This window comes from Macaca nemestrina, chromosome 9, assembly GCF_043159975.1.
Source record: "Macaca nemestrina isolate mMacNem1 chromosome 9, mMacNem.hap1, whole genome shotgun sequence".
NCBI lineage: Eukaryota > Metazoa > Chordata > Mammalia > Primates > Cercopithecidae > Macaca > Macaca nemestrina.
In genome coordinates this window covers 95746277-95818365 of record NC_092133.1, presented here as the reverse complement: position 1 = coordinate 95818365, position 72089 = coordinate 95746277, and the positions used below count along the sequence as shown (strand labels likewise).

General features: G+C 42.1%; 1 protein-coding gene and 2 non-coding genes across 8 annotated transcripts; 2 read left to right on the top strand and 1 right to left on the bottom strand.

Annotated features, from left to right (window-relative positions):
* Positions 1-17966: 17966 nt before the first annotated feature.
* On the top strand, positions 17967-18070 carry LOC139356453 (U6 spliceosomal RNA). The gene has a single exon (XR_011608425.1). It is a non-coding gene; the product is annotated as a U6 spliceosomal RNA (small nuclear RNA).
* A 1401-nt stretch (positions 18071-19471) lies between these two features.
* Positions 19472-71185, bottom strand: LOC139356353 (ribosome biogenesis protein BMS1 homolog). Of its 6 annotated transcripts, XM_071070161.1 has the most exons (22): positions 70978-71185; positions 69870-70060; positions 68642-68721; positions 65401-65589; positions 64169-64311; positions 63327-63448; positions 62797-62984; positions 61951-62090; positions 59226-59986; positions 58934-59035; positions 57829-57986; positions 53976-54057; positions 34140-34213; positions 33319-33495; positions 30414-30602; positions 30150-30330; positions 29845-29903; positions 28618-28740; positions 27564-27711; positions 27029-27220; positions 20453-20614; positions 19472-20008 (listed from the first exon to the last, which is right to left on the bottom strand). In XM_071070161.1, the coding sequence occupies exons 1-19, from the start codon at positions 71151-71153 to the stop codon at positions 27616-27618; spliced, it is 3231 nt and encodes a 1076-aa protein (XP_070926262.1). In that variant the 5' UTR covers positions 71154-71185; the 3' UTR covers positions 19472-20008; positions 20453-20614; positions 27029-27220; positions 27564-27615. The 6 variants fall into 6 exon arrangements, with proteins under 6 accessions (XP_070926262.1, XP_070926261.1, XP_070926263.1 ...); XM_071070160.1 differs by having other exon boundaries at positions 27029-27711; XM_071070162.1 differs by having other exon boundaries at positions 27034-27711.
* On the top strand, positions 46188-46291 carry LOC139356459 (small nucleolar RNA U13). Its single transcript, XR_011608432.1, has one exon. It is a non-coding gene; the product is annotated as a small nucleolar RNA U13 (small nucleolar RNA).
* Positions 71186-72089: the final 904 nt, after the last annotated feature.

Here is a 72089-nt window from a genome sequence, read left to right as displayed (position 1 = left end):
GGGAGGATGTCTCTAATACCTAACACAGTGCCTGACATACCTTAGGGGCTTTCCCCAGTTATTTACTGCTGTGTAACCAGTCACTAAAATTTAATGGTATGCAATACCAACAGTGATTTTTTATTATTATGTCTCTTGGTCCTGGGGATTGAGTTGGCCCAGCTGGGTGGTTCTGGCTTGGGACGTCTCATGTGATTGCAGTCAGAAGGTGACTGGGTTGGGTTCATCTCAAAGGCCTCCCATGGCTATTTCCTGGGCTGGGAAGACTTGAACAGCTGCAAAAGCTGATGTTCCTCAGGTATGCCTCTCTATCGGTATTTGGGCTCTCCATGTGGTCCCTCTAACATGTCAGTTTCAAGGTAGCTGGGCTTTTGCATGACAGCTTAGGACTCCCAAGACACATGCCCCAGAGAGCCCTGTAGAACTGCACCCCCTTTCTAACGCACCTGGGAGTCAAGCAGCAACGACTCCACTGCGTCGTGTTCATTCACAATGTCATATGCCAGTCCCTATCCAAAGGCAGGGGAATTAACCTCTTTCATGGGGGAAGTGTCAGAGGATCTTTGGGCATATTTTACTACCACCACAGTTCTCAATACACACTTGTTGATTGATTTAATGAATAAATGAATAGATGAAGCGCCATTTTTTTAACCATTTCCAATATGAGAGAAAGATAATGTGATAGTGGACTGAAATTTTCTTACTATCTTCTTCAACATAACAAAGAAATTTGTTTATTTTTTAACATGTTTACAACTCATGAGAAAGTATGAATTTCTTTTGTCCTTCTTATAAAAATCACACTATGTTATTGACTGGAATTAATGAGTGTGGACCTCCTTTCTCTAGCTATTAATTTCCTTCTGCTGTTGCCTCAGAAATATCTAACAGTATGAGCTTTGAAGAACCTTTGCTGTTATCTAAAAAAATGTTTTTAAGTGAAATTACTGGGCATCTCCTTTCTGTGTGCTCTGCTCACAGAAACCTACAGGACACTGTCCAAAAGGCGAAGTGAGCAAGGAGGCCGGGTCAGTCCTTCCTGGCCCTATGGAAGTCAGCTCAGCAGGACCCCACATGGATGGGCTCCTGCAACCGTGAGCAAAGGGGGCCCATCAGGCCGTGCCCAGCCCCTAGGACACACACAGGAAGGGCATTTTCCCAATACCTGCCGCCAGGTGCCTCTGCACCGCCGTGGTGTGCACCCTGCTGCAGGGAGCAGGCACCCTCATCCCTGTGGCCCGTCTCCCACTTCTTGTCCTCACTATGAGGCCATAGAAAATTGGCCTGCAGCATCCTCACCCTCAACCTTGCCCTGCTGGGAAAACTTAGACCCTCAACTAAGGCTCCCAGACGCACTTGCTCGGCCGCAGTTCTCAATCTTCCCTCTGCCTGGAAGGCCCTGTCCGGTATTTCACACTTGCTAAGCAGAGTCACCTCTGAACTCAGGACCCCCGGATCCAGCCCAGCCCTCCTGGATCCACTTCCCAGAGCACCCCCTGACCCCACCAGCCCCTCCCACTGACAACAGTGCAGGTCGGTGAAGGTGACCGTGACAGCTCTGGTAATCCTGGGAGAAACCCCGGGAGTGAGCGCAGCTCTCGGGCTCTGATTACAGCTGTTTACCATAATGGAGAGAATATCTGGATTCTCCCCTAATTTCCTCTCCTCTTAAAATTTTCAATTAAGAGCCTAACCTTGATAGAAAATGACTGCTTTCTGGAGTATTCTCCGTGGTGCTGATTCTTCATCTGCTTTTTCTAGACAGATACAGGCTCTCGATGATTCCAAATAAAATCAGAGCCAAGGAGCTTACCCAAAGAAGGGAGGAGAGCAGAGCAGCAACGGACTGCGCCCCGGAGCCCTCCCTGCTGCCAGAGACAACGGGTGGGTGGAGGGTCTCTTGGGCCCTTCCAGCCTGCAGAGCTGCTGAGAGCCAGGCCTGGCCGCCAACAAAGCAGCTGAAGTCTTGAGAAAACTTCCTGATTGCATTAGCGAGGTCGCACCACCAGGACATAATCAAATCTCCCTGGAGGACGTGCCTTCCAGAAGGGTTGCTACGAGCCGGTGGCAGAACCAGGGCAACCAGGGTCAGACACGGCAGAAGGAGGGAAGTCCCAGGGTTGAGCATAGGTGGGCATCAGAGGGGTGTGGGCTGCACCATCTGGGTGCAGGGGCCAGCGGGCAGTGCGGGTCCACCCAGCCCAGAGCCAGCCTTTCCTAGCGGTCATGTGCAGAAACCTGGCACACGTCATGGGGCGGTGGTCCCCCATCATAGGCCCTCCTGGTGTTAGCAGTCAGGAGGGTGCCTAGAAAAGCCCCATGGTCACAGTGACAGCAGGATCTGAGCCCACCCTCCTCACCAGGAACCTGCCCAGCACCGTAGGCAGGGCCCGGGTGCCCTGCTTAGGAACGAGCTCTGGTTCTAGCTTGGCGGTCCTAGTTCCACCCTGTCTGTACCTCAGCCGACCAGGAAGATGGCTGTGAGGACCACAGAAAACTCCGACACAGAGCTGGCACGAAGGAGCTGTGCCCGTGGGAGCTTCGGAGTCCTCAAGCCAGGCCGGCCCTGGCTCTGCCACCTCCTGGCTGGAAGACCTTCAGGCACCTACTGAGCCTCTCAGGGGCTCAGCATCCTCGTCTGTGGGACAGGGATAATAACAGGGTTGTTTTGAGAGTGAAAGCACAAAACACAGAGCCTGGCTGGAGAAAGCACAGGTAGCTGAGGTCAGCTGAGACTGAGTTAACTGTTCTTAGAAGAGCAGACAGGCCATCCCCCGAAGGCATCAGTGCGGGCAGGAGGGAACCTGCACTTTGCAGTCTCAACACCTGGGGACACAATTCGTGCTACTCTGACCCGCAAAATACCAAAGGATACACCCAAGACCCTGTACTAACATCCCACAACGATGCCTCCTGGTTTCTTCTCTAAGAATACTTCTTTAAAAGTTCCCCAGGAAGCTAACTCTATATTCCTAATATAGAGGTCCATGGACCATGGAAAGAAAACAAGTGTCTCAGTAGGTTTGTTTAACAAATGTGCAAATGCAGGGATGAACGAAGACGCCCAAAGTCACGGAGCAGCTCATTCACCTCCGACATGCTCGGGGGCCACATCCACCTCCAACCTCTGCCCTGTTCACGCTTTCCTCCACCCAGGTTCCCCTCTTGCCCTGGCACTCCAGGAATTATTTGCTGTCCTGGAAGCTTCCTTTCTCTGCTCCATAGACCCTGAGCCTGGAGCCTCCCTGCCTGCGTGTCCATCTCGCCCTCCGAGTTCCAGGAGCAGGCGTCTGTCCTGCTCACCCTGACTCGGCAGGGAGGGCTGAGCTCTGGAGCCTGAGTGGACCCAGACCTGCCCCATGGCCTCCTGTGCCTCGGTGTCCTCCTCTGCCTCCATGTCCTCCTCACCCTCGACTCACCGAGGAGCCCTAAGGACATGAGGACTGGAACATGCCCAAGACCCACGTTGGGGCCTGGCACACACCAAGCGCCCAGTGAATGCTGGATGACTGAGGACAGCATCGCTTCTTCTAAGAGGGAAAACAAAAAGGAAAGTCAACCAGAGACGATTTGAAAAAGATGGTTTTGACTGAGGCCTTGAAGGATGGGCAAGGATGGGCAAGGGGAGGGAGGACTCAAAGTGCAGAGATGAGAAGGCTCTAGGTGCATGAGTGCCTGTGCATGTGAACGTGCATGTGTGTGCATGTACGTGTGTGTGCATGCGCCTTGCAGCCTTGCATGTGTGTGTGCATATGCATATGTGTGTTCATATGAGCATGCATGTATGTGTGCCCTAGTCCAGACAGGGCTCTGAGTGCACTGTGGGGGACAGATGATTTCAGACTCCACCCTGAGTCTGAAATCAGTGGGACAGATGTCCTTGAACAAGCCCTTATGGCTCACTGAGTGTGAGCCAGACTCCATAGAGACAGTGATGGCAGGACACATGCATGGGGGTCCACCTTCCCAGAGCTGGAGCCCACATAGCTCCAGGACCTCAAGGGAAGCCCAGAGGCTGAGGGGTCCAAGAGGCCCATCCATCCAATGGACCCAAGGAAACTTCGGGGACTTCTCTGTTAAGATTTGAAAGGGGTGGGGTGCCGTGGCTCATGCCTGTAATCCTAGCATTTTGGGTGGCTGCAGTAGGGAGATCACGAGGTCAGGAGTTCAAGACCAGCCTGGCCAACATAGTGAAACCCCGTGTCTACTAAAAATACAAAATAAATTAGCTGGGCGTGATGGCAGGCGCCTGTAGTCCCAGCTACTTGGGAGGCTGAGGCAGGAGAATCGCTTGAACCGGGGAAGTGGAAGTTGCAGTGAGCTGAGACTGCACCACTGCACTCCAGCCTGGGAGAGAGAGCAAGACTCCATTTCAAAAAAAAAAAAAAAAGACTTGAAGGGAGCCCAGGGGGCAGGGCTGGGTGGGCACAGGATGGAGATGGCGACACCCTTGCTCTTGAGTAGCTGCTGCCAGCCCCAGCATATCCTCAGCAGGTGGGGTGACAACAGCACCACTACCTCTAGTGTGAGGCCCAAGAGAAATTCATGTGACACACCTGCCTGGGCTTGGTGAGTGGAAAGCTCCCATTGATGCGAGCACTGGTGGTAAGGATGGAGAGGGAGGTGGAGATGGAGGTGACAGCGTGGGCAGATCAAGAGCACGGCTGTGGCAGGGAGGTCCTCCCAGTCAGCCTTCAGGAGGCCCATGGCCGGCCTCGGGGTAGGAGGAAAGAATGTGGATCAAAAGCAGAACGTCCAGCCAGGGGAGGCCCCAGCAATGGCTGTATCAGGGTTGAGTATGATCACAGGAAAAGCGACCCAAGGATTCAAATCGAATGGAGTCAAGACCACATGGAAGCCTACCTCTCCATGATGGCAACTTTGGAAGAACGTGTGAGCTTGCGGAAGTGCACAGAAGGCACTGCTGGCTGGAATGGGTCCTCGGGCCCTGGTCTCAGGCTGGCTTCTCTCCCTTCCCCAGACCTGCCGCAGCTCCATCCCCTCTCTCCTGCATCCTATGATTGCTCCCAAATAACCACCTGTTCACAAGCCTTTTCTTTATTTTCTTTTTGCCTTTTTTTCTTTACATTTAAAGCATGAGTCCATCTGGAGCTTATTTTAAAGCATAGTATGAGGACTGACATTGACCTGTTTTTTAAATGGAATAACTAGTTGTCCCAATCTTGCTTGCTGGATAACGCTGCTCTGTTTCAGGAGCACCCCCACTGGCATGCACCCATGGGTCTGTACCCCTGGGCTGTCCATCTGGGCACTCCCCTGCCTGTGGCACCCCCTTCCCGAGGGCTGGCCTCACCCAGGGCCCAGCTGCCCTCTCCGTGGCCTGTGCCTTCCTTTCCTGATGCCTCGGATTCCCCCCATTCTCCAGCACTCTCTCCATCCTCCTGGCCTGGCTGGGCACCTCCCCTGAGGTGGAGGACTGCCCTGCTCCAGCCCCCAGCTTCCTCACTCCCAAAGCCTTGTGGCCTTGAAGCAGGAGCCCCAGGTTGCATCTGGATGGCAGCTTCTCTCCTGGCCAACAAAGGCATGGTGCTGGCTCCCTTCCCAGCATCTCCCCTCAACTCCTCAGCTCCACCTCAGGGACTTAACACACACATGCACAGCACACACACGTACAAAATATGTCTGTATGCACACACAGACATACACAAAAATGCACATACAGACTTACACAGACACATACAGATGTGCACACATATGCATACACAGATGTGTTCATGCAAACTCACACGTGCACACTCACGGGCACGTACACATGTGTATGTTATGCTAAGAAATCTATTTTGTGTAGAAGACACTCAGGCTCAAACACGTGTCCAAAGTCACACCGCTACGGAGTGGCAGAACTCAGGTCTCTAGTGCACACAGCCCCTGACTTACCGCAGTTCCACTTAACAGTTTTCAACTTTACAGTGATGCAAAAGTCATCCACAGTCAGCAGACACCTCGTTTAAGTCCCACACGGCCACTCGGTTTTTCGCTTTCAGTACAGTAGTCAATGATTACATGAGGTATCTGACACTTGACTACAAAACAGGCTTGGTATTGATACTTCTCCCCACTGCAGGCTCAGGGCAGTGTTCCCAGCGGGCCAACGTGGGCCCCCACGCTGTGCTATTCGGTAGTCAGGTGGACTGTCGTTTTCCACTCGCAGTGGCCTCATGGGGCCGCAGCCAGGGGTAAGTTGAGCAGCGTCTGTACTTTTAGCTCCACCCTGGATATTTTTAAGTGACAGATTTACGAAAAAAAAAAAAAAAATACAGGGTTCCAAATAGTAGGGACATAAAAGGAGATAATGCATGTTGCGGTCAGTTTATGCCTGGGAGCATAAGCACTACAGGGGCACCAGCAGGCGTGACTAGCGATTGTTCCTGCTCTTCCTGGCAGCAGCGACCTGGGCCTGAGACTGACCGCCCTGGCCACAGCCCCAGGCGAGGCTGCGGGGAGCCAGGAGCCGCCACGCTCCTCAGTCGCGTGTCTGCGGCGCCACCCCGTGGCCACTGCGTGGAACTCCCCGTGGTGCGGGCCGGAAAGGCCGGGTCCCCCCAGAGCCGGAGCTGGAGCACAGCGGTGCGCACTCGGCCCAGGGCATCCCACAGCACCCGGAGACTGGGGACTGGTCCCCGAAACCCCCAGGGGTGAGCGGAAGGAGGTCCCCAGCCTGCTGAGAGCTGTCCTCTGAGCACACACGCGCGCACACTCACACGTGCATGTGTGCATCCTCGGGCAACCAGACGCGTTCACACGCACGCACACACGTGTGCACACGCACCGTCTTTCACAAGCGTATGACGCCTTCACAGAAGAGTGTGACCCGTTCACACGCACGCACACTCCCTCTGCCTCAAGCCTGGAAGCAGCTCTGGGCTCATGAGAGGTGGAAACCATTACCGCGGCAGAGAGGCGGCGCCAGGACCAGGATTTCAGACGCGCGTTTATTTCAGACGCGAAAACCTAGGCCGGAAAGAGACAGCCGGTTTCCAACCCTGTCCAACGTGTCTGCTGACCGCGCCTCCTGTGTGCGACCTGGGCGGGAGTGAGGGCAGCGGGCCCACCGCACGCCTGGCCAGCCCCGGGGCCTGGAGCCGCTGCCTCAGGAGTCCCCGGTAGCCGCACCCAGCGCTTGAGGGTCCCTTGGAGCCAGGCTTCCCGGCACACAGGAGCGGTGAAGCTTCGGGGCGCGGGGCAGGGCACTGCGGGTCCTCGGGTGGGGACTCTGCAGTTGAGTCTTTAAGGACGAGGTCACTGAGGATCAGGGAACCAGGAGGGAAGGGAGGGTGGGGAGGGTTGCCCCTGCCTAGTGGGAGAAGCATGTGAAACCCCCCAAGAGGGCTGGGGGTGATCAAGCGCTCCGCCTGGCCTCTCCCTGTGGACTGCTCTGGCGCCCCAGAGCCTCCGTTCTCCAAGCCCCATGGATGCCCCTAGAAAGGTGACGCCCTCGCCCACGCTGAGCTCTGAGTGCTACACGAGAACTCAAAGGGCCGTGTGCCAAGGCACAGGCGCTCCCCGTGTTATACGCAGGGCTGAGGCACCAGGAGGCCCAGGAACCGGCTCAAGCTCGCAGGACTTCGTGGCAGGATCTTTTCAAATGTTTTGATTGTGGTGAAAATATACTTAACATAAAATGCACAATTGTACCATCTTTTAGTGTAAGGTTAACTGGCATTTAAGTGTACTCACATTGTCGCATATCCCCTATCACTGTCCATCTCAAGAACTTTTTCATCTTCCCGATAGGAAACCATACCTATTGAACACTGAACCCGTTGAACACCAACTCCCTCCTTTTGGTAACCATTGCACTGTCTGTCTCTGTGAATTTGTCCATTCTGGGCCCCTCATGTAAGTGGAATCGCAACGTATTTGCCCTTTTGTGGCTGGCTTATTCCACCTAGCACAATGTCCTCAAGGCTCATGCATGTTGGTGGGCCTCTCAGAATTTCCTTTCTGGCGGGGCACTGTGGCTCACGCCTATAATTCCAGCTCTTAGGGAGGCAGAGGCGGGAGGATAGCTTGAACCCAGGAGTTCGAGACCTGCCTGGGCAATATAGTGAGACCCCATTCTCCACAAAAAGTAAGAAAAAAAAAAAGAGAGAGAAAAAGAATTTCCTTCCTGGTAAAGGTTCAGTAACAGTCTACTGTATGCATAACCACATTTTGCTTGCCCATCCACTCACCCATAGACCCCCAGAATGCTTCTACCTTTTGACTCTTGTGAATCATGCTGCTTTGAACATGGGTGTGCAAATATCTGTGAGAGTCCCTGCTCTAAAAAAAATCCACTTTCTTGGCACCACGAAGAATCACCTCTCACAGACACCAGGGAAAAGCAGGTCTGTCTGAAAGCAGAGGGTGAGGAGGGGAAAGCCGGGCTGCGGACCACAATGGGCAGAGGAAAACTCACCCGCGTGTTCCAAAACTCACCCGCGTGTTCCTATGTGTGGGAGGAGAGAGGAGAAATACCCTCCAGTGAAGGAACTCTTGCAGCAGCCAGCTCCATTCCTGCTTGAACTGTGGAGGGCCAGCTCAGGAGCCCAGGCCACAAAGAAGCCAAATGACCCACAAGATCCATCAGGAAACAGAAGTGGGCGGTGTCTCAGCTGCAACAACAAACAGAGGTAGGACCAGCCACCCACCCTCCAACCCAGAGGAAATGCATCCACCACACAACTACCACCACTGCGCTCATGACACTCTCAGAGACAGGCATGGGAGCTCCCAGCAAGGCACAACCAGGGCAAGTGACAGTTTGCCAATCCTGGGCAAGCAGACACCTGTCCTCTCTCCAGTCCCCCATCCACCAGCCTGCGCGAGCAGAGAAACATCCTGCATAAATTAAAAGATTAACCGGATCATCGAAAGATCTGAGCAAACAAAACAAGTAAGACAAAAAACAAACAAACAAAAAAAACACCAACAGAAGAACACTCATTTTTACAGAGAGATTTGAGCCCATCCCAACAGAGTACAATGCTGTTTCCAAGCTCATGGACAGCATTTGGAAAAATTAGCTGTGCTAAAGGAGCAGGAAGCCTCAGTCCCTTTCCCGGAACTGCTGTTACACAAATCACATTCTCTCACCAGGGAGCAACAAAATTAGAAACCTGCAATAACAAAGACCATGTTAAAAGTGCATTTTGGGGCTGGGCGTCGTGGCTCATGCCTGTAATCCCAGCACTTTGAGAGGCTGAAGCGGGTGGATGACCCAAGGTCAGGAGATCAAGACCAGCCTGGGCAATATAATGAAACCTGTCTCTACTAAAAATACAAAAAATTAGCCAGGCATAGTGGCACGTACCTGTAAACCCAGCTACTGGGGAGGCTGAAGCAACAAAATCACCTAAACTTAGGAGGCAGAGGTTACAGTGAGCTGAGATTGTGCCACTGCACTCCAGCCTGAGCGACAGAATGAGACTCTGTCTCAAAAAAAAAAAAAAAAAAAAGGAAAATGTGTGTTTTGGAAACAAAGTTAGTTTTCACAATGAAAATTATAAAATGCCTGTAACTCAATAGCAAAAGGGTATTACATATTAAAATTATGAACTCAACAAAATTGACACTTAGGGAGAAATTTATATCCTCAGATTAATTTGTGATAAACAGGATAAAAGGAGAAAGCTGATGATAATTTGAGTAAAAGAGAAAAAAAACTAAAATGAAAAACTTCAGAAGCAAACTACAGTAAGTGTGTGACCTATCAGAATCTTTGGATATGTCCAAAGCAGTTCCCAGGGGAAACGTTATAGCTGCAAGTGTTTATTAATAGGCTTGAACAAAGGATATATAAAATTATATAAACGAAGTAAACATACAAGAAGCTCTTTAAAGGGAAACAAGAAATCAATGTATTTAATTTTAAAGCAGCCATAATAAAAGTAGACTTGATAAATAAAACCCAAAACTACTTCTTTGAAAAGACCGTTAAAATAAAAAAAACCTCTGGGAAGTCAAGCAAAAGAGAAAGAAAAGGCACAAATTTTAAAACATTAGAGGTAGAAAAATGGCATAATAACCGATGTGGAGAAGCTGCTTCAAATCAAGGAGACAGGAGACCAGCTTCATTCCACGGAAGGCCAGCTGCATTCCAGCAGGTTCTGTTTCACCTGTGACATGGATCAGTGGGAATCTCCTCACTGTCATTGACTCTACATTTCCCCAAAGCAGGCTGGGGCCTATATGGTAAACCAAATTAAGGGTACCATGAACTGAACTGGAATGTTCACATAGGATCAAAAGTTTCCTTACATAATAACCAAAATCTCCAGAATATATTTGAAATTATTTGTCATATCAGGAAACATAAAAAGCAACTTGAAGCCAGGTGAGGGGGCTCACAGCTGTAATCCCAGCACTTCGGAAGGTCAATCAGGAGGATGACTTGAGCCCAGGAGTTTGAGATCAGCCTGGGCAACACAGCATGACCCTGTCTCTACAAAAAATTTAAAAATTAGCCAGCTGTGGTGGCACACACCTGTGGTGCCGGCTACTTAGGAGGCTGAAGCAGGAGGATCGCTTGAGCCCGGCAGTTTGAGGCTGCAGTGAGCCGAGATCATGCTACTGTACTCCAGTCTGAGCAACAGAGTAAGACTCTGTCTCAAAAACATAACAGAACAAAAAAAAAAACAACTTAAATAGCAAAATAAGATTAACCAAGATAAATCAGATGTTGGAACTTTAAAGCAGCCATCAAAAAAATGCTTCAGAAAACAATGGTGAATTTTCTTGAAACAAGAACAAAATGAAAATCATACGACTGAAAAATGCAATAACTAAATGAAAAAATGTGCAGTTGGGTTCAGTAGCAGAGTGGGGATGACAGAGAACAGAGTCTGTTGATTCAAGGACGATTAATAGAGCTGACCCATAGGAACGATGGAGAGATAGGAGACTCAGAAATAAACATCTCCTTGCGGACGGGCGGGCAGTGACAAAAGGCCCAGCGTTCCTGTCACCAGAGTCCCAGGAGGAGAGGAAGGAATGTGTAGTGAAAAAGTATTCAAAGGCACAATGGTTGAAGACTTCCCAAATTCGGTGAAAGAAATAAACTTGCAGATTCAAGAATCTGAGCAAACCCCAAATAGGATAAACACATCATAACGGACTTCAGGAAAGGAAAAACAAAGAAAAAAAATCTTTTGAACCACCAGAGAAAAACGATGCATTAAGGGACACTGGTTCTGAGGATGGTGGGCTTCTCTAAAACCACGAGGCAGAGGGGGCGGCACACGATCGCCACGTGCTGAGAAAAACTGTCTGCCCAGAACCCTATTCAGTGAACATATCCTTCAGGGATGAGGGGAAAATAAAGATATTCTAAGAGGAAGGACAACTAGGATAATTTGTTACCAGAAAACCTACCCTTAATAAATGGCTAAAGGAAGCTCTCCTAACAAAAAGGAAATAAGGAAATCAGAAATAGCAACAACAGAAGGGGTAATCATATGATAAATATAATTGACTACGATGAGTTTCTTAAATTTTATTTTATGGTTGAAGCAAAAAATAATAACATCATCTGCTGTGGCGCTCTACATCTGAAGAGGAAATATTTATGATAATTACATGTTTAAGTGGGGGAGGCAAAGGGGAGGTAAATAAAAGAAAGCTTTTTGATATTTCTCATGAAGTGGTGAAACACTGATGGCAGCAGGCTGTGATAAGTTACATGTGTGTATTATAATCAATCCTAGAGCAGCCACTTAGAAAACGATACAAAGCAATGCACCCAAAAGTATAAATAATTCAAAATGAAATGCTAAAAACGGTTCAACTAATCCATGACAAGTGAAACGAAACAGGTTAAAGGAAACATAAGAAACACGCAGAAAGCAAATACAAATGGCACATTTGAGTCCTAAATGTAATTTCTGTGTGGTAAAGAATTCGGCCTAGCCCAAAGAGAGGTCTAGCCTTTGTCCTGGCTCCTGGTAAGTAGTCCTGAAGCCATGTGACAGGAGGGTCTCTGTTATTCATGGTGGGCCCCTCAGACCATACTGAAGTTTCTGCCACCAGATGGCCCATGGTGGGCCCTCCCAGGAATGTGCTGTCAGCCCCAGATTCCGGGAAAGGGAGCGGTGACCACAGAGTTCCAACCAGTCTGCAACAGATCAGTCAATTATGGCTGCACAGTGCAGCTCCAGGAAACACTCTGGACACCAAAGCTTGGGTGAGGTTCCTAGATCTTAAAACAAACCTTAACAAATTTTTAGAAACTGAAATCATACGAAGTATGCCCTCTGACCACAGTGGAATCAAACTAGAAATAAATTGCAGAAAGACAACAGGAAAATCTGCAAACACTTGGAAATGAAGCAGTAAACATTTATATAAAATGTGGACAAGAAGAAGTCTTAAAGAGAATTTTCAAAAAGCAAATAGCAAAATGAAAATACAGCATATCAAAATTTGTGGATGCAGCTGCGTGCAGTGGCTTATGCCTGTCATCCCAGGACTTTGGGAGGCTGAGGCGGGTGGATCGCTTGAGCCCAGGAGTTCAAGACTAGCATGGGCAACATGGTGAAACCCCTATCTCTACAAAAAACTAACCAGGTGTGGTGGCATGCACCTGTAGTCCCAGGTACTTGGGAGGCTGTGGTGGGAGGACTGCTTGAGCCCAGGAGGTTGAGGATGCAGTGAGTGGAGATTGTGCCACTGCACTCCAGCCTCAGTGACAGAATGAGACCCTGTCTTAAAAAAAAAAAAAAAAGTGGGATTCAGCTATAGCAGACCTGAGAGAGAAATTTATAGCACTTTATAAATCCTTATATTAATAATAGGGAAAGTTCTCAAACCAATAGTCAAAGAAAAGAAACTAAAAGAAGAATAGTAAAATAAAGTTAAGGCAAATAGGATGGAAAGTTAAGAGCAGAAATTAATGAAATTAAAAACAGGAAAGCAATGCAGAACATTAAAGAAGCAAAACACAGGTTCTTCAAAAAATTAATAAAACTGATAATCCTCTAGCATGATGAACAAAGATAAAAGGAGATAACACACAAATCACCAATATCAGGAATGAAACAAATATCACAAAAGAGCCTGCATCCATGAAAAATGCTATAAAAATTATATGCTGACAAATTTGACAGCCTAGGAAAAAATGGATCAATGCCGTGAAAATCACAAATTACCATAACTCAGAAAAAATGAAATATATAACCTGAATAGTCCTATAACCGTTATATAAATTGGATTTGTAACTAAAAATCTCCTGAACACAATATATCCAGACCCAAATGGTTTCACTGGAGAATTTACCAAATACTTAAAGAAGAATCAACGAGAGTTTTACACAATCTCTTCCAGAAAATAGAATAGAAAGGAACATGATATCATTATCCTGATATCAAAACAAAGCAAAGACAGCACAAAGGAAAGAAGGGAGGGAGGGAGGGAGGGAGGGAGGGAGGGAGGGAGAGAGGAGGAAGGTACAGAAGAAAGAACACTGCAGGCTGATTTTGCTCATAAGCCTAGATGGAAAAATCCTCAAGACAGTGTTAGCAAATCAAATTTAGCAATGCATAAAAAGAATAGTAGACCATCTCTACTAAAAATTCCAAATTAGCCAGGCGTGGTGGTACATGCCTGTAACCAGCTACTCGGGAGGCTGAGGCAGGAGAATTGCTTGAACCCAGGAGGTGGAGGTTGCAGTGAGTCGAGATCACACCAATGAACTCCAGCCTGGGAGATGGAGACTCCAGCTAAAAAACTTTAAATAATATTTTTTAAAAAATAGTGAATAACAGCAAATCCTGGCAAGGATGCAGAGACACCAGAGCACCCACACTTGCTGGTGAAAATGTAAAATGGTACAGCCACTCTGGAAAAAATTTGGCAGTTCCTTATAAAACTGAAAATGTACTTATCATAGGACCAAGAAAATGCAACCATGGGCATTTCCAGGACACAAACAAAAACTTGTTTTTAGACAGAATTTTATATACAAATGTTCATAGCAGCTTTATTTGTAATAACCCCAAACAGAAAACTACCCAGATGTCCTTTAATGGTGAATGGTTGGATACATTGCGGTACATCCATATTATAGAATACTACCCAGCATTACAAAGAACAATCTACTGACACATGAAACAACTTGAATGAAACTCAAATAAATTATCAATTTAAAAAAGTAAGTCAATCTTTAAAAGGTACATACTATATGATTCCATGTATATAACATTTGTGAAATAACAAAATTACTAGCAAAAGTTTTGCTCCTCGTCCCCAATACCTTATGCTCTGCTGGCCTAGAGGTCTTAGTTCCAGAGGGAGGAATGCTGCCGCCAGGAGACACAGCGATGATCCATTGCACTGGAAGTTTAGGCTGCCACCCAGCAGCGCCAAGCTCCTCATGCCTCTGGATCAACAGGTAAAGAAGGAGTTCCTGCGCTGGTGGGGGTGGCTGGTCCAGACCACCAAGGAGAAACTGCCCTGCTGCTTCACAACGGACTGGGGAAGAGCATGTCTGGGGTATAGGAGGGCTCTTGGGGAATGTGCTGTGATTAAGATCAATGGAAAAGCACAACAACCCAATCTAGGCAGGATTAGTAATAGTCCAGAACCTTTGGGAATGAGGGTTCCCCACCAGGTTAAAAACCACAACCAGCAGAGGCTTCCTGAAGGTAAAGGGAATACATACTGGGGAGTGGAAGAATGTAGTTATAGGACCATGTGACCAGCTACAGAAACCAGGACTGCAATTGTCATGAGTGTTTCCTCTTTATTTGGTACCAGAGAGAGAGAGAGGGAGAGAGTGTGTGTTTAAAGTTTTGGAAGAAAACATAGGAAGAAATCTTCATCACTTGAGGTTAGGGAAATTGTTCTTAGACATGACGCCAAATGCATGTAAAAGCAAAAATCCATCAATTAGACGTAATCAAAATAAAAAACATAGCTTGGAAAAAGACACTATTAAAAAACACTGAAAAGACAGCTAAAGGCTGGGAGAGAATATTTGCAAACCACATATCCAACAAAGAAAGTAGTCCGGCATATATAAAGAACTCTCAAAATCAACAGTTAGAAAACCATCCAAACAAAAGTGGGTAAAAGACTTGGATCCTCACTGAAGAGGACGCTCTATGTGGAAGACAGCAAGCCTATGAGAGACCATCAACACTAGTCATTAGGGAAATGCAAATCAAAACCACAGTGAGGTGACACTGGAAAGCACTTTGACAGTTCTGTTAAACCACATAGCCCAGCAGTCCCACAACGATTTTCCCTGCAATAAGGAAAAATTGTGTTCACATGAAAACCTCTGCACAAATATTTATAGCAACTCTGTCCATAATCGCCCAAATCTGGACACAACTACATGTCCTCCCATGGATGAAGGGGTAACCACCTGTGTCTCCCTGTGCAGGCAAACACCATTCCACAATAGAAAGGAACATGCCACTGACACACAGAGCACTGGGGTGGATCTCAAAAACATGATGCTTAGCAAAAGCAGCCAGTTACAGAGATCCCATGCTGTGTGTCTCCACTCACGTGACCTTCCAGAGACAACAGTGTGACAGGGATGGAAGGTGCATCAGCACTCAGCAGGGTTGGGTGGGGAGGGCTGGACTCCAGCAAGAGGGGTGCAGTTCCTCGGCATCCTTGAGTGGAACTTTGTACATGTGAAAATTCTCAGACCTAAACAGCTCTTTTAAATGGGACCAGATGGGGAAATAAAACTAACATTTTTGGTCATCTGTTTTATATCAGTCACCACAGGTACAGTTGTGACCTTTGAACAACAAGTGTCCAAACTACATGGGTCTACCTACATACAGATTTTTTTCTTAAAAAAAATTTTTTTTTTTTTTTTGAGACGGAGTCTCTCTCTATCGCCTAGGCTGGAGTGCAGTGGCGTGATCTCGGCTTACTGCAAGCTCCACCTCCCCGGTTCACGCCATTCTCCTGCCTCAGCCTCCCGAGTAGCTGGGACTACAGGCACCCGCCACGACGCCCGGCTAATTTTTTGTATTTTTTAGTAGAGACGGGGTTTCACCATGTTAGCCAGGATGGTCTCGATCTCCTGACCTTGTGATCCACCCGCCTTGGCCTCCCAAAGTGCTGGGATTACAGGCGTGAGCCACCACACCCGGCCTTAAAATTTTTTTTTTAAATTTTTTAATTAAATCTGCTTAAATAGACGTGGGGTCAGCCAGGTGTGAAATGGCAAGCATGTCACCAAATGATAATACTTAAAGCAAGTTCACAGGTTTTGTTAAAAAAAAAGAAACAATCTAGTACATCCACAAATAGGAAACCAAACACACCTGAACACATCTATGATTAAATAAGAATATTTAATGGCATGGAATGATATGTACACTGTAGGTTCAATACGTTTTCAAAACATACCCAGCACCTATGGCTGCCTGTGCACAGTGAAAGCATAGAAAGGTATAACAGAGTAATTTTTACAATTAATAAAGTTCAATGCAATTGAGAAAGGTTTCTATAAAAATTGTTAAAATATTTTAGAGGGCAAATGCTTACTTTGCATAGCAATGCTTCAGTTACCTGGAATGCCCTCCCTTCTTTCTTCCAAGCAATTTTATGCAGTGCTAAGCTCAGTGGCTCTTACTCCAAGTGCCAGCAAGGTGAACAACCCAGTTCCTGCTCTCAGGGAACTCACATTCTGGTGGAATTTATTTTTGCAACATACTTGCTGACAATATCAAATGAATAAGCTATTAGTATTGAAAAGTAATTTACACACTCTCCAGTGTGGTCCTCATTGTGACATATGTCTTCCTATGAGATGGATGCAAACTCACAGCAAAAACTATGTGTATACATACAGCCACATGCCGCATGACTTTCAGTCGATGACGGACCACATATATGGCGGTGGTTCCACCATATCCTATTTTTGCTATGCCTCTTCTATGTTTAGATACATAAATGTTTACCACTGTGTTACAACTGGCTACGTAGTCAGTACAGTCACATGCTGTCCAGGTTTGTAGCCTAGAAGCAATAGGCCATACCATAGAGCCCAGGTGCACAGTAGGCTATACCATCTAGGCTTGCGTGTCACTCTATGATGTTTGCACAATGACAAAATTGCCTAATGATACATATCTCAGAATGTATCCCCATCCTTAAATGATGTGTGACTGTATTTTACTAACCTGGCCAGGTGGGACCTTCACCAATAAAAATTCTACATAGAAAATGCTATTTATTATTTCTTTCAGACATTAGAGATTCCTTAACTTTAGTTTTAAATAATCTTGATATACAAACTTTTTATTTCCCTTGTTCTCCAAATAGGTAAACCAAGATTTTTCATATTAACAGGTACGACTTCTACCTACATATATTGCCTTTGGAAAAGACAATTATCTGCAACTGTAATTAAACATTCTTTTATTTCTCCCATTGCTTAAAGGAGTTCACTCTTCTGGCTGAAATATAAAACTATACAATTATAAATACTTATTTGCAAGGCTTCTCTTTGAACAAATTTGCTTGTTGTATAAGCCACTTGCTGATCACTTTATAAGCTACTTAATTATAAAACATGGTATGACAGAGTGTCTTGTATAGTTTAATTGAATTATAGTTTTGCATTTTAAAATGTACAGATTATGCTATATAACATATTAGTTTTAAATTGTTTTATAATTGTTATGGACTTACTATGTGTCAGTCCCCAGATCTGTCAGCATGCTGGATGATGAAATTCATAATAGCTCTTGAGAAATAGAGGAAAATTTACACCCAGAGTTGCTCAGAAAGGTCTGGGCATGTTCCAACTATCACATCCCAGATGGACCCAGCCCTGATGGGATCCTCACATCCCCTTCCCTTCTTATGGAGACACAAAGCTGAGCACCTGTCTATTGACAGCTTTCGGCTTTTAGACAGCCTCTCAGACTAGGCCAACTGCTCACAATCCTGCTGACCCTCTTTGGCCCCTATGATGTTGTAAAGGCAATGCGGTACTCATGTCAGCAGCACACATACTATAACTGGCACAACACAGAGGTCAGCATGGGCCCCGTGCACAGATGACATATAAATTCATGAAGTGTTCTACATATATATATGTGTATATATATGTTCTACATATATATGTGTGTATATATATGTTCTCCGTATATATATGTGTATATATATTTTTATATAGGTATATATAAATATACATTTTGTTTTTTTGAAACTGGGTCTTGCTCTGTCATCCAGGCTGGAGTGCAGTGGTGCTATCACGGCTTACTGCAGCCTCGACCTCTTGAGCTCAAGTGATCCTCCTGCTTCAGCCTCCCAAGCAGCTGGAACTGCAGGTGTGCACCACCACATCTGGCAAATTTTTGTATTTTTTGTAGAGATGAGGTTTCACCATGTTGCCCAAGCTGGTCTCAAATTCCTGAGCTCAAGTGATCCTCCTGCCTTAGCATCCCAAAGTGCTGGGATTACAGGCGTGAGTCACTGTGCCCAGCTGCATTCCATATTTCTACACACACATGCACACATGGAGGAGTATACGTTGGGGAAAGTAAAGCTGGGGAAATGTGAATAAAATCAGTGGGTTGTATTGATATCAATATCCTGATTGTGATATGTGTGAAATGTTACCGCTGAAAGAAATTGGGCAAAGTATACAACTATGTGTGACTCTATGATTACATTGTATAGGATTAGATTGCATATAATTATATCAACATATAATCATAAAATACATTCATTGCCTTTATAATAGTATGATTATATCAATATAATGTTTAATTTTTTAAAAAGGCAATGAGCTGGGCGCCGTGGCTCACACCTGTAATCCTAGCACTTTGGGAGGCTGAGGCGGGTGGATCACCAGGTCAGGAGTTTGAGACCATCCTGGCCAACATGGTGAAACCCCGTCTCTACAAAAAATACAAAAATTAGCTGGATGTGGTGGCGTGTGCTTGTAATTTCAGCTATTCGGGAGGCTGAGGCAGGAGAATTGCTTAAACCTGGGAGGCGGAGATTGCACTGAGCCCAGATTGCACCACTGCACTCCAGCCTGGTGACAGAGTGAGATTCTGTCTGGGAAAAAAAAAAAAAAAAAAGTCAATGCAGTTAGGCAGGTATAATGCATGAGCATAATATGGGCATAACATATGAGCATAACATGGGAAGCCTATCTCATTGATATATACGATTTACTTGGTCTCTGCACCTGACAATCTCCTGGTCTAAAGCTTTAAAAATGTACTTACTGTTACCTTGTCACTATACTAATGTGCAAACATATGAAATAAGATAGAAAATGTCCACAAGGGCCAGTGATCAAAGGAAATAACAGACAACAAAAACACTACACACCCTTCTCTGAAATTTTCCATGAGAGCTGAGGGTTCAAGTGAATATTTCTTTCTCTTCTGGAAGACACCTCATGAAGGTGGTAGCATAAATAATTATCCACAAAGGATTGTCAGGCATTCATCCCTAATGAAAACTACTAAGCCAAAACTAACAAAAAAAAATTGTAATGATAGTTTTGTAGCACAAAATAATTAAACTGAGGCAGGCAGAGGAAAGTAAGAGAATCCACATAACTACAGCTTACATCACCTTAAATCTCGACAGCCCCAGGTGGTGAGAACGAACCCAGTCCCAGCAGTCCAGGCTTCTCCATTCCTCCTCTTGCAGGCACAGTTTGGGTAGAGACATCTCTTGGGCTCTTGCCCACTGACTTGTCATTCACAGGCATTCAAACTGTGATGTTTGAAACTGTCCACCTCCGCAGATCCAGGGACAGTCCCTCCAGTCCAAAGGCTTACTGCAACTGGCCCTCAGCCCCCTTCAAACTGGACTTCTGGTTGCTTCTTTCCTTCTCCCCCTGAATTGGGAAGAGCTTCTTCCTGAGGTCCTTCTGCCGCTTCAGCTTCTCCTCCTCCTCCTTCTGCTTGGCTCTGAAGTGCTCCTTATTGTGCAGGTGCTGCTGCTCCTTGGCCTTCTTCATCTTCTGACTGTGCACCGTACTCAGAGCATCCAGCAGTGCGAGGATCTGACCAGGACAAAAGCCAGTGAGTATCAGAATGCTCTCAGCCACCTGACACACTCGCATCCTAAACACTAAGACTAGAGGCAACCCATGATCCAAATGAATATTAACTGCATGAAAATGCATCCTGCGCTAGGAAGTCATTGTTGGCATTGAGACACAGGTGTGATCGCATTTTACCTTTACCACCTGTGTTCATCATTCTGTGGACACTGTGTGCAGCTAACCAAGACAGAGGAGTTCCCCAGCCATGTGCCTGTTATCCCCATCAAAAGCACAGGGCAGAGCAGGACCAGGCAAAGGAAGGGAAATGGACTCTGGCTCTTCCTCTGACTTTAGTTCCAGTGCCCTGAATAACTGAGACTGCAGTAGAAACAGGAAGTGTGCTGCTGAGAGCGTTCTTTTCCTATTTAAACGCAGCATGCAGTACAGCATGGGCAACAGTACCTGTCTTTCATGAGGCTCGCGTATGACGGCCGGTCTCCACCTGTTCTTCGGCACCTTGCCTGCCTTTGCTTGGGTCTTGGGCTTGTTCTTAAATGGCAGGGCCTTCTGCGAGGCTTTTGGAATCTGCAGTGAATTTTTGCCTCAGGATTGCCTTAGGACTGGCTAAAAAGAAAAATAAAGACCGTGACATATTCAAATTATGACCAATGTGTATTTAAAACTTCTGTATAAAATCTTCTCATTGGGTTGACTTTTCCACAAGATCAGCAACACCAGAGTACACTGGCCCTGAGAAATCAGGTCTCAATCATCCGCCAAATATGAACTGCCTCAGTGGACCCCCACAATTCTTGGTAAACAGAGGAACAGAGAGCTTATACTTACAACTCTCCCCACAAAACCCTCTGTGCCCATTTCTATGGTATGGAACTATGGGGTCTCAACAGAGCAGATGAATAGATCCCAGTTTCTTTTCATGGAAATTTTAGGCCTTGTCTTTAGGCCACTGAGGTGATTATTTCCCAGCCTAACAAAAATAATTTAGTTTTTCATTTTGACTATCAACCACTCTAGATATTGGGTTTTTCATTTGTTTGTTTGTTTGTTTGCTTGCTTGTTTGAGATGGAGTCTCGCCCTGTCGCCCAGGCTAGAGTGCAGTGGCACAATCTCAGCTCACACAGCCTCCACCTCCCGAGTTCAAGCAATTCTCCTGTCTCAGTCTCGCAAGTATCTGGGACTACAGGCACACACCACCATGCCCAGCTAATTTTTGTATTTTCAGTAGAGATGGGGTTTCACCATGTTGGTCATGCTGGTCTAGAACTCCTGACCTCAGGTGATCCACCTGCCTTGGCCTCCCAAAGTGCTCGGATTACAGGCATGAGCTACCACGCCTGGCCCACTCTGGATTTAAGGACAGTTCTTCCTTCAGTCAGCAGCCAAAGAGTCCTGATTCCTGATTCTAATTAAGAAGTTTAACTTTATTCTATTTCTGATGGAAGGCTGGCTGAAAGAAGGGAGACTCAAAAACAGATGAAGGCAAAATACTCTGTACTGAATTTTCAAGGTAATCTTAAATTTATGTTCAATCAAGATGGCACAAATTCTTAATGGCCTCATAAATACTATTAATAAATTGAAAGTTTTGCCCTAGGCTTTTATTAAAGAAAAAGTTTCTCCTATGTCTTGAAATGTAGTATTAAAGACATCATCCCCAATAATATTCCATATTCTCTGTTTAGGAACCCCAATTGTTTTCGAATTCAAGAATTCAGAGAAATCTGCTTCTCACAGAAGAGTAGAATGGATAATGGGCACCACATCCTGAAGTGTATTTTAATAAAAATTCATGTAAGACGGTTCAAAATTTCATTAACTACTTTATATAAAAAGAAATGCCTGGGAGACTTCTGTTTCTAGCAGAGTGGCAGACTGATGCCTTGAACAACCCTCTTCTTACAAAACTGAATACTCCACATGAAAACAAATCTTTTCAAATACGTTGTTAAGCTATGAAGAGAATAACGAAATTTCTAAGAAACCAAAAATCTAAATGAAAATAGAAGTCCAGACAGGCACTGAACACCTAAAAAAAAAAAAGAAAAACAAAACAAAACAAAACTTGAATTGTCTTCAAGCATGTGGAACAGCAGGAACTCTTTAAGCTGCTGCTGCTGGTGGAGGCCAAGCCACTGTGCTCCCAGAACACGACACAGAAGCCTCCACACTGAGGCAGAGCACAGGTGCCCTGGAGTCTCCACCCCACCCAGGGATCCTCCAGCAGAAGTGTGTGTGCCCCTGCATACCCGCAAGTCCCACATCCAGACCTAGCGTTCAGGGCCATGGGATAACGGCCAAAAATAGGAAATCATTTTACTCATCAGTGGATAAATGGTGACACAGTCATATAATGGAACTCAACAATGACAATAAATCAATGTCTGCCATAGACAAGAACATGGTTGTGTCCTATAATACTGAAGCAAAGAAGCCAGGCTAAATAGAATGTGTTGTATTTTATAAAATTCAAAACCAGGCAGAACAAATCTATGTCAGGAACTGGGAAAGTGGCTATTTTGGGGGGCGGGGTGGGGCAGCAGTGCCTGGGATAGGCTTCAGGGTGAGGCTACTGCTTGGTCCAGGGTGTGGCAGCCTGGTGTGCTACAGTTTATCTAGCTGCACACCTGCAATTTGGGCACTCTTCTGTATGTACATTAACATTTTAATAAAAAGCTTATTAAAACATTAAAACTTTCAGAAAAATCCACATTGCTTCAATAGAAATTAGCACATTGATGCTTTAAAAATACATGTATATTGTGGGGGAAAAAGTGGTTCAAAAGAGTACCCAGTGAAAAGTTTAAGAGGGAGGGACACCAGCAAGGGGCCAATCAATAGTCCCCTGCGTTTGTCCTCTGACAAAGACAGCCAAAGCAGCAAACAACTATATTTTGATGAAGGTTCTAAAGGAGAGCCCCAGAGTGCATCAAGGAGTAGCAGAAATCCGGTAGAGCACAGAAAACCAGGACAGTCACATAAAGGAGAGAAGGAAATATCTGTCCCCCACCACCCATCCCCAGAGGGATCAGCCTGAAGCAGAGGGGATGTCTCCCTGCGGAGATAAGGAAGCAAAAGGGGCCCAGCAGCCCCAGCACTCCCCTCAGAGAAGGAACTGACGTTGCGCCCCACCCCCATGGACCAGCTGCTGCTGCAACATGACCTCCTGGACCCGGAACCACTTCGGGAGCATGTCCCGCCCAGGGTGAGCAGCCACCGCACCTTTCTACCATCCTCAGGGTTTGTTGCTCTGTATCACCCCCGCCTAGTGGCCCACCACCCCTGAGCTGCTGTTACACTGTCTTAGGCCATTTAGTATAGCTGTAACAGAATACCTGAGACTCGGTAACTTATTTTATAAAAAAGGTTTATTTGGCTCACCCTGCTTGTGTCTGAAAAGTCTGAGATAGGGCAGCACATCTGGTGAGGGTCTTGTGCTGCTTCATCTCATGGGGAAAGTGGAAGGGGAAACAGGTGTATGCAAAGGGCTCACATGGCAAGAGAGGAAACACGAGAGTCTAGGAAGCTGAACTCACTCTGATAATCCACTCCTGGTAACTAATCCAGTCCCATGAAAAGGCCTAACCTATTCATAAAGGATCTGCCCCAGTGACCCAAATACCTCCCACTAGGCCCCACCTCCCACACCACCACATTTGGAATCAAATTTGAACATGAGTGCTGGTGGGAACAAACGAAGTCCACATCACAGCATACACCCTACCCTGTGGGGCCAGGCTGCTGTGCCCCTCCCCTCCCAGCTGCAATTGCGCCCTGCCCCTTGGGCCCTGAGCTGACTTGGTGCCCTGCTTTCCAGGGAATCAGTGCCTTGGCTACCCAGAGCAGACAACCTCTCATTGCATGAGAGCTGCAGCACTGCCCCGCTTCACAGGGAATCAGTCTTGGCTGAGCTGAGCAGCCACACCTGACAGGGATGAGACAACATGGCACCCCCACATCCCAGGAAAATAGCATTGGCTGAACTGGGATATCTTGCCTTTCAGGACAAACAACTGTGGAACCCTGCTTTCTTGAAACTGGACTATCCCTGGAGAATCTGAGTTGCCCAGGCACCTGCCTCTCCAGGGAGAGAAGTAGTTGTTGCGCTGGTCCCTGCCCCCAAGGGCCCAAGCCACAGCAGTGCTCCACCATTCTGGGGTCCTTGCTGGTGCTGTACTTGGCCTCATGGAGACTGGGATGCTGCTGTGTTCCACCACTCCAGGGTCCAGAGTCACTACCACGTAACTCCCATGTCCAGAGTCACTCCCATCCCCTGGGGGTTTACTTCTTAAACTCCTCCCAAAAATAGAGCGAGAGGAAATAATTCCAAACACATTTCACCAGGCCAGTGCCACCTTAATACCTAAGCCAAACCAAAACACACAAATACACACACAAGAAAAACTACAAGTCAACTTCTCCAATAAATTAAACACTGATGCAAAAATCCTAAAAAAATTTTAGCAAATAGAATTCAACAACACATCAAAAAGATTATACATAATGATTAAGTGGGATTATTCCCTGGTGTGCAAGCCTGGTTTAACATATGCAAATCAATGTGATATATCACATTAACAAAATAAAATGTAAAACCACATGGTCACCTCAATTGATGCAAAAAAAGCATTTAACAAAGTTTAGCAACATTTCTTCATAAAACCTCTTAATAGTTTATGTATAGAAGGAAAGTTTCTCAACATAATAAAGACCATTTATAAAAAACCCACAGTCTACATTATAGTTAGTGGGGAACAACTGAAAGCTTTTCCACTAAGATTGAGTACAAGATAGAGATGCCCAGTCTTGTCACTTGTATTCAACATAGTACTAGCAAGAGCAATCAGATGAGAAAAAAAAAAAAAGGCAACTAAATTAAAGAAGCAAAATTATCTCTATTTGCAGATGACAAGATCCTTTATCTAAAAAACCCCAAGGATTCCACAAAAAAACTGTGAGAACTACTAAATTGATTCAGTTAAGCTGCAAGGTATAAACTCAACATATAAAAATCAGTCGCATTTCCATATACAAATAACCTAGTTGACAAAGAAATCAAGAAAATAATCTCATTTACAACAGCATCAAAGAAAAACAAAAACTTAGGAATAAATTTAACCAAGAAGGTGAAAGATGTGTACACTTGAAAACCATAAAACATTGATGAAAGAAATTTAGACATGAACAAATGGAAAGATATCCTATGTTCATGGTCAGAAGAATTAATATTGTTAACCCCGTCTCTACTAAAAAATACAAAAAACTAGCCGGGCGCGGTGGTGGGCGCCTGTAGTCCCAGCTACTCGGGAGGCTGAGGCAGGAGAATGGCGTGAACCCGGGAGGCGGAGCTTGCAGTGAGCTGAGATCCGGCCACTGCACTCCAGCCTGGGCGGCAGAGCGAGACTCCGTCTCAAAAAAAAAAAAAAAAAGTTCACACTGCCCAAAGCAAATATACAGATTTAAAACAATTCTCATCAAAGTTCTGATGGCATTCTTCACAGAACAGAAAAAAACAATTCTGGCCGGATGTGGTGGTTCACACCTGTAATCCCAGCACTTTGGGAGGCCGAGGCAGGTGAATCATGAGGTCAGGAGTTGGAGACCAGCCTGGCCAACATAGTGAAACCCTGTCTCTACTAAAACCACAAAAATTAGCCAGACATGGTGGCACGTGCCTGTAGTCTCAGCTACCCGGGGGACTGAGGCAGGAGAATTGCTTGAATCCAGGAGGTGGAGGTTGCAGTGAGCCAAGATCGTGCCACTGCACTCCAGCTTGGGTGACAGAGTGAGACTTCATCTCAAAAAAACAGAAAAAACAATCCTGAAACTCATATGGAACCATAACAAATCCCAAACAGCCAACAGATTACTGTTAGAGAAAAAGTTGGAGACATCACATCTCCTGATTTAAAATTGTATTACAAAACTATAGTAATCAAAACAGTATGGTACTGGCATAAAAACAAACAAACAAAAAATAGACCAATGGAACAGAACAGAGACCTTTGAATAAAGGTCATATACTGCCAACTAATTTTTGACAAGGGCAAATAAGACAACACAATGGAAAAAAAGATATTCTCTTCAATAATAGTGCTGGGAAAACTGGATTTTCACATGCAAAAGAATAAAATTGGACCCTGATCATACACCACACACAAAACTTAACTCAAAACAGATGCAAGACCTAAAGAAGACCTGAAACCATAAAACTCCTAAAAGAAAACATAGGGGGAAAGCCTCTTGATATTGGCCTTAGCAATAATTTTTTGGATATTGCACCAGAAGCCAGGCTAACGCAAACATAAACAAGGAGGACTGCATCAAGCTAAAAAGCTTCTGCACAGCGAAAGAAACAACCAATAAAATGAAAAGGGAACCTACAGACTGGAAGAAATATTTGCAAATCACATATCTGATAAAGTGTTAATATCCAAAAATCAGTAAAGAACTCTTACAACTTAAGAGCAGAAAAACAACCCAGTTGAAAAATGGGCCAAATAGGAAATGACCAATAGTAAATGGGGAGACATACATTAAAATAATACAAACTAGCAGACATGCAGGATGAAAAACTTAAAGATCTAATGTACAACATGAGGGCTATGGTTAATAAAAATGTGTTGTCTTTGGGATTTTTGTTAAATAAGATTTTAGCTGTTCCTGTCAAACACAAAAAAATGAAACTATGTGAGATGGTAGATACATTAATTTGCTTCACTGTAGTAACCAGTTTACTATATGTATCCTTTAAGATCATGTGGTCAACCTCAAATATATAAAATAAATTTTATTTTAAAAAAGAAAAGTTTGTCTTCAATCCAGAAAGAACCACTATTACCATTTTTTGGTGTTCCGTTACAAAATATTCCGTGAATATACAACTGTTCAATCAAATTTAACATTAGACTTTATACTTGAACATTCAAAGCATGTAAGAAATTATAGAAAAGTGTCTGTGTGACTCCCTGTCTGCAGGGTACAGACTGCATCTCCACTAACACACACGCGACCGGTACCTTACACAGAGAGTCCTTGTTCGCCTTTAGTCTGACGCCATGGGTAAGCCCTGATGCCAGGGTCCAATTTTGGCTGGTGGTCCACAGTCCTGACCAGGTGTCTTTCTCACCCACTGGGTTTCAACAAAGATGCTACTGGGTTATAGAAAGCTGGGATGGAAACAGGATACCAAGTTTGCATGAAGACAATATCTGAAAAGAGAGGTAATTTACTTTAACGTTTTCAAAAGGAGATTCATATCCATATTGTGAAGAAACAAAGAACAAAACCTTCACTCCAAACTTCTCTACCTGGTTGCAAAGTATTTGAAGGGAAAGCTCGCTAAGAAACTATTCTCATAGATCACAGAACTGTTACTGGGTGTGGCCAGGAGACTGCAGACACAAGGCGAATGGGCACACCGCATAAGACTGGGAGATCTAAGGCTGGAGCTGATCAACTCTCTAGAGACCTGACTCCAGCCTCTCGTCACACTGGCTAGAAGTCAAGCATGAATGGTAACACCCTGCCCTGAACACTACTCAGGACACTCACCACTCCTCAGCAGCTTATCCTGAAAGCTGGCCCGGAAAGCTCCTTCTGGAGCTCAGAGCGCTTTCTTGATCTGCCCCCTTATCCCACTGACAGTTCGAATCACAGCACCTTCAAATTTGGCTACTTCCAAGGCAGAATTAAACATTCCCTACAGGTATAGCAAGATAAAAACACACACAAAATCATATACTTTATGCTTTACTTCTTCCCTCAAACATATATCCTTGGTTAAAGAAAAAAAACAACTCACTGAAGGGTGATACAATAATCAAAATGTATTTGCCCCTGAAAGTAGAATTACTACCTCAAAAATACAACCCTTTCATTTCCCCCAAAATAATCATGTGGGTTCATGGGCATGCTCATCACCGCTGTCTGTGTGGAAGAGAAGATCGAAGAGGGATTTACTGGACTGAACTGGCCTAGGCAGCCTTTGCTGGCGTCTCTCAGACTGGACTGCTGCTCAGATCCTTTTACTCAGGTGCATACACTTAGAACATGAAAACAGTAAGATAAACGCCGGTGGTATTATTACCTTATATTGCAAGAACAATTTTATGATCTTCCTAACTCTGTGTTTCTAATGGAAACATCCCCACTAATGAAATTGTCAATAAATGCTGCTCAAACCACCCTCCCCAAATACTGAAAAACAGTACATCTGTTTCTCTGTACCCTTGCCAAGTTGTCTGCAAATGCTTTGTCGATTTTTCTGCTGAATGGTTAGACAAACTTGTGACTTTTTTTCCTTTGTTAACACAAATTTAAAAAGTAGGAAACAAAACCCAGTGGATAAAATGACATATTTTCAATATGACTTCTGTGGCAGTCTCACATGGAAGTCATGAGTAACAGCCTCAAAAATAGCTGTTTTACTACTGCTTTCTTCGGCACAGTTAAGTAACAGAATATAAAGGAACAAACAAAATATGAAGTTTATAAAAGATTTCAAATACTTTTCTAAAAACATGAGGCCCATATTTTAGAGGTATTTCATTCCTTTTCTCAAACAATATGGACATTTATAAATATGAGAATATATAGATATACAGACCTTAATAAATGAAGTATTCTTGAAAATTTTATATGGAAAACCAGTTAGCTTTAATTTCTTCACAATTTTTATGGATTTATCCAGATCAAGGACAACTCCTGTGGCAGCTATCCGAAAATCAGGCTAACAGGAACCCCAAAATTTGAAAATAGGAATAATATCAGCAAGAGAAAAACTTCAATTCTATGTGACACAATACATTACCAAAGTGAATTTTACTTACAATTAGCTAAGAAAAACAAGAGAGACTATCTGAACTTGCAACCCAGTGGTCTGACAAAAGCAATCCAAAACTAAAGTTGGTAAGCCAAAATAACAAGGGTGACATGAGGCTGAGCACCGTGGCTCATACCTGTAATCCCAGCACTTTGGGATGCTGAGGTGGGCAGATCACCTGAGGTCAGAAGTTCAAGACCAGTCTGGCCAATATGGCAAAATCCCGTCTCTACTAAAAACACAAAAATTAGCTTGGCATGCCACCATGCACACCTGTAATCCCAGCTACTTGGGAGGCAGAGGCAGGAGAACCGCTTAAACCCAGGAGGCAGAGGTTGCAGTGAGCAAAGATCATGCCACTGCACTCCAGTCTGGATGACAGACTGAGACTCTGTCTCAAAAAACAAAACAAAACAAAACAAACAAAAAACAAGGGCTACTTGAGTACTTTCCTGAGAGTGATTTCAGAGGAATGTTATTTCACTATAATGATTTATTTGGAATGAAATGGAAAAGAAAATACAGTTGCAATGTTTAGGAAATTATAATTTGGACCTCCAGGGCAGATTCCATCTGCTCATTATTCTGCTTTCTTCTCTGTTAAATGGGACCGATAAACCCCGCCCTGCCTGACTGGTCAAATGAAAATGGTGTGAACAGACTGCTACCCCAGCACAGCTGCAGGGAGTCTCGTGTCTGGCTGGTCTCTGATGGCTCCTCACAACCTCATATAGTGCTTGGCACATGGTGAGCACTTCTTAAGTACTTGCTTAGATAAATAAATCCAAAAGATGCACAAAAATAGGAAATGTACCATTATAATTCTTCCACCTCCCCTCCTTTAATCCCACACCCTACTGAAAAGGATGTAGGAAGAGTAAAAGCAAAGGGAAATTTACTTTATATTAATAAAAATGAGTAATTTTCAACTTAAAAGTCTCATGTATATAACCCACATTCAGGATATATTTCTCAAACCAATCTGTAAAATAAATCATCCAAGATAGTTACCATTATGCCACTGACAGACTGTATTGCCAAGAAACCAGTTCCCTGTGGAGTGATAGGGCCTTAAAGGAAAAGCAAAAAAAGAAATATAGCAAACCACAAATTTTAGATTCTAGTTTAACATACTGGATATGGACATTTGGATTTGGATATAGATTTACATATATACTCCAAACCACCTCCCCGCTCCCAGAAAAGAGAAAAATCTTAGGAGTGAAATTTTATGAAAGGAAAAGCAAAAAGCTATAATAATGCAGCCTGTAAGGTTTAATCTCAGCAATAGGCAAGTTATTGTCATCATATTTTACCCCAAAAGGCTGCTCCGCAATGCATGTGCTGTGGGGTATACTTTAGAAGCCTTTGTCTTCCATTGTGGTCTTCGATATAATAGAGTGGGATGGTCTGAAACCTCCTCCACCCTACAGAAAATATGATTGGATCTTGGGACTTGAGGATTTTCTTATACCAGCGATGTTTCTTCAGACGCATCTGAGGGGACGAGAGGGTAAGATGATTGATGGAGGGAAAATCCACAGAGCCTCAGGCACCAAATACCCAGCAAAGGGACCCACCTGCACGTATCCAACATTTCCCTCACTGTTGCCCAAGCCACCCAGGATAATGGGGTAATGGGGGTCAAAGTTCTGCACAAATTCACAGGGAACATTTTCAATCTCAACGCGGACGTACATCCCAGGTCGAAAACCCTCATACTGAACTCTGGCTTCATCATCTTGATCTTCAAATTCTGCGTGATTCAGCTACACATGACAGGAAAAAAAAAAAACAAACCCATATGCCGTTATCTGTAATAAACATAAGAGTAACATGAACAAAGGCACAATTTCTAAATAAAGGAACTATGGACAGAATTATGTAGGCTTTATCTTATTAAAAATACTACACATTTGGCCAGGCACAGAGGCTCACGCCTGTAGTCCCAGCACTTTGGGAGGCCGAGGCAGGTGGATCACATGAGATCAGGAGTTTGAAACCAGTCTTCAATATGGTGAAACCCCGTCTCTACTAAAAATACCAAAATTAGCTGGGTGTGGTGGTGTGTGCCTGTAGTCCCAGCTACTCAGGAGGCAGAGGTGAGAGAACTGCTTGAACCCGGGAGACGGAGGTTGCAGTGAGTTGCGATCGTGCCACTGCACTCCAGCCTGGGCAATAGAGCGAGATTCCGTCTCAAAAAACAAAAAGCAAGAAACAAACAAACAAAAAAAACCTACACATTTTACCTCTACAGTCTGCTCAGAATATGTCCCAACCGTTTTCTTCTCTGCTGCTCCAAGGGACAGCAAATGTAGATAACTCTGTGGAGCCCTGCGTGCCTGAACACTGGAAATGTCTCCAGTCCACACCTTCTTTCCTTCCTCTCCAAACAATTCTTTCACACTTTTCCCGTCTTCAAACACCCAACACCAACCTCACCTCCACTCAGCTGATGGCTGTTTCCTGATTCACTCCAAAACCAAAAGAACCTCCCTGGTCAACCCTCTACCAGGGTTTCCTCCCATATCCAGCCTTATCAGAGTTCTGACCTGGCCCATAGGGGAGCTATGTGTGGCTATTTAAATTAAAATTAATTACAATTAGGTAATATTTAAAACGCAGTTCCTCAATCATACTAGCCACACTGGAAGTGGTCCATATCAACCTGCGGCCAGGGTTACAATACTGGGAAGCAAAGACGTGCATCTCCATGATCACAGAAAGTTCTACGGGCAGCTCAGGAACAGATGATTTGTCCAGGCTTCTACTCAGGGCCACACATCACTTGCTCACTAGACATCATCCACTCTTCCTGGACTTTACTCCAACAGCTGTTCCCTCTGTTCCCTCTCTTATCTCAAAACCTTTTGATTCCACTTTTTCCACCACCAACTGCTCCATTTCTCTGCTTCTCTCTGCAGCAAAACCCCACAAAAGTTTTCTGCAGTCACAGCTTCCAGTTCCTCTGCTCCCATTCTCCTACATCCATGAAAATTGGTGCTTGCCAAGACTGATGAAGGCCCCCACACTGAAGGACTCTTCCAGTGGTCAACTCTGCCTTCACCATAGTTAACATGACAGCAGGGTCTGAACAACGCTTCGCCTCCGTGTACAACTGGCTTCCCGTGTGCCTGCATGCTCACACTGCTTCTCCTGCCTGGGCACTGCTCAGGCCTCACGGCCACAGTCGCCCCATCTCGCCCATGCCAGTCTTGCTCCTCCCACTCACTCTGCACTCACTCCCTGGCCACCTGACAACGTTAAGTGGCATCTACATGCTGAGGGCTGTACATCTAAGTCCCTGGCCAGACCTCTCTCCAGACCTGACACTCCACTTGTCTGCATGACACCCAACCGAAACAAACATCATCTTCCCAAAGCTGCATCTGCAGAGGGTTTCCTGTCTAACTTACAACAACCCATCCTTCCAGGAACTTCCAGTCACCATCCTCATTTCCTCTTACACACCCCACATTCAGTCCACCAGGAAATCCTACTGACCCAGCTTCTAAATAAAGTCTATCCGGGTTTGACTCTTTGTCTCATTTCCACTGCCAGCTCTCTGGTTTGTGCCACCTGCCTGATCTTTTGGCAGAGTGATCCGATTACCTGAATGTCTCTCCTCTGCTCAAAACCCTCCAAGGACTCCCAGTTCAGAGTGAAACATTCAGTCTTTTCCAATGGCCCACAAGGCTCTAGGTAATTTTAAATTGTAAATGGTGTGAAGCAAAAACTTCAGAGTTAGCCTAGTCATGCCAATCAAAGGTCAACACAGACTTGCAACCACGAAGCTAATGCCTAATCAGGAGATAGTTCTTTGACTAAATGAAGACCTAGATCTGTTCCAGCTTACACAGGCACACTCCTGGCCTCACTAACAAGGCGCAACTCAGATGCTCACCATCAACTGTACACATGTTTCTGTGTCTGTCTCCTTCAGAGTGAGATCACCGCCTCCAGCAACCTGCTCAGCACCCCCAGGCAGGAGGGCCACACCATATCCCTTTATCTCTGCATCAGACCTTACATTCCACATGTCCTTCTGAACTCTGACCAGGATGAGTTTTCAGAGCACTCCTCCTATGAGCTCTGGTGTGTCCATAAGCCACATGGGCCACTGATCACCTGCCATTCAAATCAGGAAGCAGCAATCAGAATAGGCAGCCAATGCTTGCACTGAAATGAATACACTGTCTCAGATCATTGTAAAAGTTGTAAAAGTCTCAAAAGTAGAGACCATGCCTCAGTCATTTCTGTTTCCTAATTCTTGTTACAAAATAGGTATGGATCTTTTTCTGGTGACCTTCTGACTGCAGACACAATGAGCTCACTGCATGAATAAACACACTCATATGCATCTCTACCCAGGAGTCCAAATGAAAGGCACAGAAGCAGGATAGGAAGCAGGGACCCAAACAAAATCAGGGATTCCTGTGCTATGATAGTCTTGACAAGGGGCTGAGAGGAACTGAGGCTTCTCACCTGTGCTTGTTTCTGCATTTCTCCTTTAAGATCATCAAAATATGTGCTTTCTCCTTCATCATATTCTGCATCAAACATCTCCTTCAATTTTCTCTTCTTATCCAAATGCTTTTTCTTGGCACTTTCTTCTTCGTTGGAGTCAATTTCTTCCTTAACTTCTTTCTCTACCTCTTCATTCTTAAATTTCCAGAAGAAAAAATTTTGTGTATGTTTACGAAGGTCTTTTCTTTAAACATTAGATTTTTAAAAGTTCGATTTAAACAAAAATCTTAGCAAAATCTCTTATCACTATCAATAAAACAAAACAAAACACAACACAACCTTTGTCTCTGAATAACATGGTACTGCTACAGGAAATGGTTACATCTGCATTACAATTAGCTGCCATTCCTTAAGCTGGCTGGGAACACAAACTAGAATAAAAACAACAGATGTGTCCCTCATGGAGATGCTCCCAGACCCTGTTCCAAAGAAATATTAGGGAGAACAGGGGCTTCGTTCTTTTAAATGACACTTAAATTTAAGAAGAGGAGAATGATGGCAATGGTCGAATGTAAGTCCAAGAAACTAAGACTTCTGTGAGTGAAAAATCACAGTGGACTTGGCAAATGACTATGGCAAGAAGCGGTAGTAATTGTTATCCAAAACTTAACAAGTAAACAAGAAAGCTTCTCTTTGGTCCCCACATCCCCACCCTTTAGGAAGGAATCTATCCATCCAGTCTGCAATCTTCACACATCACAAGTAAGATTTGCATTTCTCAATGTGGGCCTCTCTCAGAACACAATGACCAAGAATAGCCAGCCACAGCAAAGTCATACCTGAGTATCGGGACCTGATTTTCCCTTGTGCACATCCCCTGTTTCCAAGTCTTCAAAGTCACCGTAGAGCTCCTCTGGGAAAAGAACACCCAAAGGCTACTCCATGAGCCAGGCATGCAGGTGCTGCTGGCCCCACCCACCACAGGCCCACAGCGCACTCCACGTTCCAAGCCTCATTCTCACTGTTCCCGTCACTACACAAAAAGGCAAAACTGCACTAGGGAATGTTTCGTAAAACAATTAGTATTTCATCATCTGTTTAGGTAAACTAAATGGACCCAATCCACATTTCCACACTTAGTCAAAGTCCCAATTTCAATTTTTCCAGTATAGATAATGGATACTGTTTTTTTTTTTTTTTTCCTGGAGATGGAGTCTTGCTCTGTCACCCAAGCTGGAGTGTAGTGACATGATCTTGGCTCACTTTAACCTCCGCCTCCCGGGTTCAAGCAATTCTACTGCCTCAGTCTCCCGAGTAGCTGGGATTATAGGCACCCGCCACCAGGCCTGGCTAATTTTTGTATTTTTAGTAGAGATAGGATTTCACCATATTGGCCAGGCTGGTCTCAAACTCCTGACCTCATGATCTGCCCTCCTCAGCCTTCCAAAGTGCTGGGATTACAGGCATGAGCCACTGCACCCAACCAATGGACACTCAAAAGACACAGAGGTCTATCTGTGTCCCCCAAACGAATAGTTCAAAGAGTGAATAGAAAAGCCCCACGCTGATACCAGCACATGTGAAAAGGAGTCTCAATGTAAGTTCAACACAACACAATCGTGTAACACACCTAGGGGAAATCTTAGATTATATAAAACATAGCATTTAGATTAAGAGTAGAGCCCCAGATCCCTTTTCCTAGCCAGGGGAACTGAGACATACAACACCTGGAAAATCGGGTAACTCCCACCCCAATACTGCGCTCTACCAAGGATCTTAGCAAACGAGCACACTAGGAGACTAAATCCCACACCTGGCCGGGAGGGTCCCACGCCCACGGAGCCTCCCACATTGCTAGCACAGCAGTCCCCCCCGCAAGGCAGCAGCTAGGCTGGGGGAGGGGCGCCCACCATTGCTGAGGCTTAAGTAGATAAACAAAGAGGCTGGGAAGCTCCAACTGGGTGGAGCTCACAGCAGCTCAAGAGGTCCTGCCTGTCTCTGTAGACTCCACCTCTGGGGACAGGGCACAGCTAAACAACAACAACAACAACAACAACAACAAAAAGCAGCTGAAACCTCTGCAGACACAAACGACTCTGTCTGACAGCTTTGAAGTGAGCAGTGGATCTCCCAACACGGAGGTTGAGATCTGAGAACGGACAGACTACCTGCTCAAGTGGGTCCCTGACCCCTGAGTAGCCTAACTGGGAGACATCGCCCACTAGGGGCAGACCGACACCCCACATCTCACACGGTGGAGTACACCCGAGAGGAAGCTTCCATAGCAAGAATCAGACAGGTACACTCGCTGTTCAGCAATATTCTATCTTCTGCAGCCTCTGCTGCTGATAACCAGGCAAACAGGGTCTGGAGTGGACCTCAAGCAATCTCCAACAGACCTACAGCTGAGGGTCCTGACTGTTAGAAGGAAAAGTAACAAACAGGAAGGACACCCACACCAAAACCCCATCAGTACGTCACCATCATCAAAGACCAGAGGCAGGTAAAACCACAAACATGGGGAAAAAGCAGGGCAGAAAAGCTGGAAATTCAAAAAATAAGAGCGCATCGCCCCCTGCAAAGGAACGCAGCTCATCGCCAGCAACGGATCAAAGCTGGACGGAGAATGACTTTGACGAGATGAGAGAAGAAGGCTCCAGTCCATCAAACTTCTCAGAGCTAAAGGAGGAATTACGTACCCAGTGCAAAGAAACTAAAAATCTTGAAAAAAATGTGGAAGAATTGATAACTAGAATAATGAATGCAGAGAAGGCCATAAACGAATGGACAGAGATGAAAACCATGACACGAGAAATACATGACAAATGCACAAGCTTTAGTAACTGACTCGATCAACTGGAAGAAAGAGTATCAGCGATTGAGGATCAAATGAATGAAATGAAGCGAGAAGAGAAACCTAAAGAAAAAAGAAGAAAAAGAAATGAACAAAGCCTGCAAGAAGTATGGGATTATGTAAAAAGACCAAATCTATGTCTGACTGGGGTGCCTGAAAGTGAGGGGGAAAATGGAACCAAGTTGGAAAACACTCTTCAGGATATCATCCAGGAGAACTTCCCCAACCTCCTAGGGCAGGCCAGCATTCAAATTCAGGAAATACAGAACGCCACAAAGATACTCCTCGAGAAGAGCAACTCCAAGACACGTAATTGCCAGATTCACCGAAGTTGAAATGAAGGAAAAAATCTTAAGGGCAGCCAGAGAGAAAGGTCGGGTTACCCACAAAGGGAAGCCCATCAGACTAACAGCAGATCTCTCGGCAGAAACTCTACAAGCCAGAAGAGAGTGGGGGCCAATATTCAACATTCTTAAAGAAAAGAATTTTCAACCCAGAATTTCATATCCAGCCAAACTAAGTTTCATAAGTGAAGGAGAAATAAAATCCTTTACAGATAAGCAAATGCTTAGAGATTTTGTCACCACCAGGCCTGCCTTACAAGAGACCCTGAAGGAAGCCCTAAACATGGAAAGGAACAACCGGTACCAGCCATTGCAAAAACATGCCAAAATGTAAAGACCATTGAGGCTAGGAAGAAACTGCATCAACTAACGAACAAAATAACCAGTTAATATCATAATGGCAGGCTCAAGTTCACACATAACAATCTTAACCTTAAATGTAAATGGACTAAATGCTGCAATTAAAAGACACAGACTGGCAAACTGGATAAAGAGTCAAGACCCATTAGTTTGCTGTATTCAGGAGACCCATCTCACATGCAGAGACATACATAGACTCAAAATAAAGGGATGGAGGAAGGTCTACTAAGCAAATGGAGAACAAAAAAAAGCAGGGGTTGCAATACTAGTCTCTGATAAAACAGACTTTAAACCATCAAAGATCAAAAGAGACAAAGAAGGCCATTACATAATGGTAAAGGGATCAATTCAACAGGAAGAGCTAACTATCCTAAATATATATGCACCCAATACAGGAGCACCCAGATTCATAAAGCAAGTCCTTAAAGACTTACAAAGAGACTTAGACTCCCATACAATAATAATGGGAGACTTCAACACCCCACTGTCAACATTAGACAGATCAACAAGACAGAAAGTTAACAAGAATATCCAGGAATTCAACTCATCTCTGCAGCAAGCAGACCTAATAGACATCTACAGAACTCTCCACCCCAAATCAACAGAATATACATTCTACTCAGCACCACATCACACTTATTCCAAAATTGACCACATAATTGGAAGTAAAGCACTCCTCAGCAAATGTACAAGAACAGAAATTATAACAAACTGTCTCTCAGACCACACTGTAATCAAACTAGAACTCAGGACTAAGAAACTCAATCAAAACCGCTCAACTACATGGAAACTGAATAACCTGCTCCTGAATGACTACTGGGTACATAACGAAATGAAGGCAGAAATAAAGATGTTCTTTGAAACCAATGAGAACAAAGATACAACATACCAGAATCTCTGGGACACATTTAAAGCAGTGTGTAGAGGGAAATTTATAGCACTAAATGCACACAAGAGACAGTTGGAAAGATCTAAAATTGACACTCTAACATCACAATTAAAAGAACTAGAGAAGCAAGAGCAAACACATTCAAAAGCTAGCAGAAGGCAAGAAATAACTAAGATCAGAGCAGAACTGAAGGAGATAGAGACACAAAAAACCCTCCAAAAAATCAATGAATCCAGAAGTTGGTTTTTGGAAAAGATCAACAAAATTGATAGACCGCTAGCAAGACTAATAAAGAAGAAAAGAGAGAACAATCAAATAGACACAATAAAAAATGATAAAGGGGTTATCACCACCGACCCCACAGAAATACAAACTACCATCAGAGAATATTATAAACACTTCTACGCAAATAAACTAGAAAATCTAAAAGAAATGGATAATTTCCTGGACACTTACACTCTCCCAAGACTAAACCAGGAAGAAGCTGAATTCCTGAATAGACCAACAGCAGGCTCTGAAATTGAGGCAATAATCAATAGCCTACCAACGGAAAAAAGACCAGGACCAGATGGATTCACAGCTGAATTCTACCAGAGGTACAAGGAGGAGCTGGTACCATTCCTTCTGAAACTATTCCAATCAATAGAAAAAGAGGGAATCCTCCCTAACTCATTTTATGAGGCCAACATCATCCTGATACCAAAGCCTGGCAGAGACACAACAAAAAAAGAGAATTTTAGACCAATACCCCTGATGAACATCGATGCAAAAATCCTCAATTAAATACTGGCAAACTGGATTCAGCAGCACATCAAAAAGCTTATCCACCATGATCAAGTGGGCTTCATCCCTGGGATGCAAGGCTGGTTCAACATAGGCAAGTCAATAAATGTAATCCAGCATATAAACAGAACCAAAGACAAAAACCACATGATTATCTCAATAGATGCAGAAAAGGCCTTTGACAAAATTCAACAGCCCTTCATGCTAAAAACGCTCAATAAATTGGGTATTGATGGAACGTATCTCAAAATCATAAGACCTATTTATGACAAACCCACAGCCAATAACATACTGAATAGGCAAAAACTGGAAAAATTCCCTTTGAAAACTGGCACAAGACAGGGATGCCCTCTCACCACTCGTATTCAACATAGTGTTGGAAGTTCTGGCTAGGGCAATCAGGCAAGAGAAAGAAATCAAGGGTATTCAGTTAGGAAAAGAAGAAGTCAAATTGTCCCTGTTTGCAGATGACATGATTGTCTATTTAGAAAACCCCATTGTCTCAGCCCAAAATCTCCTTAAGCTGATAAGAAACTTCAGCAAAGTCTCAGGATACAAAATTAATGTGCAAAAATCACAAGCATTCTTATACATCAGTAACAGACAAACAGAGAGCCAAATCATGAATGAACTTCCATTCACAATTGCTTCAAAGAGAATGAAATACCTAGGAATCCAACTTACTAGGGATGTAAAGGACCTCTTCAAGGAGAACTACAAGCCACTGCTCAGTGAAATAAAAGAGGACACAAACAAATGGAAGAACCTACCATGCTCATGGATAGGAAGAATCAATATCGTGAAAATGGCCATACTGCCCAAGGTAATTTATAGATTCAATGCCATCCCCATCAAGCTACCAATGAGTTTCTTCACAGAATTGGAAAAAACTGCTTTAAAGTTCATATGGAACCAAAAAAGACCCCGCATTGCCAAGACAATCCTAAGTCAAAAGAACAAAGCTGGAGGTATCACGCTACCTGACTTCAAACTATACTACAAGGCTACAGTAACCAAAACAGCATAGTACTGGTACCAAAATAGAGATATAGACCAATGGAACAGAACAGAGTCCTCAGAAATAATACCACACATCTACAGCCATCTGATCTCTGACGAACCTCAGAAAAACGAGAAATGGGGAAAGGATTCCCTATTTAATAAATGGTGTTGGGAAAACTGGCTAGCCGTAAGTACAAAGCTGAAACTGGATCCTTTCCTTACTCCTTATACAAAAATTAATTCAAGATGGATTAGAGACTTAAATGTTAGACCTAATACCATAAAAATCCTAGAAGAAAACCTAGGTAATACCATTCAGGACATAGGCATGGGCAAGGAATTCATGTCTAAAACACCAAAAGCAACAGCAACAAAAGCCAAAATTGACAAATGTGATCTAATTAAACTAAAGAGCTTCTGCACAGCAAAAGAAACTACCATCAGAGTGAACAGGCAACCTACAGAAGGGGAGAAAATTTTTGCAATCTGCTCATCTGACAAAGGGCTAATATCCAGAACCTACAAAGAACTCAAACAAATTTACAAGAAAAAAACAAACAACCCCGTCGAAAAGTGGGCAAAGGATATGAACAGACAGTTCTCAAAAGAAGACATTCATACAGCCAATAGACACATGAAAAAATGCTCATCATCACTGGCCATCAGAGAAATGCAAATCAAAACCACAATGAGATACCATCTCACACCAGTTAGAATGGCAATCATTAAAAAGTCAGGAAACAACAGGTGCTGGAGAGGATGTGGAGAAATAGGAACACTTTTACACTGTTGGTGGGATTGTAAACTAGTTCAACCATTATGGAAAATAGTTTGGCGATTCCTCAAGGATCTAGAACTAGAAGTACCATATGACCCAGCCATCCCATTACTGGGTATATACCCAAAGGATTATAAATCATGCTGCTATAAAGACACATGTACACGTATGTTTATTGCGGCACTATTCACAATAGCAAAGACTTGGAATCAACCCAAATGTCCATCAGTGACAGACTGGATTAAGAAAATGTGGCACATATACACCATGAAATACTATGCAGCCATAAAAAAGGATGAGTTCGTGTCCTTTGTAGGGACATGGATGCAGCTGGAAACCATCATTCTCAGCAAACTATCGCAAGAACAGAAAACCAAACACCGCATGTTCTCACTCATAGGTGGGAACTGAACAATGAGATCACTTGGACTCGGGAAGGGGAACATCACACACCAGGGCCTATCACGGGGAGTGGGGAGGGGGAAGGGATTGCATTGGGAGTTATACCTGATGTAAATGACAAGTTGATGGGTGCTGACGAGTTGATGGGTGCAGCACGCCAACATGGCACAAGTATACATATGTAACAAACCTGCACGTTATCCACATGTACCCTAGAACTTAAAGTATAATAAAAATAAAAAATAAATAAAAAAAAAAAGAATCCCTGCCTACCCCCCCGCCAAAAAAAAAAAAAAAAAGAGTAGAGCCCCAAACCACACCAAACCCATGGGAAGAGCTTATTCACTCATTCATTCCTTCATTTGTTTTTGGAGCTCTGGGCTCAATTACAGTTCCCATTCTTAAAAGAAATAGACAAGTAAGGCTGCGTGCAGTGGCTCATGACTGTAAACCCAGCACTTTGGGGGCCTGGGAGGCAGAGGTTGCAGTGAGCCATAATTGCGTCACTGAACTCTGGCCTGGGTGACAGAGTGAGACCCTGTCTCAAAAAAAGGAAAACAAAAGAAACAGGCAAGTTAAAACTCATTTGGGAGAGCAATGTTTAGAAGGCTATTAAAACATTTTCACTTAAGGGCCAAAGAACCAGGTAGAAGTTATAATAGATAGGAAGCGCCTATTTGTAATAAAAGCAAAAAAGGATAAAATAGGAATAAACCTAACAAGAAATGCACCGGAACTTTATTTAAAAAAAAAAAAAAAGAAGAAGAAAAGCTTTAATATGCTACCAAAGGATGAAAGGAATAGTATCACCACCAACACTCGTATGTGCTCTGCACACCAGGCACTGCATTAAGTACTTTCCTAAGCTTAACCACATTCTTCAACCCAAGGAAGTAGGTGTTGTAAATATTATCTACGGAATAATGATATGTTCTCATTTCAAAAGAAAGACTTGACTTCACAAATACGCCAATTCTCCTTTTAGCACAGTTACAACCCAAAACCACCACTAAGGATTTCTGATCTAGAGAAGATAACACATTATTCCCTCCTAAAAAGTGTAACCTAAACTCTAGGTTACCTAGACAGGAGACGATCAGTGGAGAATTCTGAAAGGTGGAAAGAAAAAGGCTGCTGACAGACTCTAGGACTAGGGAATGTATAGTGGCCAGGTGTCTCCTTGGACCTCATCCAACAGGAAGGTGACCCAGGCCCAGAGTCTCCCAACTCCCAAGGTAGCAATAGAAGGCAACCCAGGCAGACTCAGTCCTCCCAGATCAAAGGAGATCTTCCCCACAACAAGAAAACCAGCTCCACACACCAAGACAACCACCATTCCCCACCCACCTAGCTGCAGCAGGTGGCCCAGCCTGGGGCAGCTCCCCTGTTCCCTCAGGTGGGCATCAGCAGGGACTGGTGGGAGAACCCCAGTGATACCAGATACGCCAAACAGACCAAAATAACATCATGAAGGCTCTGAAATTAAATTGTCAATGGAATTACAGCCCACAAAGTAGACCAGGACTGAAACAGGACTGCCTGCAAAAATAAAAAAATTACATAGGCAGATGTTGGAACCATCATCGCTTATAGCAGTCAGTATAAAAATGCTTCAACAAGCAACTACAAATCCTATGGCAACAAACAAAGAACTGAAAATGTCAGCAAAGAAACTGAAGAAGAATCAAATGGAAATTACAGAAATATAAAATACAGTAACAGAATTTTAAAAAAAAATCTATCTGGATGGGCTCTATTGAGTAAAAGTGGAGATGACAGAGGACAGAATCAGAGAAGCTGAAACCTGATCAACAGAATTCACCCAGTCTGAAAAACAGAGAGAAAATAACCTGAAAACAAATGAACAGAGCTGCACGGACCTGTGGGACAATAACAAAAGACCCTGCATTTATGTTATCTGAGTCCCATAGGAGACCAGAGCTGCGAAAGCATGCAAATAACTAATTCCTGATGCCTCCCACATTTGGTGAAAGATATAAACTTACAGATTCAAGAAGCGGAGCAAACCTGGAAGTATACCAAAAGAAAGCAACACTGATTAAACTTTCAAAACTAAAAACAAAGATCAAAAAAGGGAGAATGCCAGCAGGGACACGCCAACTCAAATGCCAGTGTATTTCTCCTCTAAAATCATGGAGGCCAGAAGGAAGTGGCACAACATTTTTAAGTGCTTAAAAACAAACAAACAAAAAAAACAAAAAAACCTGTTGGCTACAAATTATATATCCCATGAAACTACCCTTCAGAAATGAAGAGAGAAATAAAGACATTCTCAGAGGAAGAGAATATAGGAATTTGTCACTGGTAAATTTAGAAATGCTAAAAAGTGGCTACAGAAATATATTCTGTCATTTCCACTACACAAAAAATTAAAACAAAAAAAATCAAAATAAAAAAATGACTACAGAAAGTTCTTATGCAGAAGAGATGAATATGGGACTATGGGAGGAGGGACAAAGGAAAGACCAGAAATGTGGAAACCTCACACTAGACAATCCATAGTTCTTAAAATCACATTTGACGACTCAAACAAAAACTATACCACCACCTAATACTCAAGCCAGTGATTTATAAGAGTGGAAAAGGTAAAGAGACATAAATGCAAGGCAGGTTTCCACACTTTGAAGTGGTAAATACTGGTACCAGTGGACTACTATACTACAACGCATATTGTAACATCCAGAGCAAACACTTTAAGACTATACAAAGAGGTACACGCAACAACATTATACAGAAATAGATCAAGATGGAGCTAAAGAAAAAGGAAACAAAAAAGCAAATAATAAAAACATCAGATATAAGCAATTATGTAACAATAAGCACCTTAAATGTAAATGGTCTAAATAAACCAAAAGACAGATTGATGAAGAGCCTATAATAAACACATGGCCCAACTAGATACTGTTCATAAGAAACTTCAAACTCACATAAGGACCTAAGTAGGCTGAAAGTAAAAGAGTGGAGAAAGATATCTTATATAATCATTAATTTTTTAAGGAAGCAGGAATGAATATATTAATATCTCATGAAGTAGACTTCAAGCAAAATAATTTACCAGAGCTGGAGAGAGGGTCTTTGCTGAATTTTAAGATAATAAAATTTCCTATGCTGCCTTGACATCTTTGAGCCTTACAGGGCCCCAAAGGCCTAGCCATGGGTTTTCCTGTTTCTGTCAGACAGCTCCTACCCTGCCACCCAGCAGGAAAGGCTCCCCACCTGGCTAGTTCTTTTATCAGCCAGAGCAGCTGCACCTCAGCCTAAGAAGTTTCACTTCACCTGTCTGCCAGCCCATGAATTTATTCAAACAAGCCAACTGCATTCCCCCTCAGGAACCATTAGTCATTGTGTGCTCTTGTTACTACCAAGCCTGCCTGCCTCCTCAGACCCCAGCCCTCACTCCGCTACAGAGTACGGTGCCCATCTGACCCTGTGTGGCATTCAGTGTCCTCCTCTGAGCTGTGGGTATATGTGACTAAAACACTGCTGTCAATCTCATCCATCCACACCAGGTGTTGTGTTCAGCCATCTCCTACACTTTAGGGCAGGGACCCCTCCTTCACCAATGGCGTGAAAAGGAAGTGACCATAACAACTGCTTAATGACAAAAGGATTAACCCACCAAGAAGACATCTACTTCAACATCCTCCTCTCAGCAACTGTTAAAACTAGGCAGAGGTTGGGCGCAGTGGCTCATGCCTGTAATCCCAGCACTCTGGGAGGCCAAGACAAAGGACTGCTTGTGGCCAGGAGTTTGAGCGTGGGAAACATAGCAAGGCCCTGTCTCTCCAAAAAATTTTAAATTTAGCCAGGTATGGCGGCACACACCTATAGTACCAGCTACTCAGGAGGTTAAGCCAGGGGAACTGCTTGAGCCTAGGAGGTCAAGGCTGCAATGAGTCATGTTCGTGCCACTGCACTCTAGCATAAGTGACAGAGTGAAACTAGGCAGCAAAGGAGTAAGGATTTACAAAAGATCTGAATAGTCAACCAGCAAAATCTGACATCTGTACAACACCCCACTCCCCAACAGCAAAATACACACATTTTTAACAGAAATCTACCAAGATGAAATACATTTGGGGCAATAAAAGAAATCACAGCAAATCTAAAAGAATTCAAATCATAAGAATATGTTCTCAGAACATAATGTAATCAAGCTAGAAATCTATAACAGAAAGACAGGAAACTCTCTAAATACTTGATAATTAAAACAACATATATATAAATAATGCATGGGCCAAAAAGAAGTCCCAAAGGAAATATGAATGAAAATACAACACATGAACATTTGTGGGGTACAGCACAGCAGTACAGAGAAGGAAACTTAAGCACTAAATGCTCACATTAGAAATGAGAAAAGATAAACCAATAACCTAAGAAACTTCAAGATTAACAAACCCCAAACAGAAGAATAGAAATAATAAGGGCAGAAATTGGCCGGGCGCGGTGGCTCATGCCTGTAATCCCAGCACTTTGGGAGGCCAAGGCGGGTGGATCACCTGAGGTAGGGAGTTTGAGACCAGCCTGACCAACATGGAGAAACCCGTCTCTACAAAAAATAACAAAAAATTAGCTGTGGGTGGTGATGCATGTTTGTAATCCCAGCTACTCGGGAAGCTGAGGCAGGAGAATCACTTGAACCCAGAGGCGGAGGTTGCAGGGAGCCAAGATCGTGCCATTGCACTCCAGCCTGGGCAACAAGAGTGAAACTCAGTCTCAAAAAAAAAAAAAAAAAAACTAAATAAATAAAAAATAAAGGGCAGAAATCAATAAAATTGAAAACAGAAAAACAGAGAAAAGCAATGAAACAAAAAGCTGGTTATTTGAATAGAATCAACAAAACTAATAAATTTTACGACAAAGATAAAAACAGAGAAGACACAAACCAACAACATCACGAATAAAACAGGGGTTATCAAAAAGGCTCCCACAGCCGTTAAAGAGTGTTAAGCAAATACTCTAAACATCACCCTCAGACTACTCAAGCTGGTCTCTTCAAGGCACTCAGTGCAACTTCCACTTCCCTAACAGGACTTGAAATACCTTGAAAATCATAAACTACCAAAATTCAAGCAAGATGAAATAGATAATCTGAATCATCTTATAACCATTAAAGACATAAAATTTGTAATTAAGAGCTTCTGGAACAAGAAATCTCCAGGCACAGATGGTTTCACTGCAGAATTACACCAAATATTTAAAGAATTCATCCCAATTCTATGCAAACTCCTCCAGAAAACAGAATAGGGAACACTTTGCAACTCTTTTTATGAGGCTAGTATTATCCCAATGGCAAAATCAGATGAAACAGTACCCCCACAAAAAGAAAAAACAAAACAAAACAAAAAACCCACAGACCAATATCGCTCATGAATGAAAAAATCCTCAACAAAATACTATCAAATGGAATCCAACAACACATAAAAAGATTTGTTTAAAAATTTTCACATGGCGATCGTTTCATAGTTCATAAGTGTGATGACTGGGTATTCATGCATATATGTGGGATATGCCACCCTTGACCCTTGTTACAACATTAGCACATTAACCATCTGACATGAAAAGAAAAAACAAAGAACACACATATTTCCATATGTTGTATCTTCATTTTCATTCATGATCAAGTGAGAGTTATTCCAGGAATACAAGACTGCTTTGACATTCAAAAAATTAATCAGGCCAGATGCGATGGCTCCTGCCTGTAAACCTAATGCTTGGGAGGCTGAAGTGGCAGGACCCCTTGAAGCCAAGAGTTCCCTTGAAGCCAAGACCAGCCTAGGCAACACAGTAAGACCCGGCTCTACAAAAAAAAAAAAAAAAAAAAAAAATTAGCCAGGCATGATAGCACACAAGTGTAGTCCCAGCTACTTGGGTGGTGGAGGAAGGAGGATCACTGGAGCACAGGAGGTTAAGGCTGCAGTGAGCCATGATCGCACCACTGTACTACAGCCTGGGTGACAAAGGAAGACTGTGTCTCAAAAAATAAAAGGATCAGTGTAATCTATATCAAAAGAGTAAAGAATGAAACCCATATCCAGATGATCATATCAACTGACACCAAAAGGCATTAGACAAAATTCAACATCCAATCATGACAATAAATAAATAACAGTGAAAAGATTGGGAACAACATAGGAAGTCCACTCCCAGCACTCTTACTCCACATTGTACTAAAAGTCCAGTCACTGAATTAAGGCAGAAAAATTTAAAACAGAAAGAAGGCCGGGTGTGGTCGCTCACGCCTATAATCCCAGCACTCTGGGAGGCTGAGGTAGGCAGATCACTGGAGTTCAGGAGTTTGAGAGCAGTCTGAGCAACATAGTGAGACCCCATCACTACCCCCAAAAAATTTAATTAAAAAAAAAAAAAAGAAGGAAAAGCCATAAAGCCATACAGGTTGAAAAGAAAGAAATAACACTGTCTCTATGTTTTCTACACAACTGTCTGTGTAGACAATACCAGGCAATCTACAAAGACGAAACAAAACAAAATCCTTCTACAACTAATAAGTGAGTTTAGCAGGATAAAAGATAAACAAATGAAAATCAATCAAAATGAAATACTTAGGTCTAAACTTATCAAAACATATTCTCAACCAGTATGCTGAAAATCATAATACTGATGAAAGAAATAAAAAACTAAAATGAATAAATATACTGTGTTCATATATTTTAATACTCAAAATAGAAAAAGATTCTCCCCTCAAACTGATCTATGGTTTAATGCAATCCCTATCAAAATCCCAGCTAAGTTGTTGTAGACATAAACAAGTTTATTCTAAAATTTATATGGAAAGTCACAAGCCTTGGGATAGCTTAACCAATCTTGAAAAAGAAGAATAAAGTAAGAGGAGTCACTCTATTCAACATTAACACTCACTATAAAGCTACAGGAACCTAGACAGCAAGGGTCGTACTGGCCAAAGGATTGATACATGAAGTCAGTGGAATACAAGAGAACCCAGAAACAGATTCACACAAAGATGCTCAACTAACTTTTTACAAAAGTCAAAAGCAATTCAATAAAATAAATGGTGCTAGAAAAATTATTCAACCGCAGGCGAAAATACAAACCTTGACCTAAGCCTCATATCTTATAAAATGAAAAAATCAAAATAGATCATGGGTGTAAAGAGAAAACAAAAAATACTGTAAAACTTTTAGAAAACATAGGAGAAAAACTTCAGGATCAAATAATAGGAAATAATTCCCAGACTTGATACAAGTTTCATATTCCCTAAAACAAAAAACAAAAAAACTGGCAAATTGGATTTCATCAAAAATAAAAACTTTTGCTCTGTGAAAGGCCCCGTTAAGATAATGAAAACTACAGACTAGGAGAAAGTATCTGCAAATCACACATCTGACAATGGAGTTAAATATATAATGAACTCACAGTACCCAATGCAACCCAATTTTTAAAAGTGCAAAAAAAAAGACATCCCCAGACATTTTTTATCTGTATAGAAGATATAAAAATGCAAATAAACGCATGAAAAAATGCTCACCATTATTAGCCACTGGGGAAGTGTAACTTAAAACCACAATGAAATATCACATACCTATTAGACTAGCTAGAATAAACGAGAACACCACACATTGGCAAGGATGTAAAGAAATTGGATCACTCACATAATTGCTGGTAGAAACATCAAATGGCCCAACTACTCTGGCAGTCTCCTATGAAACTGTGCAATTACCATATGACCCAGCAATTGCATTATTGGGCATTTATTTCCCAGAAAAATGGGAAGTGCATATTTACACAAAAACCTGTATACAAATGTTCATAGTAGCTCAATTCTAACAGGCAAAAATTGAAAATAGGCCAGGAGTTCAAGACCAGCCTGAGCAACACAGCAAGATCCTGTCTCTATAAAACAAACAAACAAATTAAAAAATATTAGCCAGGCACGGTGGTGCATGCCTGTAGTCCCAGCTCCTTGGGGGTGCTGATGTGGGAAGATTACTTGAGCCTAGGAGGTCGAGGCTACAGTGAGCCAACACCACACCACTGCACCCAGACTGGGCATCAGAGCAAGACCCTGTCTGAAAACAAAACAAAACAAACTGAAAACAATCCAGCTTGATCTTAGATGAATGGTTAAACAAACCAGTACATCCACATAATGCAGCACTACTCAGCAATAAAAAGGAATGAACTGTGGTATATGTACCAACTTGAATGGATCTCCAGGAAATTATGCTGAGTGAAAAAAAGCCCCTCACAAAAGGTTATAGACTGTATTATTCTGTTTATTTAACATTCTTGAAGATGACAAAATTGTAGAAACAGAAAACACATTATGGTTCACAAGGGAAGGAACTGGGGGCTGGGGAACAGCAGGGGCGTGGGTGTGTTTATAAAACAGCAATACAAGCGATTCTTGTGATGGAACTGCTCTGTATCTTAACTGTTGGTAGACACACAAACCTACACATGTGATAAAAGAGCACAGAAGTATATACGCACAAACGTAAAACACACACACACACAGGCAAAACTGGAAAAATCTACAGAGGATCAGCAGATTGTATCAATGTTGGCATCCAGGCTGTGACCTTGTATTACAGTACACACAGTATACACAGTACATATATATAGATAGTGCTATAGTATAAGATACAGGAGATCTCTCTGTATTCATTCTTACAAGTGCATGTCAATCTACAATTACCTCAAACTTAAAAGTTTAATTAGGAAAAAACGTACCACAAACTTTTCTTTTGGAAATAGAAAAGGTGATTCTTTTTTTTTTTTCTGAGACGGAGTCTCGCACTGTTGCCCAGGCTGGACTGCAGTGGCGCGATCTCAGCTCACTGCAACCTCCGCCTCCTGGGTTCAAGGAATTCTCCTGCCTCAGCCTCCTGAGTAGCTAGGATTATAGGCATGTGCCACCATGCTCAGCTAATTTTTATATTTTTAGTAGAGACGGGGTTTCACCAGGCCAGGCTGATCTCAAACTCCTGACCTCATGATCTGCCTGCCTCGGCCTCCCAAAGTACTAGGATTATAGGCGTGAGCCACTGCGCCCAGCCAGAAAAGGCGATTAAGTTCACGTGGAAAATAAGCAAAATCAGGACAAAGCAAGGATGTTTACTTTGACTTCTAACCCACACTGTCCTGGAAGTTTAGGCCAGGGCAGTAAGGCAAGAAAAATTAAGTCATCCAGATAGGAAAGAAAGAAAGTAAAACCACTGGGATCTATCTTAGCCTTTCTGTAGATAAAGAGAATCCTACTTGGCTCCCAGAACCATCCCGCACAGAAACTGGGGGAACCATATGAGATTGGACCAGGGTGAAAGGTCAAAGCAGAACTTGGAAGCCCAGGCAGAACAGGAGAAAAAGCAGCATAAAAAAAAAGAATTCTTGGGGTAGTAAGAAGTATTTACTTAGAAAACCATGAATACTGTTTAGTCAAAGTTTACCCCTCCCCTCCAAACACACACTTGAGGTCAGGAGTTTCAGACTAGCCTGGCCAACGTGGTAAAACCCCGTCTCTACTAAAAATAAAAAAAACTAGCCAGGTGTGGTAGTGGCTGCCTGTAATCTCAGCTACTCGCGAGGCTGGGGCACGAGAATTGCTTGAACCTGGAAGGCAGAGGCTGCGGTGAGCTGAGATCATGCCACTACACTCCAGCCTGGGTGACAGAACGAGACTCTGTCTCAAAAAAAAAAAAAAGAACTAACAAGTAATTTAGCAAGATTGCAGGATACAAGACCAATATAAAAAAATCAACTGCATTTCTTATATATTAGCCATACATAAATACAAGTAGATATGAAAATAAATTGCTGACAGTGATATAAGACCTGAATCCTGAAAACCTTGCTGAGAGAAAGTAAAGAACAAGATAAATGGAGAGTTACTATGTTCATAGATCAGAAAACTCAATGTGGTTAAGATGTCAATTTTCCCAAATTGTTTACAAGTTCCATGAAATCCCAATCAAAATTGCAGTGGGCTTTTTTATAGCAATTGACATGTTCATCTTAAAATTTATATGAAAATGCAAAGAACCTAGATTAACCAAAACAATTTTGAAAAGGAGACTAAAGTTTGAAAAACTACCTAAAGTTAAAAACTACCCAATTCCAAGACTAATTATAAAGCTGTAAGTAACAGAGACAGTGTTGGTATTGGTATAAAAATAAACAAATATATCAATGGAACAGAACAGAGAGCCCAGAAATATGCACCCATAATATGGCCAACCAATACAGGGCAATTCAATAGGGAAAAAAATAGTTTATCAGCAGAAGGTGCTGGGAAAAGTGGATATCAATATGTCAAAAGGAACCTAAATCCATACCTAACACCCTATAAAAAATTAACTCAAAAAGAATTATAGACCTAAATGTAAAACCTGAAACTATAAGACTTATAGAATATATGAGACAATTTGTGACGTTGGGTGAGGCAACGATTTCTTACATACACTATCAAAAGCACAGTCCATAAGAGAAAATTTTGGGCAGGGCATAGTGGCTCATGCCTGTAATCCCAGCACTTTGGGAGGCTGAGGCGGGTGGATCACCTGAGGTCAGGAGTTCAAGACCAACCTGACCAATATGGCGAAACCCCATCTCTACTAAAAATACAAAAATTAGGCAGGCATGGTGGCGGGCGCCTGTAATCCCAGCTACTTGGGAGGCTGAGGCAGGAGGACAGCTTGAACCCAGTGGGCAGAGGTTGCAGTTAGCCGAGATCATATCGCACTCTGGGAGACAGAGCAAGACTCCATTCCCCCCGAAAAAAATTGTTTTGATAAATTGACCTACACCAAAATTAAATACTTTGCTCTGTGAAAAACACTATTAAAAATAGAAAAGACGAGGCACACACTAGGCAAAAATAATTGCATATCACATGTCATACAGAATTTGTATCAAAAATACATAAAATTTCTTAGAATTCAACCCAATTAAAATAATGTGCAAAAGATTTGGACAGGTATTTCATCAAAGAAGACACAGATGGCAAATAAGCACATGGAAAAATGCCCGAAACCATTAGTCACTAAAACTTCAAGATACCACTCTATGCCTAAAAGAAAGCCTACAATTTAAAAAGACTGATACTACCAGGTACTGGCAAAGATGTAGAGTGAAGCAACCGGAAGTCACATAAAGTTATGGTGGCAATGGAAAATGGTGTAAACACTTTAGAAAACAGTTGGGTAATTTCTTAAAAAATTAAATGTGTACCTATCATATGACCCATTTAGTCCATTCTGAACTACTTATTTACCCAAAAGAAATAAAAGTGGTTCATATAAAGACTTCTACAAAAATGTTCACAGCAGCCTTACTCATAATAGCCAAAACCTGGAAATAATTGTTTATTAACAGGTTAACAGATAAATAAATTGCTATACATCATACAATGGACTACCCATTAGCCAACAAAAAGAAATAAAGATGCAACAGCATGGATGAATCTTGAAATAATCATGCTGAGTAAAAGAAGTCAGACAGAAAAGAGCACATATTGTAGGATCCCATTTCGATTAAATTCTAAAGGGCACAACCTACTGAATAGTGACACAAGGCAGCTGAATGTACCTGGCAATGGAAGAGGACAGGATGGAGGGTTACACAGTGGTGTAAACTGTGAGGGTGATAAATGTGTTCATTATTTTGATTGTGGCGACGGTATACTCACATATTAAAGTTTATCAAATTGTACACTTTAAACACTGTAGTTTACCATCAATTATACCTCACTAAAGTGATTAAAAAAGAAACCCACCATACTTTCTTTTGAAAACAAAAGACGATTCTCAAGTTCCTGTGGAAAAAACAATAAGCAAGTGAGAATAGTCAGGAGAATGCTTAAAAAAGCCCCTAGCAGAATAAAAAGAGAAAGAAACTGTTGAGACACAGTTTTAATAACTGGGGTCTTAATAACATGATAAAGCTACATAGAGTACTAAATTATAGTAATAATAAATGAACCAACAGAGATCAATGATATTAACCTGAAAGCCCAGACAAAATATATATATATGTATATATATAAAAAAAAAGAATACATTCACATACTACAGACTAGTCACAGTGGCTCATGCCTATAATCCCAGCACTTTGGAAGGCTAAGGTGCGAGGTAAGGTGCGAGGATTGCTTAAGCCCAGGAATTCAAGGCCAGCCTAGGCAACATGGCAAGACTCCCATCTGTACGAACTATTTAAAAATTAGCCAGGCATGGTGGTATACATTTGTGGTTCAAGCTACTTAGGAGGCTGAGGCAGGAGGATCTCTTAAGCCTAGGAGTTTGAGACCAGCCTGGGCAACATAAAAAGACTGTCTATACAAAAAAATTTAAAATTAGCTGGGTGTAGTGATGCAAGCCTGTAGTCCTAGCTACTCAGGAGGCTTGGGTCTGCGACGCTGAGGCTGCAGTGGGCCATGACCACACCAAAGCACTCCAGCCTGGGTAACAGAGCGAGATCCTGTCTCAAGACAAAACGAAAAGAATGACCTTCCAAGAAACCATGTGGCAGTTGTAATCCATAAAAATGACTCAATTATAACACTTATGAATCTATCTTATGAAAATAAAAAGCGTGAGCCAAGAATTATTTCAAAGTTGTTCAGTGTGGAGTTCTTTATAAAATGAGCAAAGTACAAAACTACTTAGATATTGAAAAAACTACGACTTCAATAATGGTATGATATTTAAATAATAAATATGAAATCTTTGAAAAAATTTAATGACAAAATTTATATAAAGTACATCACTTAAGCAATCCTCCTGCCAAAAATTATATAAAGAACAACTAAAAAGGTTTATACACATGATTTTTAAATGACTAGAAGGAAACTACTGAAGAGGTTAACAAAGGTTTTTTAAGGGTTAGTAGAATTCTGGTATGTTATGTACTTTTCATTCTAAATTTTCTACAATGCATACTACCTTTATTATGAAAAGAAAAACATAAATGCCATTTGTATGTATTTTTCACATCACACAAAATCTATTTTTAACAAACACATGATTAAAATTTATGGAAAGTTTCTCACTTTTAAGGTCCATATGTAGTAAATCAGTTAGCCAACTGAGAAAATAAGATAATCATAAAAGGAAAATCCGGAATATTACCTGGCTCATTACTCCTGTCTGAATTCCCCAAAGCATTTCACAAGTGACTATGATTTTCAATTTGACTATTGTCTAAGATACAGAAGAAAATAAAGTTTAGAGAAGCCAGTCTTCCTGAAGAACCCAGCTCTTCACTTACCATCTTCTGCTAAGACCTTGGCTGCATCTTTATCATCTTCCCACTTTCCAGTCACGAAGCAATCTCTGATACTGTTCATAACCTTACGCAGAAAAGTCAGCACTTAGGTGAGATGTTCCAATCACTCAGCAAAACAACTCTAAGAAATGGCAGTAGGCAACGACTTGCCTTTAAATATTTCCCACCTTCATGAATATTCTCATTCCAAATGAGCCCAGGAAATAACTTTACCTTTGATGGAGACAGTATAACCACAGAGATAAAACACATTAAGCAGCAGACAGGGAAAGTATTAAATACTACTAGTCTACTAACCTAGTAAGTAAACAAACAGATAATTACTAATTCAACTAATTTTCAATTGTATTAAGGTTTCTAAGGCGATGCAATGAGACAGTAGTTTACAAAGTTGGTCTTGCTATTTGTTAATCTAAACCTGTCTGTTTGAAAACTTAATTCCTATAAAATGGGAGAAGATATTTGTAAATTATGTATCTGATAAGGGACTTATATCCAGAATATATAAACAACGCATACAACTAAGTAATTTAATTTTTGAAATGGGCAAACAATATGAAGAATATATACAAATAGCCAATAAGCACATGAAAAGATGTTCAACATCATTATCAGGGAAATGCAAGTCAATACTATAATGAGACACAATTTCACCCTCTCTAGGATGGCTATAATCAAAAAGACAGATAATAACAAGTGCTGGTGAAGAAGTGGTGAAACTGGAACCCACATACAGTGCCAGTGAGTAAGTAAAACGGCACAGTCACTTTTGAAAAGAGAAATGAGAGAGTATAAAGCAAATGAATAATTATGCGATTCTCTAATTTCATCATCTTCTGATTCAACCAGGAATAATTCTCCAGTGGAAGAATGAATCGGATGTAGTCCTGAATGTGAACTGGAAATATCTATAAGAACTCTCCTGGTTCGGGTAGCTGAGAAGGCCTAGAAGTAATGACCAACTCATGGCAGTAAGCATTCCTATGCCTAGGCTGTCATGTTGAAATACCATTTTGTACTAAAAGAAATCAGGACTTCTTATGGGTGATTCCAAGTGCTCTCTCATATCACAGAGCAAGAATTGATCCAGAACGACTACGATTGTAACACAAGGACTCAGGAGCTGGTGTGCACAGACGCTCATAGGCCACAGGTGGGATAAAGAGGAGCTTCAATAACGGATAACAGGTGCAGGAGCACAAGGCACATCAACTACCTTTATATCCATGACATCACAGTGATACTCACAAACAAGTATCCTTTGGAGAATCACTCCAAAAACTGATTAAAAAATCAAGCATGGGCTGGGAGCAGTGGCTCACTCCTGTAATCCCAGCACTTTGGGAGACCAAGGCAGGTGGATCACAAAGTCAGGAGTTTGAGGCCAGCCTGACCAACATGGTGAAACTCCATCTCTACTAAATATACAAAAAACATTAGCCAGGCATGGTGGCGGGAGCCTGTAGTGCCAGCTACTTGGGAGGCTGAGGCAGAAGAATGGCATGAACCTGGGAGGCAGAGCTTGCAGTGAGCCAAGATCGTGTCACTGCACTCCAGCCTGGGTGACAGAGCGAAACTCCGTCTCAAAAAACAAACAAACAAAAAAAATCAAGCATTTACCCTACATACATGGAAGTGAATAACCAAATAGTAGAAGAGGAAAAGTTTCTCTTTTTTTTTTTTTTTTTTTTTTTTTTTGAGACGGAGTCTCACGCTGTTGCCCAGGCTGGAGTGCAGTGGCGCGATCTCGGCTCACTGCAAGCTCCGCCTCCCGGGTTCCCGCCATTCTCCTGCCTCAGCCTCCTGAGTAGCTGGGACTACAGGCGCCCGCCACCGCGCCCAGCTAATTTTTTTTTTTGTATTTTTAGTAGAGACGGGGTTTCACTGTGGTCTCGATCTCCTGACCTTGTGATCCGCCTGCCTCGGCCTCCCAAAGTGCTGGGATTACAGGCTTGAGCCACCGCGCCCGGCCAAAAAGTTTCTCTTTAAAGTATTACAGCTAATACATAAAGAGAAATGATTGAATAGAACATCACCACTCTACGTTCTTAAGAAATTGATGGTTCTAGGCATTGAGCACCAACAACTGATAACATCTAACATCATTAAAAGGACACAACCAGTCTTTATGCGCCTCCTAATGAGAAAACACCACCACTTAGGAAGCAGTTTTGCTGAAAAATAAAAATCAAATTTAAATCCTGTCCAACCACTAGATGTTTTGTCTACAGGGTAACTACAAATACGTGGCTATTTAAATTAATCTTAACAAAGATTAAATAAAATTTAAAATTTAGTTCTCCAGTCTCATTAGCCACATTTAAAGAGCTTAGTAGCCACAAGTAGCCACAACCCACAGCTCAGATATACATTCCGCTCATCACAGAAGTTCTATTAGTATTGCTCAGTACCCACTCACAGGAAATACAGGAGGGCCTGTGAAACTGCAGAGGGATGCAAAGCAATCCACAAAGTCCAGAATACAAGAAACTCTACAGACCAAAGACTTGGTTTATTAAATAAAATGTAACCAAAAAAAGAAATGGGAAGGAAAGACTGTTCACTAAAAATGTTAAAAGATAAGACTGAAAAACAGTAAGGAAAATCAGGTAAAAGTAAACTGTGATGCTTATAGAAGCATGGAGGAAGAAACCAGGAAGAAAAGGAACGCATCACCTTAAGAGGCTGGACCACACCTCCTTCTACAGGGAGGAAGGGGACTGTGGCTGGTGTCACAATTGAGCAGCAAAGCTTGATTTCCCAGCCTGAGTGTTGAGTACAGGGGTATTCACCTTCTGGCAACCCATTAAGCTAAACAATTGTTTTTACGTGGTTTTCTATATCTGTATTAAATTTCACCATAAAAAATGGTTAAATAAAATCTCATAAAGTGCACTAAGTGTTATCTGGCGAATTACAATAGGCAGTATGATAGCAATTGGGCCTCTGTGAGAAGTGACATCTAAGCCAAACTGAATTGACAAAAGAGAAGGCAGCCTTTGGAAGATCAGAATATTCCAGAAGGGAATACAGAGAAAGGGGCTGGCGCGATGGTTCACTCCTGTAATCCCAGCACTCTGGGAGGTTCCAAGGCAGGAAGATCACGCGAACCCAGAGTTCGAAAGTAGCTCAACATGGTGAAACATTATCTCTACAAAAAATGCAAAAATTAATCAGGCCTGGTGGCTCATGCCTATAGTCCCAGCTACTCTGGAGGCTGAGATGGGAAGATCTCTTGAGCCCAGGAGGCTGTGGCTGCATTGAGTCACTTGTGCATTAAGTGTAGGCTTGTGCCACTACACTCCAGCCTGGGCTGCCGAACAAGACCATATCTCAAAAAGAGAGAGAGAGAAAGAGAAGAGGTCTCAGAGGAGGGTGAGCTGTGGTGAGTTTGAGTACTAAATGAATTCCAGTGTGATTACAAAGTGGTGAGCTGCAGGAAGAACATTTACAGGTATCACAGATTTCTCTATGCTTACAAACAGCAGGAACTATAAATGTTAACTCAAGGGTGCTACGTATATCCTAGTGATAAGACACAAAATACATCTGATGTATAAAAACTTATGTGTGATGCTTCAAAATAAAGATGCACACTACTGTCCACACTGGAAGCTGAACCTGTCCTCCGTGGGCCACGTACATGGTCTAACTAAACTCAGAACATGTTACTGTTTAGGATGCATGAAGTGCCCACTGCAATATCTGGAAGAATGACCTGTAATCCTGTAAAAATGAGAAGCCAACAACAGGTAAGCAATATTGACATCAGATAATCTTATTCTAGAACAATTCTCTAATTCTCTAATAAATCAAATGTACTACCCAGCCTTACCTCCTCTAAATCCCAGTCATGGGGGGCCTCCACAAGAAATCTAGAACAGTCCAAAGAGTCAGCCTTATGCTTACACTCTCTGTCAGGCTGGTTGACACGAAACAACCCTCCAAGCTCTTCTTGGGTATCACCATCTTCTTCTTCATTATCTTCTGCCACTAAAGAGGACACCATGGTAGAAAAGTGAGAACAAAAACTACAGCCCTAGAAGACCCATCATTTTTAACCAGTTAGGCCATGAGTCTTCGAACTCAGGAACTGAGGGCCTCTGTCTGTGATGGGTATGGCAATAGCCACATATGAGTTAGGCATTGAGAGGGCAGGGCAGTCACAGATTAAGAGAGCCAGGAAGCTATTGCTGTACATGTGTGGGGCTCCTGCGCTCCTGCACGGCAGCAGCTAAGAGGCTGAGAAGGAGTGAGAATATTGGCGGTGGAGGGAGGGAAGGGACATTTAAAGGCTGAGCTTTAGATTACTAAAGAAGAGCGCTAAAGAATATTGAGCCTCTCATCACTAAGAGTACCTAGACAAAACCTGAATGAAAACAGTATACAACAATCTTCCCAATTCACTGGGCTGAGCCCAAAAGTCTCATCATGTGGCCTTGATCTCCCCATGCAGTAACCAGGGAGTACAATGTAAAGTTCATCACTATATATTTATTTTTGCATTAATTCTACCAGAAAGAATATATAGGTAAGTTTAGTAAAGCATAAAATCAGAGGACAAGGGCAAAAGGGAGAACAAAATGTGTTATACAGTGTTCTAATTCTCAGAAAGCAAAAAAGTAAATATTTTTATGGGCAGAAATATTTTTTGGCACTAATCTACAAAAAAATTCTCATGAAGGACTTTTAAATAGGGAACATAACATAATGCAATGGACAGCATTTGCATCAAGTTTTACAGCAAACCCATTAAGTCTACTTTATAAGACCAATGTGTAGTCCTCATAAGCTGATGATTAGAGACATCCGTCAAACATGAAATGTGATGGACAGCAATTATGGATGTCAACAATACCAGCCCAATCCTCCAACCAATTCCCTCATCTAAATAATCAGAGAAACTAAAACATTTCCAGCTCTGAACCAGAATTCTTTACCTGTCCCATAAATAAGCTTTCGGAGGTTTGGAGCTGCTTGCTGCTGCCTCAGAAAGGCCTCAGCTGCCTTTCTGGAAAGGTCTTCCTTCCACTTGAGGGCACCTGAAACGACCAAAGCCAACCTCCAGTTAGGCTTGTTTACATGCCTCCCCTCCCTCAAGATCCATCCACAATGCAGCATTTCAACAGTTAACAAAATCACAGAATCAACAGACCCCCAAATGGAGACATTCCATTGGGTACCATTTCGAGAGCCAAGTTGATAGCAGCAACCAACTAAATTTAAGCTTACCTGAGGTTTCTTTGGAATCATTATTTTCTTCCTTGTAATCTTCTTCCTCTTTGAGTAAATCTTCTATATCACTGGTCTCATCAATTAAGTTCCTTGGCCCCAGTTTCTGACCACTGCTCACTTGAGAAGGCTTTGAAAGCTTTTTTCTAATAGCCTCTTCATTTTCTGAGTCCTCTTCCTCTGCACCGAGTGAGGAGCTTTCTTCAGATTCATCTTCAGATGCAAACGCCTCTTCAGCTGTGCAATGCCCAGAATCGGAAGTGGGGAGAGCTGCTTTCTTCATCAGCAAAGACTTTTCCAGATTCACACGGTCACTCTGGCGATTAGCTGGCGACAGCCCTGCTTTACTACCTTCTCCAACAGCCCTTGATCCTGAAATGCCCCCCTCTCCTGCAGTGCAGTCCTCTTCTTCACTGCTTTCATCAGCTTCCTCTGCTTCCCCTTCTTCCGCTGAGCTCCTCTCAAGGTCATCGTCACTGTCAGCAAATGCTGGCAAATCCATTTCACTGTCTTCTTCCAACTCTTCAAGTTTCCATCGTTTGACGCCCTTACCAGCCATATACTGATCAGTCATCTCAGCATTTTCCTCCTCTTCTGCTTCCTCATCACTAGAGCCGTTTTCCAACTCGTCATCTTCGGATATTTCATCATTTTCTTCATCATCACTATCTCCAGATTCATCTTCATCTCCAAAAATGGCTTTCCGACGCATTCGCCCAGTTTTTAAGTCCATTTGTTTTTCCTCCTTTGGCATCAATAGCCTGTATTACCAAGGAAATATAAAATAATTCAATTTGTACATTAATCAGCTAATCTACAAATGGCAATACAGTCAATGAAAAATACAAAGAAACAGAAAATGTCAAGGAATTGTTTAAGATGACATAGCATAGGGAAAAAATGATCTGATAAACATTGGAAGAATTAATAAGCAAACTCGGACATGGTTCCCTAACACCACACTTCAAAAAAACTTAGAGAGAGAATAAAGGAATAACCCTTAAAAAACAAAAATCTAATTTTAGAAAAAAATTGCTCAAAAGGGAAGTTAGTGTTTTGTAGATTTTTTTGAAAGCTGATTAATTTCTAACCTAAAAATACATGATCCTTAAGAGAAATGGCTGAGTCCAGGCCCAAGGCAGAAAGAGGGCAAAATGAGCCTGGATCCTCTTGTTCTGTCAGAAAGTAAGAAATGCTCAAAGACTAACAGAGACAGTTGAAAGGACACAGGAGACAGGCTGAAGGCTCCTGCGGCCAAATCTGGGACAGCATAGGCATCAGGAAGAATAATGATAGTGATGGAAAATAACCCATGGAACAAAACGCAAGTGCATTAGTCAGCAGTGATACGGAAATAAAGGGGAGAAGTGAAAGCTCTTTGTTAAAAATGCCAGCTAACAAATGTAGGAGGAATGACAGAGGAAGAACATCCATTTTAAGTCACCAGTGTCATATCTGATAGAGAAGAATCATCAGGAGGCTAAAATCACAGTATAAAACTGTATGAAGCTATTTAATGTAGCAAGATATATAAAATTATGAAAACATAAATTTGAAAAAACTGAAAATCACACCAAAAGAGATGGATAAGTTAGAATATAGCAATAATAGGCCAGGCATAGTGCCTCACATCTGTAATCCCAGGACTTTGGGAGGCTAAGGCAGGAGGATTGCTTGAGCCCAGGAGTTCAAGACCAGCCTGGGAAACACAGTGAGACCTAATCTCTAGAAAAAAAAAAAATTAGCTGGGAGTGGTGGCGCACTCCTGTAGTCCCAGCTACTTGGGGGGCTAAAGCGGGAGGACCACTTGAGCCTGGGAGTTCAAGGCTGAAGTGAGCCCAGATCATACCACTGCACTCTAGCCTGGGAGACAAAGCAAGATCTTGTCACACACAAAAAAAAGAATACACCAATAATAACAAAATGGTGACTACATAAAGACTGTACAGAAAAAGGAAATGCTCAGAATATAGAAATAAAATTATGTATTTTAACTGTAACTATAGTAGAATAGAGTATTCTTGTAGATAAAGATGACTAGAAGGATATACAAAAATGAAAATCGCTAGTAACTTCATTATAAAGGAGTGATCTTTCGGCGAACACTTTGCATCTGTCAGGCATTCTGCTAGGTAGTTTATGCACATTGTAACAAATTACAAACTAGATAATCTCAAAATTTTCAGCTAAATTTTACTGGGAGTCATAAATCAATACAACAAAACCAATGTTTTGCAAACATCGACTATGTATAAAGGTATACAAATTCCCAACCCAGACTGAAAAATAATTCACATAAGCCATACGTCCATGGAAACCTACCCACGGGAGATAATACAGCATAATCTAAATAAAACTTTCAGAGACAAGGCATGTGGCTTCTGGACAGCCACAAACTCCTTGACTCTGCTCTAGTGTTTTGGCCACCAAAAGAAAGCCAAGTGGCCTCACGTCTCTTAAAAAACCAAAGGCAACCTATGGAAGATGGCGTGGTGTTTGAGGAATATTTGGGGTCTGTTGAAAAATGCATCCTGTATTTTATTTCAAGAAAAGACTCCCTTGTAATGTCAGGTAAGTGAAGAGCCCTCAGAGACATGCACACACAAAGAAAAACAAAACAACATAGAATGAATCCCACCAAAATGTGTTATGATGGCTGAATTATGGGTGATATGATCTTCTGTAATACATCTTTTTATTAAAAATAGAAAAAAAGCAGACTTACCCTTGATTATCTATATCCTCTGACCCAAGTGGCTTGGAATCAGAAAACAGTGTCACTCGACTTGAAGCCATCTTGGCATCAATGGTGGAGATGGTGGAGATGAGACTCTGGACCAGCTCATGGGTGGGCCCCACCTCGTCCTGTCAAGACCACCAAGAAAGAGCATGTGAGAAAAGCACAAAGATCCTGGAGAGACACTGGTTTCATTCAGTTTCTCAAAATTCTCTTAGACACATTTCCTAAGAACCTTTCTTAATGCCTCAAAAAGCAGAGAAGAAAATCCTTACAACAAAGTTTAAAATGGATCCCCATCTCCATTAAACTTTTCCAAAGTTCAGGGAGTATGTAACCTGATAACCTAAACACCTAGGTAGAAAAACCTCAGCTCCAATGCTACAACAATGCTAGCTCTTCTAACATTTTAAAATAACCCTAATTTTAACCCAATAAAATTCCACTTCAGAACTAAGAAATTAATACTTGAAATCCACTTTAAAATACAGAATGAGGAGACCATTGTGAATGAGAAAAAGACCAATGAGAGCTGGCAAGCACACTGATTTTGTAGAAACGGGGATGGGCCATGCAGGCACCACATGGCAGCAGGGCCCGCGCTGGGGACATGGATCAAGGAGGAATGGAGGACAGGACTCTTCTGCTTGGTACAATGAAAAAAAAGTATTTTTTTTATCCTATATATTTACAATATGCATTTGGGCCTTTATTATAAGTACAAGAGAAAAATCTTCAATAAATAAAAGCTGACTACATTATTTTTTGTGATTAAAAAATAGACTCAGAAAGAATAATGAGAGTTCAGAGAAATGACGCCCATCTCACCGATACCTGAAAACCGTGGCTGCCACCAAGGTCAACATAGACAGCGTCTTTGTCATACAGCACACCCCCAACTCCAGAAAGAGGCGCATAAACCAGCTTCTCCTTCTCATTTAAACAGCGCTTCTTTTGTTGTTCAGGAAGAGCACAAGGGTCTGGGAGGAAACTGATGTCACTCACAGCAAAATCTCCTACCCCTGGAAGACAGGATCCAAAAGCAAGCTTCAGCTGACAAGAAGTCAGAAGTATCTACTGTTGACTGGGGGGTTAAAAACGAGCCATAGTCCAAGGGCTTAACCCATGACACTAAAGAAGGGCATTGTGCCACACTGGAACAGTGGCCCTCTAGCTACAAGACAAGAGGTCAGAGAAGAGGGGATTTGATAACACCTTTGCAGGCCTACACACATCTGGGTTACTTTAAAAACCTCCAGCGAGGCCATCTTCCCTTGTTTGGTCATTTTTCGGTTTTCCTGAGAAATGAAGTCATCCCAAGAATCCTATGTGTAATTCTAGTATGTACTACAACAAGAGAATACCTGGCATGTGAATTTGGCTTTTATTTTTCAAGTGTGCTCCTCTTAAATAACCATAAAGTGACACCTTCCGGTCACATTTGATGTTTGTTCGGATATCCTCTGGGTTTGTCAAATCTTCCATCCTAGAAAAATAAACTCAATCATGCAGCAGAAATGAATGCCAAAGTTCCTATACCTCCTTTCAGGTGTCAATGACTCATCACACTATTGTCCACTAAGCACATCATTTAGAAAACTAGAAAATGCAGAAATAAAGAAGCACCATTCCCCATCCACCAGAGGAAAACGGGCAGGCACACAACTGTGTCTCTAGGCTGAAAGTGACATTCATTCCAGAAGACACCAGACAGGGAGATGACATCCACCTGGGGTCGGGGAAGAGTGAAGAACATATTCAGAAAATCCCTTGCTGGAAGTGAGTGAGCCTGTGCTCTGGGATTTTTACTGTGGCTTGGATTCTGGCAGGTGGAAAAAGGGTATTCCAGGCTGAGAAAACCACATGAGGAAGAGCACAAAGGAAGGAAACTGAAGGCCGTGAAGGCACACACGAAGGACTCAAGCACCCGGGCACGAAGGCAGCATCACTCAAAACTGAGGCTGAACGTAGGATGTAGCCTTAAATGCTTCCAAGTCCTCCCATTTTCCTAAACATCTCATAATTAATTTACTCCCAAAGGCACAGCATCTTTGAGCAATGATATAAGTAGACATTTCCCATCAACTACACTACTATCCCCACTATTCAAACAGGCACAAAATAAATCCTATCACTGTTCTTTTTCTAGCCTTTTTAGCTTTGAAATATATGGCCCAAGAAGAAAAAATTTACAATCACTTTTTACCTGTCTGCCAGGACATAAGGGTGAGAAGTTTGCCATGTGAGAGGCCTAAACTTCATAACTGTAATAAAACGGCCCAGATTGTGGATTTCTTGGTTTTGATATTCTCCATGCACCATTCCAGAAAGGTAGAACAGCTTGGCACCCTAAACATTAGAGCAAAATTAAAAATTAAATTTCAATTAAATTCTCATCAATACTGCAACAAAATAAAAGTTCTAAACAAGAAGCAATCCTAAGAAGGGAGACTTCCAGCAAAGCCACTGTCCTGAGGCTTCCAGGGCCTTGCTGGCTTCTTTCAGGACTTATTAGAACCCCACAGAGGCAGACTGCTCTGCAGTTGAGCCGGGGCATCCATCTAAGTATGGTGAGGAGAGGGAGGTGAGGCGTCTGAGCACAGAAACGGTTCTGTGGCCGATGGACCAGAACAGTATAGAAAGGAAGGGGCAGTGCCTGGTCCTGTAACTAGGAGAAATTTCTGATGTACTCTATTATATAAAGTCCCGACCCCAAAACAGCCAGACACTGCCTGGCGCAGCAGGTACAGAGACAAATGAGATACACCAAGAGGCCCAGAACAAGCACTCTCTTGAGGGAAACCTTCCAGAAGACTGAACACACACACAAAGGAATTCAGCAGGCCAGAGACCGAACACATACACAAAGGAATTCAGCAGGCCATAGACTGTGAACACACACACACAAAAGAATTCAGCAGGCCAGAGGCTGAACACACACACAAAGGAATTCAGCAGGCCATAGAGTGTGAACACACACACACACAAAGGAATTCAGGAGGCCAGGGACTGTGAACATACACAAACGGAATTCAGGAGGCGAATCCTAGAGAGACGTTTAGTAATGTCTCTTCAGTATTTTTACTTCCTTATTTTTTTGAGACAAGAGTCTCACTCTGTCACCCAGGCTGGAGTGCAATGGCGTGATCTCAGCTCACTGCACCCTCTGCCTCCTAGGTTCAAGCAATTCTCACTTCTCAGCCTCCTGAGTAGCCGGGATTACAGGCACACACCACCACACCCGGCTAATTTTTGCATTTTTAGTACAGATGGGGCTTGGTCATGTTGCCCTGAGCTCAAAACTCTAGGCTCAAGTGATCTGACCACCTCTGCCTTGCAAAGTGCTGGGATTACAAGTGTTAGCCACTGCGCCCGGCCTCTTCAGTCTATTTTAAAAGGATTATACTGCTAGTATCCAACAATCATTTCTCCTCTTACCGGGTAAACTTCTGTCCAGAACCTGTGTTTTAATCGCTTCTTTGTTTTCTTCAGTTGCTTATTATGCTTGAAGGAGTCGAGGTGGGTGAGAACTCCCATAATTTTAGGAAAGCCATGTACTTGACAGATGTTTAGAAACTCAAATGTTTCCATTTCGAACCCAAAGCTGGCATCTATAAGCATCAGTACCTACAAACAGAACACATCATTTTTCAAAGAAACTACCAAAACAGACCACTTACACTACGGGTTGGCAACTGGCCACGGGCAAAATCCCGCCCATCACCTGTGTTTGTAACTAAAGTTTTATTGGAACATAGCCACATTAATTCATTTACATTTTGTCTATGGTTGCCTGAGCACTACAACTGCAGAGCTAAGTAGCTGTAAAAGATATGATCCACAAAGCCAAAAATATTTACTATCTGGCCCTCAACAGAAAAGTCGCACTCCAGACTAAATCAAATAACTACATAGGCATCACCCAGACAGAGAAACCACCACCCTCTGACTTGCTCTAAAAGCCAATCATAAGACGATGTCCACTAGGATGCAAACTTCCATTATAAGAATTTTAATGTATGAGAAGTAATTCAGAAAAGGCTGGGTCTCACCTGGCCCTTACCTAAGAAATTCTAATTTAAAGAAATCAAGTTTTCTGTAAGGTATTTTTAAGCCAAATAACAGGTCTCTGACATCCAAAGAATGGGAAGAAAGTGATAATCAATGAAATATATTAAATATGTACAGAAAACCAATCTCTTCTTTCAATCTCCTCATAGAAAAAAAAATCTGTTTTTTGCTGAGAAGTATGCAGTGGAAACCTCTATCTTATATATTAATTTGGATAACTCAATTGTTAAGAAATTTTTTTTAAATAGCTGCCATTTTAGAATTAGGTCAAAAAAAACAGTAAGATTATGATGATTGGTAGTCTGTAAGAAAATATAAGCAGATGAGACCAATTTTTAACTTTTAAGATGCTTCAAAGATGCAAAATAATTTCAGAATTGATTCCTGGAAACTTCTAGTTTAAGTATTAAAAACATTTCTGTTCTTATCTTTGCATAGATAACTAAAATTAACAACAAAGAAAAATGGAAACAGAAATGCCCATCTTTGATTAAACTAGGCAACACTCAAAATCCGAAACCACAGAATATATGAAGGTGGGCTTGTGAGAAAGCACAGCTGCCACTGCAGACTGAGGCAGCAAGCACAGCGTTCCAGCAACACTGGACCAGCTCAAAGGACAGGCAGAATATCCTCACACTACATTTAATGTCACAGAGTGCCAGGGGGCAAGCAGCTGGTTGTAAGGTCAGGAAGAACGGGGAACAAACAGTCCCTCAGCTGCCAGTCTTTGTCATCTAAGCCAGTGTTACTCCCCTAATCCACACACGCACGTACACACCCAAATTCATGTATTGTGTGTGCCTTGCTGTACACAGGAGGCTTTGACAACCCACAGCAGAGCAATCAACATAAGCTACGCTAAATAAATCATGGTGCCTCCATAAAATGGAATATTATATTAAAAAGGAGGCAGAGTTACAGTACTTACTTATTATATACCTCCAAGATACATTATATGAAAAAAGCAAAGCATAGAACAGTGTGTAAAATAAGCTACCATTTGTGTTTTTAAAGGGTGGTATGCGTGTTTATATGCATCTAGAAGGATACTGCTCTGCAGGGATCTGAATGACCAGCGGTTACACCAAGGAAAAAGAAAAATGCACATTGTGCGTATCCTGCATTACAGTTAGAGTACTTTACCAAATGTGTGTGTTCCTTTTGAAAAATCTTTAAAAGATTTACATAATAGGCATCTCTCTCAATGATGGTTAAGAGGCTGGGAAGGGGAGCAGGGAGGGAGGGACAAAGAGGGAAAGCTTAACAGGTACAAAAATACAGTTAGACAGAATAAATTCTGGTGTCCAACAGCACAATAGGGTGGACTACAATTTATTATATAATTCAGAATAACTACAAGAATGAAATTGAAATGTTCCTAACACAAATAAATGATAAATGTTTGAGGTGATGGATATCCTAATTACCCTGATTTGATCATCACACATTGTATGCTTCTATCAAATACCACATGTACCCCATAAATATGTATAACTATTATGTATCCATAATAATTAAAAATAAAATTAAAGGCATCTCTTAATATGTATGTCTTTAATATTAGAAACTTGCTACATTTTACATAAAAGAGAAACAAATGACTTCTATGAACTATTTTGATCATTTCAAGTACACAAAATTTAGTAAGCTTACACTACATTAATAACACTTATTTTTACTAATAGTAGCATTACATGTTCAAAATTTGAATGTTATTTAGTTTTCTGACATTACAATGGCACAACTTTAAAATGTGTATTACTTTTTACTTCATATTTTAGGAGTATTCCTGGGCCAAAGTATAAAATCTGTAGCTCTTTGTTACCAAACAGCTGTCTAAAAAAAACCAAGGTATCTCTCACCCCACACTTCCTCATCAATATGGCTTACTTTTTTGCTAATTTGTTTTTATTTTTTCTAATTTAAAACGTAAGTTAATAGAATACCAGAACAGTGAACATTATCATTTCCATAAATGCAAGAGTATGTACATTTTCCATACACTGAGTACTGTCTAGATTTTTTATTGCTAAACTCTGACCACTTCTTCAGGGCAATTCATGTACTTACTTTAGCATTATCATTAAGGATGAAGGTTCTGGAACCATCAGGAACAAGGGTCCCATCTTCACACAAGTTATTTAACTGCTGGGAGGCTCTATTTCATTTTATGTAAACTACAGATAATAACTACTCACCTCAAGGGTGCATCAAGGATTTATGTAAGCTAAATTTGTAGAAAGCAGTTAGCACAGTGCCAGGAAGAGTCCAAGAAAAAATGGTACTTACTATGATATATTTGTATGTATATATGTATACATATTAATGAGCTCTTATTAGTTGTGTTCATTAAAGGTTTTCTCCATCCCGTGATTTGCTTTTACATTTTGGAATACATTTCATTGTGCACATTCCATTTTTATTATTAATATAACAATATTTATTACCATTATTATCATCAATTCAATCATATCTACTGTATCACTGATGATGACTATGATTCCTTTAATAATCACAGGACTCTCTTCCTTTCATCAAGGGATAAATAACCTATCACCATGCTCTAAGTCTCCATCAGCACCCAAGGCTGCCCCTGCTGACTTACCAGATCTGCTACTTTAGCCAGATCAATCATCATGTTAATATCACACCCGCATTCAATAATGGTGAGTCTGCGCTTTTTACCTATAAGTGAAAAGATGAAAATTTTACTTTAAAAAGATCCTGAAAAAATTCTAACCATCAACTCTAATTTTCATTTTTTAACTGCATCCAGTAAAACATCATGTAAGTTTACAGGAGTGTACCAGAAGTTTGTTTATATAGGCAAAAACTGGTAAAATAAAATAAATTCCATTCTGTTTTTCTTGCTGTGTTCTAAATTTAAATAATATCAAAAGTCTACCCAGATGAATAAAAGTGCTCAAACAGGGAAAATTCGGACTGCACAGGCTCCATGATAACCATGATCCTGCTGTTCAGCTGCAGGCCAAAGTCTTCACCTCTATCAAAACTTCCCGCATTCCCACTATAGCTACAAACACCCTCAAACATAATGCAACAGAATATTCATAACAATAATTATTTCTAAATTAAGGTAAAAAGAAAATGGTCAAGAAAATATGGGCTGGGTGCAGTGGGAGGCCAAGGCAGGCAGATCCCTTGAGCCCAGGAGTTTTGAGACCAGCCTGAGCCACATGGGGAAACCCCATCTCTACAAAAAAAAAAAAAAAAAAAAAAAAAAGGGGAAAAAAAGAAAACTTAGCCAGGTGTGGTGGCATACACTACTCAGGAGGCTAAGGTAGGAGGACTGCTTAAACTTGGGAGGTTGAGGCTGCAGTGAGCTGTAACCACACCACTGCATTCCAGCCTGTGCCACAGAGTAAGACTCTGTCTCAAAAAAGGGAAAAGAAAATATGGATGCTCCAAAGATAAAGAAAAGCCTCAATCCAACTATACTATTGCAATAACAAGAGATTTCAGACTGCACATTCCCATTCTACCACTGGAAGTTTGTTTCATTTTCCCTCAAACTTGGAAAGGTCACCATCTCCCAAAGCAGACAATTCTCATAGGAAAAAGAGAAAACTCGCACTTCCACCAGAATGTGGCTTCATAAGGCAAACGTGCACATTTTCAATGTGAACATTATCACATGTTATCTCCGGGAACTTACCCTTTTCTGAAGCTATAGCCAACTTAGTAAAAGTATAAGACAGGTAACATGATATGACAATATTTAACATGTTCCGCTCAAGAAAACAACAAATGCATGCATGTCCCTCAGATGACAACAGCCACACCAACTCTGTGTCTGCTGCGGCATCTCCTACCTGACACAATTGTCACAGGGCCTCTGATCTCGGTCAGCTTCTGCCGGGTGAAGTTCCGAATGAGGCATTGTATCAAAGTGCTCTTTCCAACTTTTGGAGGCCCCATCACCACTACCACTATTGGTGGGGGCTCCAGTGGAGTTCGATCAACCACTGGAATATGATGCTTTTTTGTCTTCAAATCCTGAGTCCTATTCATTAAAGATAAATAAATAAATAAATAAATAAATAAATAAATAAATAGTAAACTCACTTTCAAAATAGAGTAAAAGGTATCAACTTTATAAGTAAACTTTTTTAGTACATTTATATATATGAGTACTTTAGCACATTTTATTGAGAGGACAACAGACAATATATAATTAACTTGTCAGTTATTAACTTGTTAACTTCTGGCCCCATCCAAATAACTGCTGTTCAATAAAGATGTAACAAGACGACTTCAATAGCATAGAGAGCTGAAAATTAAACACTCCTTAAACCTGACTGTTTTAAGAGTGATTTTAATAGTTTTTAAAAAAACCAAAAGGTAAACACCGAGGCAGTGCATCATAACAGAGCAGAGGCTCTGGAGTTAAATTTGGCTCTCCTACTTACTGGTTACATGATTGGAGGTAACTTGTTCTCTTGACCTCAGTTTTCTTACCCATAAAATGAGGGCAAGAATGATTCCTACTCTGGTAAGGCTGCTGGAAGCATTTAGTTGAATAATGTTTAAAGTATACCGCTAGGCATATCACAAGGACACACTAAATAAAGCTATGTTAGTATTAAATATTGTAATTTTTTATTTTATATTACAACTATGTAAAACATACCTAGGGGGAAAAAAGCACACTTATCACCATAGAAACAGTTTAAAATTTAGGAACAAACAAATTCTATAAATTCTTGCATCTTGGGCAATAAACACCAACCAGTGTGCAGATGCTGGAGGCAAGGCAGCTTCTATGGGAAAGCTTCTCACGTTTTAGTGAAAGCCACACACCACGCATCTCCATGTCCTTTGGAGCTGGACTAGACTCATGAATCCAAATGTCACCTGTGAGAGGCTCCTACTATTTAAAAAGAATCAATGGAAGAACGACCAGACTGTACCCTAACATACCTGTGAAAGGATCGAGCCATCCGCACAGCAGACTGAACTGCAAAAGCTTTGGGATTTCTCTTCCGGGCATCTTCTTCGTCTCCTAGCTGGAGATCCTGCAGATGCCGCTTCTTTTTCTTTGCAGCTTTGGGCCCACTGTTTTTCTTTCTGTGTTTCTTCTGGTCTTTAGTCTCCATTGTAGCTATTTACCAGTAACAATTAACTCTAACCTACAAGGAAGAAGGTTGGGGTAAGGAGGTGGGAGAAGCATTTTACAATCCAGGCAATACCCAGGGAAAAACAGTAAATTTCATTTATTTCTTTATGAAGAGATGATGTATTTATTTACTGAACAAGGGTAGAAATTGCTTAACCATTGCCAATTTCATTTCTCTCTGTTATGCTATAAATTAGATGAGTTACCTCTCCTAAAGTTACATTTTATTGCTGCTACTTTTTATTCATCTTAAGTGTCAACATCAGCAGTATCTATTTCTGCAAGGATAGAAATATTCTATATCTGTACTTTTCAGCCATTTAGCCATCAGCCACATGTGGTTACTTAACAATATACTTAGGGAAACTGAAAAAATGAATTTTTAATTAATTTCATTCTAACTCTAAAGTCACATGTGGCTACCACACCGGACAGCTCAGACCTAAGTATCAACTGGAGTAAAGAAGTGGTTTCTCAACTTAAACTAAAACTTACATTTTAATAAAAAATGTAAAACGTTTTTATGAACTTCCAATATGATCGCAGTATTACTTTTAGTACCTGTTGACTCTGTAAAACTCCTAAATTACAACTTACTTATATACATTTGAGAAATAGCAATATATCTTAGCACATTTTATAAAGAGTACAACAGACAATATATAATTAACTTGTCAAGTATTAACTCGTGAGATAGGACTGGTTCTAGATGATACCTGGAGACCCCATGAACTTACAGAGACCCTTCCAGTGATTTCTGAGTTACCTGGGAATCTGTGGCTAATAAATTGGTAATCACTAAATTAGTGAGTTTTTTTTTAGGAAATGGGGCTTCATAAAATCTGACAGCTTCATTTTAAAAAAAGGGGGGAGCAGGATACTATTTCATTCAATTAAGGTACTGTATTCATTCAGT

Bases quoted from the DNA above. Each gene is read 5' to 3' on its own strand.
- LOC139356353 (XM_071070160.1), bottom strand. From the start codon at position 71,153: ATGGAGACTAAAGACCAGAAGAAACACAGAAAGAAAAACAGTGGGCCC. The intron at 64,312-65,400 runs GTAAGAGGAGAA...TCTAATGTTTAG, and splicing joins TCTGGACAGAAGTTTACCCG to GGTGCCAAGCTGTTCTACCT. The intron at 59,036-59,225 runs GTAAGCTTAAAT...TGGTCGTTTCAG, and splicing joins TGATTCCAAAGAAACCTCAG to GTGCCCTCAAGTGGAAGGAA.